This window comes from Phoxinus phoxinus (genome assembly GCF_949152265.1).
Source record: "Phoxinus phoxinus genome assembly, chromosome: 25".
Lineage (NCBI taxonomy): Eukaryota > Metazoa > Chordata > Actinopteri > Cypriniformes > Leuciscidae > Phoxinus > Phoxinus phoxinus.
The window spans coordinates 20,123,176-20,195,264 of NC_136900.1; the positions used below are offsets into that span (position 1 = coordinate 20,123,176).

The following is a 72,089-nucleotide window of genomic DNA, read 5'->3' on the forward strand; positions in this document are numbered from 1 at the left end:
ACTAGTTTTGGTATGCAAAGATGCTGCCCTCTTTTGTCAGAGAACAACACTAAATTAATTAACTCAAGTTAGGCATCAAGGTTATAATGCACCTGTAGAAATGCCACAATAAAATAATTGGTGCAAAAAATAATTACCGGTATACACTGAAAACCGCAAAAGGACTACTAGATGAGCTAAAGGAGTGGCAATAGGCTATACACTTCTCCAATGCAAAGTTAAAAGACAATGAAGCCCTTGTCTGAAAAGCTATAGAACAAATATAAGATAATGAGCTTCCTCAACGACACCACTGTTAGTTTTAAAAAGATGCATGATATTTGTTACATTAAATCTTCCTTAATGTTTAAAAAAAAAAAATTTTCAAAACATCTTGACAATCAGACCTTCCAGGAAGATAATAGTCACACTCCTTCTCTGTAATAATTACTATGCCTAAAATTTCAGCCCTTCCCCTTTTACTATTTGCTTGCTTTCACTTCCTACACTGTTCTGGTATATTAACAAGAGAGGCTGTTTTAAACCTCACTGACACAGGTCTCCTCTCCTGGCAGGTTATAATCTTAAATAAATGAACATGGCATTTAACAATCAGAGGATTTTGAAAATGATCTCCTTTCTTTCTGTGAGTACAACCTTGTTCGTCCTCTTGATGGACCATCCAGAACAAAGGACAAATTGTTCAAATAAAGAAGAGCCGGTCTTGAATCACTTACTAAAGCAGGATGTTGGAGAACTACAGGCTTGTTCTGCTATTATCCAAGGAGACATGGACGGAGTGAACAAGGACATTTTCAGGAATCTCCTGGCCTCCAAAAAAAGAACATCCCTGCTACCCGAGTCATTCTATCTCAACGCAACCAAGGATTGTCCATCCTACATCCGAGACAGAGGGTTTCTGACGCTCTCTCTCAGTGAAGAGGAGAGAGATTTCCCCATTGCTTACTCCATGGTGATCCATGAGAAGATTGAGATGTTTGAAAGGCTCTTAAGAGCCATTTACACTCCTGACAATGTGTACTGTGTTCATGTGGACCAGAGGTCTCCTGAGACCTTTAAAGAAGCAGTTAGGGCCATTGCGTCCTGTCTGACCAACGTGTTTGTGGCCAGCAAACTGGAGAATGTGACCTACGCCTCCTGGTCTCGAGTACAAGCGGACATCAACTGCATGCAGGATCTGCTCAAGTCACCCGTCCAGTGGAGGTATCTGCTCAACACCTGTGGCACTGATTTCCCCATTAAAACCAATGCTGAAATGGTTCAGACTCTAAAACTCCTGAACGGAAAGAACAGTATGGAGTCCGAGTCCGTAGAGTCTAAAAATGGCCGCTGGCAGTATCATCATGATGTTACGAACGGTGTGATTCGGACCGATGTTAGAAAATCACCCCCGCCAATCCAGAGCCCTATGTTCTCAGGAAATGCTTACTTTGTGGTTTCAAGAGAGTTTGTGGATCACATCTTTAAAAGCAAAGAGATTCAAGATTTAATGGAATGGGAGAAAGACACATACAGTCCAGATGAGCACATGTGGGCTACGCTACAGCGGATGCCTTCAGTACCAGGATCAAACCCTCCAAACATAAAGTATGAGCAATCGGACATGAACGCAATTGCTCGTCTAGTGAAGTGGAGCTACCATGAAGGAGATCTAAAGACTGGGGCTCCCTACCCACCATGCACTGGGACACACAGACGGGCGGTGTGTATTTATGGAGCTGGGGACTTGAAATGGATTTTGAGGCAACACCATCTTTTGGCAAACAAGTTTGATCCAGAAGTAGATGATGTAGCGATCAAATGTATGGAGGCTTTTTTAAGGTACAAAGCTATTTATGGTCGATCATTACTAACAGTTGAAAAATCTGACATTGTTTTATGATGTTTTTAGGAAAACATCATAAAAATTACTTTTAAAATGTTTGTAAATATTGGAGAAAAGGATGTTGATATGTAAATGTATAAATGTTTATTACGACACTTTCGATGCTGGTCATATTACAATGCAAACTGTCAAATAAAATTAATTAAAATAATAGTTTGGCTTTATAAAATATTTTTTCTTTTTTCCTTCAGATGATTTCTTTGTGTTACACATAATATTTAATCAAGATTTGATTAAAAAAAAAAAATTTAAATAAGAAAAATAAAAATGTATTAGAGTGAACAAAAAAAGAAAAAGTCTCACAAGAAAAGGTAAAGGCTGGGTCGATGATCGGGCCATTTTGAGCTTCTGTCGGTTTCGTTTTTTTCCGTTTGTTATAATAATGAATGAAAATGCCGTGAGAGATATAGAGATATTCCGTAGATGATTAATCCTTATTTTTAATGATAAATGAAAAAGGTAATCATATCCATCTCTCTTCCAAAGCTGTGACAGGCCTACACTTTATATGCAGCGGTTTATATAAGCAAGTCACTTCCTTTGTAAGATATTATGTGGGTGATTCTTCTGTCTGTGCTTGCGTTGATTGCTTTTCTTGTTGTCACACTTTAACCACACATCCTGTGTTTACTTCATTTCCTTTTTCTCATCATATCTTCTATGTTAATATTAATTTGCATAGAATAAATTAAGAGTTAATTTGCACACAAAAAAAGATAAACGCCACATTTAAAGGAGTCATGAACTGGCATTTTTATATTTTTTATATTGTTGTCAGAGGTCAACTTATCACGTTTCGCTTGGTTTTTACATTTAAAAACATCAAAATGGATAAGTAATAGGTATGTAAGATATGTAATAGCATAGATATGTAATATTTTCTACCCTGGTTTTGAGCCTAGCTCCTGAAACGCTCGGTTTTTATGGGCGTGCCGCATTGAAGACTTGGAAGTAAACGCCCACTGCTATGATTGGATAACAGTTTTGCATATTATAATGAGTTTCATGTAATGCGCGAATCGGAGGGAGGGGCTAAACAGGCGGTGTTGAAGTAGGCGTTGATCTTCTTCTGCGGAGGCGGTGTTTGATACCCTTTGACGTCATAGCCTAGCTCCCCACTTTGAAGTCGTTCACTGTGCCTGGTGTCAATAAAAGCTTTTATTGGACTAACAAGGAAGTTTTCAGTTCTGAAACTTCTTTACGATGACCTCTTATATGTCAAAAGCTCAAGGAAATTTTGATTTCTCAGTTCATCACCCCTACTGAATTTACATGTATTCTACTGTATGCAAATGAATATTAACATAGAAGATATGATAAACAAATAAACAAATTTTGTCACAAAATACAGTATTGTCCACTGTCAAGGCATCACGTTTTACAGCAGCGTGATATCAAAATATGCACAATATAAAAATATCAAGCAAGTAGTTGGTTTATTCATACATCATCTATCACTATGTTTTATCAACATTAATGACAGACACATATTAGGCTGCTATCACTTTAAAGGACAAGTTCGGTATTTTACACTTAAAGCCCTATTTACAGATCGTATCTGATGAAATAGAACGGTTAAGTTTAAAATTTGGACACATGTTCCAGTCCCGAGAATTTTGGGTTTATTTCGCTTCCCCCCCACCCCCACACAATGGTTGTCTATGGCCACTGGAAGATTCCTTCCTAAAACACATTAAACTTTCGTTTACAAAGACATGAAACTCACCGAGTGGTCAGGGGTGTTCACTGATACGGGCCCAAAAAAAATCGCTGAAAAAGATGCTTTCCAACAGGTTTTATCATAGTGTTTATCCACCTCCATTGACTTGTATTGAATGTGCTGTGTGAGGTACGGTATTCCTCCGCCGCTTCTTCTTCTGCTTCTTCTGTGTATTAAATGAAATGCCAGCGGTTTGCTTGCAATCGGCAAAGGCGCATTATCGCCACCAACTGGTGTCTATTATTCAAGCTCTCAACGGAAGAATCTGGGTGTGACGCGTTTGGCAAAATAGGTCCACAAACGCTAAATAAAACTAAAATTCTCGGGACAGGAGCATGTGTCCAAATTTTAATCTTAACCGTTCTATTTCATCAGATACGATCTGTAAACAGGGCTTTAAGTGTAAAATACCGAACTTGTCCTTTAAGAGCTAATGCACTGATCAAGTGTTTGCAGAAATTTCCTGCATTATAAGTGCAAGACCTGCGGTAATGATTAAAATGATGCGCAATACCCACAATACCGTGCCAAAAACCAAGCTCTGTACATGCAGGCCCTTTTTTGGTGTGTCTTTTCTCGCCAGTAGTTCTTTGACATCAGTTAGTCCTGGGTTTAAGAGATTACATATAATTTAGATGCGTGTGTGACACAATGTACATGAGCAAATACAAACATTTATAATAAACCAACTACTTGCTTGATATATTGTACTGAATTTACATGTATTCTACTGTATGCAAATGAATATTAGAAGATATGATTACAAACAGGAAATAGAGCAGACACAGGATGTGTGACCACAAAAAAAAAGCAGTCAACACAAGCAGAGACAGAATTATTTCCTGTACACCTACATAATGTCTTATACAACGTCTCTGAATATTCGTATCTGAATATAAACTATGTAATGTTTGTTAATGCCTATTTATGAAAGCTGTTATGAAGGGCTGCCATATTTTTAAGAAACTTGATAAACATGGTGGTGAACTTACGCAGTTATGGTGTAACAAATCCTGAAACAAGGAAACAAGCAGCAGGAAAATTTCCCATGTTTAGATCAAACAAAGAACCAGAACCAAAAACATGCAAAATGTTTGATACAATCTCTTCACATTCAGACCACAGAACATCCTGGTTGCGTATGCGTATTCCCTGAATCAGGGAACGGAGGACGTAGTCGACGTCGACTGAAATGGGGATCACGCTTAGGAAGCCTGTCTTCTTCGTACTACTATTTAATCAAGCCAATTCAACACTGGCGTGCGTGATTACAAGCTCCGCCGCGTAGCGCGGGTATAAACACGGAAGTGGACGCACGCACCAGTTGCTTTTTCAGCGAGGAGCTGATCGGCCCCCGGGGTCAGCGGTGGTCCAGCAATAGTGGCGAGGGGACGGTGGGTTGCATACACAACCAGGACGTTCCCTTTGAGTCGAGAACGTCAGACGTAAGAGAAGAAATTGTTGAAAGTAGTTTTTTTTGTTAGTTTTGTTTTTTTTGCGCACAAAAAAATATTCTGGTCGCTTCATAAAATTAAGGTTGAACCACTGGAGTCACGTGGACTTTTTAAATGATTTCTTTACTACCTTATGGGCCTTGAAAGTGGTAATTGCATTGCAGTCTTTGGGGGATCAGAGAGCTCCCGGATTTCATCAAAAATATTGTAATTTTTGTTCCGAAGATGAATGAAGGTCTTATGGGTTTGGAACGATATGAGGGGGAGTAATTAATGACAGAATTTTCATTTTTGGGTGAACTATACTTTTAATGCATCGTGTTTCCTTCTGGAGCATCAGTAAATGTTTTAACCTTTTTAATAGTTGTGTTATAGTCTCTCAATTATCCTCTATATGATTTTGAGATCCATGTTTTCACACAAAAATATGCAAAAGATGCTGGAAAACTGAAGAATTTGCAGGACATGAAGGATTTTTCTGGGGACTCAAGAACAACCATCACAAAACAAAACAAAAACAGTCGTGGATAATCCAGGTCATTTTTATAAATTCAGCAATTTTTTTTGTCTTGTGGATGTGGACTATACGTAAACATATTTTATGTAAAATATCTTATTCAGGAATATAAAAAAATAACAGGCGTTTTGTATGATCCCTCTTATTTTGCTAAAATACGTAACATTTTTTTAGATTCTGCAAGGCGTATGTAAACTTTTGAGCATGACTGTACAAATAAACATTTCCCTTTCGAACGGTCACCTCGTATTGCGTAGCTATACGCAGTGGGGGAAACTCCCTTTCCTCGATTTACTGAAGCTTATTTGTAAAACGCATTTGCAGCTGCACCGCTAGCACATTGAGCATCTGACCTGCTCATCGGCTGTGCTGCCGCTACTGCACATCCAATGGCGTGGGCCCTGACGGGGCGTGGCCTTAGCCTATAATAGTCACGCAAATTTGCCATTATAGCAGATATAACTCCTTCAGCGACAACTCCACGTCTCTGACTGTATTTTACTGAACTTCGCCGTCAAACAAGCCCTTTCAGCCAGAGCGAGCAGCATCTTCAGCAGACTACGCCTTTCAGCCGTTTTCTCCTGACGCCGTCTCACCTGTGGCTAGGCAAGCTGCACGAGGCCGACGAACACGCGAGCTGCAATTCAGGCCTGGGACCTCACCACGCAGAGAATGCACTCTCGACCGGGCGGATGTGTGGCCTGCGAGGGCATGCCCATCTCCGTGCTGCGGACTCGGCTAGCTCTCTCCCGAGACGGCGACGCCGCGTCACCCGCGCTTCCTTTTCCGGCGCTACTTCAGCCGAGAAGAAGCGCCACAGCCAAATGCACCCGGAAAGCATGGACGTCAGTGAACGCACGCCGGCCACGTCCCCACGTGCTTCAATGTCGCCAGAGCAATCACCATCACCGGTCCTGTTAGCGGGAGATCAGCGCCCCATGTGGACTTTTCTCTTTTGTTGAGCGGCTCGTCATTTACTGTGGGCTTTGCGGATGAGGAGCCCCGCAAACCCGCAGAATCATCTCAGCATGCCAAGACAGAGCCAGCATGACAGTCCAGAAAGTCTCTAGAAGGGACCAGGGAAGAATGGAAGGGATGGGAGGGTTGAGCCAGGTAGGCTCAGGTGGGTCTGGAGTCCCAGCAGAGAGCCAGGGCAGTGCCGGAGGGACAGACCAGGTGGGCTCCAGTGGTTCAGGATTCCCGGCTGAGGGCCAGGGTGGGTCAGGCGGGTCTGGATCCCTGGCAGAAGGCCATGGTGGGTCAGGATACTTGACTGGGGCCCTCACTGGACTCGGGACAGGAGACTGAGTCATCTCCAGACATTGGTCATACTTGGGCAAGACAGAGACAAGAGTGAGGTGACACTCAATGATTACTGCTCCAAGGGAAGCACGGCCAATGGGGTGGGCACAAGGCAGACAATTCTCTGGGACGGCCTCCTGGAGCATGGACGGCGCCGGCAGGACAAGACGCTAGAACTACATGAAGCAGGTAATTTAAAAAAAATCTGGCTCCTCTGGTACTACCTAGTACGATTTGCAAAAATCCACATTTTTTTGCACTTCAGAAAAGTTTTCTGCTAGCCATTCTGCCGGCGATTTAACCCTTTCACACGTAAATTTTAAATATTCAGGTTTTTCAAGGCGACTGTTATTTAGAATGTGTCACTTTATGGTTTCCATGGTGACGCGTCATTGCTTGTCACGTGACACACCGCAGTCACAACAGCACTGAATGAATGATGATTTTGCTTTTGTCATTTTTCCTTTTTTTATTCAAAATATTCACAAATGTGTTCCGATTGTCAAATATATGCAAGTGGAAGTGTGCCACTTTGTGCCACAAGTTCAGAGAATCGGATCTGTTGGATTTACAAAACGTGAATCTGTAAATTTTTCTAACCTGACCTGCTTCCGTTACAAATCTGCGACTGCGGCCGGGTACCAATCACAAACTGGCTAGTAGGCCGACTCTTCTTCCTCAGTTTTTTTTTTTTTGTGCAACACAGCACAAGACAAAACCTGAAAGCACACAGCCGATGTATAAACCGCTCGCTACACAAAAACACAACACGTGGACAGAGGAGCGTAGCCTACGGCCCGAGCAAACTCGAAACCGCACGCTCATACATCAAGACAGAGCGCACGAGAATGAGCGTAAGCTCATCCTGTGCGCTCCCATCAGAAAACAAACAAGTGGAGCATGGATGTCTTAATCCCGACACCGAACCAAAACCAAACTAGACCGACATGCCGGGATCCAAACATGCCCCGCACATATGGAGCTTATATTATGACAAAATGATTTGAATTTGAATTGTGTAAATCTGAATTATTTGCAAGTGTAATCTAACAAAATTGAATTTTAGGTGGTAGTTTAAATAGTTCTGAATTTGAATTTTTTTAACGAATATTGAACATTTGAAATTTAACAAATTGAAATGTTTTTATGGCTGAATTTTATAGACATGTATTTTCAAACAGTAATATTCAGTTTAAAAAAATTCAGATTCAAGTTTTCAAGATGAAGAAATTCAGAACTTCAAATTCAGTTTTCTAAAATTCAATGTCAAAAATTCAAGTTCAAAAATTCAGATCTGACAGAAAGTAGGTCACAGGTCATCCACAGGGAAGAGTAGATGATCTCAGAAAAGTCGAACAGAGCATTTTGGCCAATTGGGGACTGCGGAAGTTTTCCAGCGCGAACGTGGTGGTGGTTCAAGAGGTTGCCACTCTCTGACTCTTGTCATGAATCGCCTGGAGGTCTATTACATGTACGACGCAGTCTAGACCGGACGCGAACGGTGCGACGCGACCCGTGAAATCCCCAACAGCACACGGATTCCCCATCCTATTTCTGACCTAGTCCCAGCTCTTTGCAACAGTCGCTTCAAGCTGTGTTGCGTCGCGCCGCTCGCGTCCTGTCTGTGTAACTGAGGTCTAGTAGACAAGCTGGCGTTCTAATCAATTTTACACAAAATGTAGGCTACTTTAAAACAAACACCAGAGACCGCTTAGACAAATGTCCCACGTGCTGAGAACGCTAACCTAACATATAAACACAAAATCATTCATGTTTAAGAATCTTAACGTTACCTCCGGGCGATTCATGACAAGAGTGGACATTAAAACGCTTACGTGAAAACCGCTTAACGTGGCTCACTGTACGAAGATAGTGATATTAAAGGACCAAACTCAGTACAAATCATATTAATAAACCATACTTTGTATAAAAAATCAGATGAGCCCAGAATACCTACGCAACGCGTTTAATTGTGCGTTAAGCATTTCCTTACCATAGAAAACCGTTATAAGAAAACGCTTAACGTGGCTCACTGTACAAAGACAGTGATATTAGGACCGTACACATCATATTAATAAACCATAGCCTACTATGTATAAAAAATCAGATGAGCCCAGAATATGAACGCAACGCGTTAAGCATTTCCTTACCATAGAAAACCTATAAGAAAACGCTTAACGTGGCTTACTGTACAAAGACAAGGACCAAACTCAGTAGCCTACGCATCATAATAATAAACCATGTATAAAAAATCAGATGAGCCCAGAATACGAACGCAACGCGTTTCATTACGCGTTAAGCAAATTCCTTAATAGAAAACCGATATGAAAACGCTTAACGTGGCTTACTGTACGAAGACAGTGATATTAAAGGACCAAACTCAGTACAAATCATATTAATAAACCACTTTGTATAAAAAATCAGATGAGCCCAGAATATGAACGCAACGCATTTAATTAAGCATGTTCTAATCATAGAAAACCGTTATAAGAAAACGCTTAACGTGGCTTAATAAACCTTAAATGGTCCTTAATAAACCATAGGCCTGCCTACTATGTATAACAAATCAGGTTTAAGGTTTATTAAGCCACGTTAAGTGTTTTCTTATAACGGTTTTCTATGGTAAGATGCTTAACGCGTAATTAAACGCATTGCGTTCATATTCTGGGCTCATCTGATTTTTTATACATGTATGGTTTATTAATATGATGTGTACGGTCCTTATCACTGTCTTTGTACAGTGAGCCACGTTAAGCGTTTTCTTATAACGGTTTTCTATGGTAAGGAAATGCTTAACGCACAATTAAACGCGTTGCGTAGGTATTCTGGGCTCATCTGATTTTTTATACAAAGTATGGTTTATTAATATGATTTGTACTGAGTTTGGTCCTTTAATATCACTATCTTCGTACAGTGAGCCACGTTAAGCGGTTTTCACGTAAGCGTTTTAATGTCCACTCTTGTCATGAATCGCCCGGAGGTAACGTTAAGATTCTTAAACATGAATGATTTTGTGTTTATATGTTAGGTTAGCGTTCTCAGCACGTGGGACATGTCTAAGCGGTCTCTGGTGTTTGTTTTAAAGTAGCCTACATTTTGTGTAAAATTGATTAGAACGCCAGCTTGTCTACTAGACCTCAGTTACACAGACAGGACGCGAGCGGCGCGACGCAACACAGCTTGAAGCGACTGTTGCAAAGAGCTGGGACTAGGTCAGAAATAGGATGGGGAATCCGTGTGCTGTTGGGGATTTCACGGGTCGCGTCGCACCGTTCGCGTCCGGTCTAGACTGCGTCGTACATGTAATAGACCTCCAGGCGATTCATGACAAGAGTCAGAGAGTGGCAACCTCTTGAACCACCACCACGTTCGCGCTGGAAAACTTCCGCAGTCCCCAATTGGCCAAAATGCTCTGTTCGACTTTTCTGAGATCATCTACTCTTCCCTGTGGATGACCTGTGACCTACTTTCTGTCAGATCTGAATTTTTGAACTTGAATTTTTGACATTGAATTTTAGAAAACTGAATTTGAAGTTCTGAATTTCTTCATCTTGAAAACTTGAATCTGAATTTTTTTAAACTGAATATTACTGTTTGAAAATACATGTCTATAAAATTCAGCCATAAAAACATTTCAATTTGTTAAATTTCAAATGTTCAATATTCGTTTTAAAAAAATTCAAATTCAGAACTATTTAAACTACCACCTAAAATTCAATTTTGATAGATTACACTTGCAAATAATTCAGATTTACACAATTCAAATTCAAATCATTTTGTCATAATATAAGCTCCATACGCACATGTAACAAGACATGTAGACAAGTGAGTGCATGGCTCGAGCGCGCTCAAAACCGTGCACTCGGACAAAGACAAGACAAAACCAGGAGTGTCAGAGCTCTGTCACAAAACCAAGAAATGAACTAGACAGAAGTGACAGAACCCTGACACCACCCCATTTACAGTTTTTTTACAATCGCCATTACAGTTTTTTCAATACATTTAACAATTTTCCTAAACTCTTAACACACCAACACACCTATAACACACAATTGGCAAAACTGTTAATTTCATGCTCAAAATCACACATTGTAAACTAAACTCCAAAACTAATTTTCAAAATACAATAATACACTAACACAATACACTGTCTAACAAAACACTGCAAACATGTATCAAAATCAAATAATTATTCAAAACACTAACACATGTTCTCTTCCAACAGGAACATTTAGTCAATCATAACGGAAAAAACACTAACATCAGCTGAAATTACAGAAACTGCATTGTTATGTGTCAGGTCTGCCCTTATACAATAGACAGTATATTGTATTGATCATAGATTGTGTTTTGCACTGTAGTTTCTTGTGAAGTCTCTCTACATTTTAGTTTTGTTGGGTTTAGTAAATACATGCATTTTGTTTCTTTTGCTGCAGAAATTCAATACAAAAAATGAATGACCATCTTAGAGTAGCTTTATGTACAGTTTATGGAAGAAAGAAAAAAAAAAGGACATAGACAGAATTCCTGCAGTAAAGACTTCATTTGCAAAAGGACATTACTGCAAGATATACCTCTCCCTTGTCCTGGTCATTGCCCCACTCCTCTCCCTTGTCCTGGTACTCGTCTTCCTCTCCCTCGTGCAGGCTTCTTTCTTTCTTTCTTTCTTTCTTTCTTTCTTTCTTTCTTTCTTTCTTTCTTTCTTTCTTTCTTTCTTTCTTTCTTTCTTTCTTTCTTTCTTTCTTTCTTTCTTTCTTTCTTTCTTTGTGTTGCTCTATATTGTTCCTTTTCCACACAAGATCAGCCCAAAGAGTCCTCTTTTATAACATATGATCATGCGATTGAAAGAAACTCATCACCTGAGTGTGCTTCCTAGATGGGAATCATTTGTGATTTATATATTTGCATAACTTCAATAAGCTGTTTCTCAGTAGCAATGGAATAAAATACAGGGAATATATTTGTGTTTCAATTCACAGTATGAACAGCTGTTCACTTTGACTTTAGCCTATAAGTTATGTTTAGAACATGATGTTATCTGTTCTGACATACAGTGTGAAAGCATTTGTAAAATTGGCAGTAAAATTACATTGTTTTGGTATTGGTTGAGCTTGTGTGTAAAAGTTCAAGCATTTTAAATTTGTGTTGACTGTATGCATTTTGTGTCAAAGCAACAAGAAATGTGTTAATTGTATAGCCTACAAAGACTGATGTTGTGCTAACCGTGTTAAGAGTTTAGTAAACTTGTTAAATGTATTGAAAAAACTGTCATAGCGATTGTAAAAAACTGTAACAACGCTGAGTCTGACCTTCGCAGCCCTCAAGGGATGCAGCCTCTGAATTGGGACATGGCTATTGTCATGCCAGAAAAAAGTCCCATCCCAAACTGTCACAAACCTTAAAAGCAAACAATTCTTTATAATGTAATTATATGTCATGCCATTATGATAACTTCACTGGATTTACCGGATTAGTCACACCAGACAGACGGACATACAGACAGATAAGAAAAAATGGGGGGAAAAAACAGGCTGAAACTAACCAACCTGACAGCAAATTTAGTTATGCAAATATGATCACGATACATTACAGGCGTCAGAACACAAGAGCTTTCTCCTTAGCACACAGGTTGTTCCTGGTCTCTGCGATTCAGGCTCAGGTATAAACTCTCCGCTAACCTTTTTACAAAAATGAATTATGCTCATGTTTTCTCAATTGAAACGTTGTTGAGGCTTGGACCCGGAAACAGTACTCAATATGACATGACTTAACAAGCGTATACGATTAGGCATGTAAATGATGCTGTAAAATAAAAATGTTTTCAAAAATAATGCCATAAATGGTTTTTATTTTTATATGTATTTCTATGAACTACATCACATGAATATTTGGAGTGATCACCCTTTATTTTATAAACACCTTTTGTCAATTTTTACAGTGGTTTGCAGGTAGGGTGTACTCCCTATTTATACTACAAAACGTCATAGAATAGTGCACGAGTACATGAAGTGTTAGATACTTATACTTGCACTTAACTCAGATGTTGTCACAGTTTAACATATACTAACCAAATCTGCATGTGTATTTAAAGATCCAAATTAGCCAGAGAGGAATTACCATGATTTAAAAATCTGTCACATCATTGTATTTCAGTTGTAAGCGATATACAAAAAACAGGGCCAATGAGATGATTTTTAAAACAAACATGAGATCACATAATCTCAGTAGTAATGTAATAACCATCCATTGTGTTATGTACTGTTCTGTATTCTCCTTTCAAGTAAACTTGAAAAAAAAAGCCAGTCACAAAAGCAAAAGGAAAAACAATGCATGAAACAAGCATACAGTACAAAGCATACTCTTGATATCTATTTGCTGTACAAAAATGATTTGCTACTGAAAATTCTATTTTATTACACATATTATTTTACTGTAAACCATTCTATATTATTTAACCAATGAAAAAGTAAAAAGCTATAAATTAAAGTCCCCCTGTAGTCAATCATTTTTAAAACTCATCTTTGATCACCAAAATGACATATTTAACCTTTTTTTTTTTTTTCAGTGAAATTAGCCCCAACTCCAATCACTCACACAAGCTCAGAGATCCCCTCGGTCAACTTTACTGTAGTAAACGCTGCACAATGTCAAGTGGAAATACTGGTTTAATTCAGCCTTATATGTTTGAACCAGAAACTGATTCAGAAGAAGTGGGAGAGTGAATTATACAGGCTTGTATACAAATTGATGTATCAGAATTGCGTTTTATGTATCGCTCTCTACAACGTCGGACACGTAGCCTAATGGTAATTAATACGATTAGCCTTTTGCCTGACTATGTTATCACACAGGTAATAATGTGTTGCTGATGTTACAAACCATGTTCCCATTCGCCACCTAAAAATCAGTATCCTTAGAAACGCTTTGAACGTCAGTCGAGAAAGTAATATCATAATATCGTAATACATCATATACTGTACATACTTAGGCCGCTATATTGCTAAATGTACCCGATTTTTCATATCAACAGAAAGAAAGAAAGAAAGAAAGAAAGAAAGAAAGAAAGAAAGAAAGAAAGAAAGAAAGAAAGAAAGAAAGAAAGAAAGAAAGAAAGAAAGAAAGAAAGAAAGAAAGAAAGAAAGAAAGAAAAGGCAGAGAGGGCAGAGATGAGGTTGGGAATGTTCAGGGAGAAGTTATAGACCTGGGGCCGTATTCACAAAGCATTTTATCTTACCACTAGGAGTAGTATTCCCTCAAGGTTAAGGCGGTATCTTTGTAATAACTCCGTGTCATTGGCTGTCTCCAACACACTGTGTCGCGCGGCGATTTTAAGATCCTTTGTGAATTCACCTTTGGCTAAGCCCCGCCCCCCTTAGTTACTGTTGCTACCTCCGACAACTTCATCTGGGCTCTGGTTTGGTATCAACATGGCTTATGCTGTGACGGCTCTTCCTGCTGAAATTTTATCAAACTTTTATAAAGCAGCAAATAAAGTGTCCGATAGAAGTAGGCAAAAGGGGCTCAGTGTGCGTTTGAAGGCTTTATTCAAGACATACCGGCGAAACGCAAGCAGCAACAAGGCATCCAAATACAGGCAAAAGCATAACGGTCACAGTCAAAAAATGAACCACCGCATATCCTACTAATCGAGACGGAGGCTGACTAACAATATCAGGAGAAACACTGTTCATGCAAAGCTGGGTAGGTCTCTATTCACTTCTATAATCGCTATTATTTACAAAGCAAACGGACTAACGTTACGCGAGTATAAAGTTGTATTATGCTAGCGTATCAACAATTAACTTGGGTCAGAGAACCGAAATCATAACCTAAACCAGCATAAAACTGTGTAACTAGTATAACTTCACAGTAAGGTTAAAAGGTAAATGTATCTTAGAGCAAAGGTGAGCTTGTTGATCCTTGAGGGGTTTCGCTGACTGAGGACGTCCACACAGTTTAATCCAAAGACGACACTTGTCAGTATTTTACTTCGGTTTTGGGAAGGGGAAAAAACGGACACCCCCTCCAACCTCTCTGGGAAACGCGTATCTGTTTTACAAATGCCCCAGGCACAACGTTTAACCATATTTTTTATAAAACGATGACGTAATAGCCTGCCGAGACCAAAAATATAAGCCTCCTGCGTTGAAGTCAATGGAGCGCCGTGAAAAAGTGTCGGACCCTCTGTGGGAGCTCGTTCTTGGCTGCGCTGTGATTGGTCAATCTACATTCTAGGGCGTGGCTTAGCCAAAGGCGAATAGGTCTTAGTGAGTTAGGAGTCCTCTCGACTTCTTTTAAGCTGTCCCAGACTTAGGTGCTACTTTTAGGGCTAAAATGCTTCGTGAATTACTCTTAGTGAAAAAAATTAGGAGTCCTAAAGTTAGAAGTGACACGCCCATTATTTTTAGGAGTTGCTACTAAATTCGCCAGTTAGGAGCTACTTTTAGCCTTAAAATTCTTTGTGAATACGGCCCCTGAATATCAGTATTTGAATAGATATGTTTACCAAACAGAAACAAAGCACAAACATTTGCTTGACCAGCAGCACATTGCAAAATTATTTATTTACCCTACAACTCTCTTTACACACAGTCATTGCTCCCCTCGTCTCCCCAACCATTTCCTCCTAATCTGTTTTTTCTTCTTCTTCTTCTCCTCATTTTCGCTGCAAATCACAGATCGCAAGCTTCTTCTGGCTATTAGTTTTAATAACAATTTCAGTCTCGCGCGAGAACTCCTAAAGTTATGCAATGTGAAACGGCCCTGTCGCCGATCCATCGTCAGTGTACACACCAGCAACTGAATGTTACCCCCAGTCGTGCAGTGTGAAAAGAACAGCGACCCGACTACTTTGAAAATCGTGCAGTGTTTGTGAACTCGGCATAAGTTGTTCTAAGCGTTTCTAAGGATACCGATTGTTAGAAGGCAGATGTCTGACTCTGTGATGGTGATGGTTTGTGTAACATTAGCAACACACTATTAGCTGTTTGATATAACGTAGTCAAGCAAAAGGCTAATCATATTAACTCATTTGTATATTCTTGGATCCACGTATTCTAATTGAAACAAGGGTCTACAGTTACATTCAAACTATTTTAAGGCACGAATCATTTTTTTCACAGGAAAAAAAAAGTTTAAATATGTAATTTTGGTGATCAAAAATGAGTTTTAAGGGATGAAATTGACTACAGGGGGACTTTAAACAAAGACATTACAAAGGTGAAACATTTATGCGCATATGCTTCATAAGTCTATTTTGTGGCAAATAAAGTTTAAAGTCTGCGTGAACCGGAAGTTGCAAATGACTTTTCTCAAGTGTTGTGACGCATTTCCGAGTGAAAGGGAATATTGAACAGAGGGCAGGGTTTTACTCAAGGGGGTAATCCATCCGCCGGAAACTGAAGCCTCCGCGGGCGCCGCCATTGTAGCAGAACTTCACCTGCTGTTAGCATTCCATTGACTCCCATTCATTTTTGCGTCACTTTGACAGCGAATAACTTTACATCTGAGGCGTCCAAAGACTCCATTTGTCCATTATTTATTTCTAAAGAAACTCGACAATGTATAAAAGGCTCCATTACCTTGTACCTTACGTTATGGCCCCGTAGAAGCCGTTTTTGTAAAAATAGGCTAACGATTGCGTCATAACTCACGCGACTCTCTGTCGCACTGTAGAGAAATTACCGTATAGACCGGCGTAGAAGCTCGCAGGCAATCGGGGGAACGTGGAGGCATTAAGTCCGATAAAGTGAAGGGAGTAGCCCACAGAGAGTGATAAAGTTGATCCTGCTGCTAGCTCATGGACAGCTAATACTCACGCTCTCCGTCTCTGCGAGATTCGGAAGGGAATGATTCAGATTTCTCTCCGCACAGCTACTAGAAGACTGACAGCTGTCAGACACGTTGCTCACGTGTTCAAGCTCAGTTTGAGTCTGCGCAGTTCGCCTGGCGATCAGGAAGTGAGTGCTTCAAATGGGCTTCACTTTTCTCCGTTGAAGTCTATGGGGTCGCTGTGTCCATCTTATATACTGTCTATGGTTTTACTTCAGCGCTCCCCCTCTCCATCTCTCGCCCACAGCAGAGTAACGGTTTGAGGGGAGTGGTCAAGCGTTTAACCAACCCAAGCCGTCAAGCCTTTCTATACATGTCTATGGTCAAGCCTATGTCATCAGAAAAATAACCATTCCAGACCCGGAAGTAACTTTTCAGACTTTGATTAAAGATAACTTCGGCAAATATTTTTTTTCCGTGTATTAACTTGCACTGATTAATTGTTCACCACAAGACTAGTAATATCCACTAACAAAGTAAATAGGGTCAATTTTGGTTTCATGCCGACTTTAATTAGGCTACTTTAAGTATTCACCACAGTTATAGTTAAAAAGGATAACTAACAGCGTTTCATGTAAATGGAATTATGAATGAATGTAGCCTACCATCCTTTGTCGCATTGTAATTTTAATATTCATGTTCGTCATTTTCAGTAAAGTGAAAGTAAATTGAGTACATATTAAACGATCTGTAACAGACAAAGCAATCATAATGACACAAGGTAAAAACATTGTTACTCACACTTGTGTGTGTTGCGAAATTACTGTCGGATTCAGTCGGCACTGCATTGTCTTTTATTAAAGCCTGTAGAACTGAGTCTTGTTTAAAAGTGAATCTAAAATAAAGCAAACAAATGAACAGTGTCTTACTGATGCAATCTTGAACTTTGTTAATCTTAGGATCATAATGCAAATAAGGCAATGTTGTTTCACAACTTCGCACTGCATCTTGTAATCCTTAGAGACATCTATCATATTGTTGCTCGAGTAATCCTGTGTTTGCGTACTCTCTCTCGTATTGGACTAACGAGGAAGATTTAAGATCTGAAACTAACCAGTGGCCCGCCAGTTTGTCATTGTTGCCAAAAACGACATTGGAAGATCAGAGCCTGACCTGTGCCTTGGGTAAACTGTTCAAGTTCTGCTGCTATCCCATATGTAAAAAGTTTGTTGTTGTTTTTTTTGTTTTTTAAGGACTGTTAAAGTTAAAAAATGTGATGATTCTGCAAAAGAACTTTGTGAACTTCTTCTGCAGTTTGAACTTTGTGAATTTTCTTGTCAATATTTAAAGATTAATTAATGTGTTGAATTCAAAAAGTTTATTTTATTGTTATTTATTGTCTAAACTAATTTTATGTCAAAACATAATTTTTTTTGTGTACGGTTTTAGGTGCTTGTTTAATCAGTGTAGGTGACGACAGCACATGATGTGTTATTATGAGATGGTACAAGATGGGCATTTGTGGTTAAAAAGTGTATACATATATTAATAAAACATTTTTTAGAAAATGGCCGATCTTTTCGCTAGATAAGACCCTTATTTCTCGACTGGGATCGTGTAGAGACTTTGAAGCTGCATTGAGACGGACATTTGAAACTTCTTTTGAACATTGGGATAGATGGTTGCCATTGAAGTTCATTCTGTGTAGAAAAATCCTGGAATTTTTTCCTCAAAAACTTTAATTTCTTTTCAACTGAAGAAAGAAAGACATGGATATCTTGGATGACATCGGGGTGAGTAAATTATCAGCATTTTTTTTTTTTAAGTGTAATCCTTTAAAAGCATGAAATTGACCTTTATGCTGCCTTTCATGAGGCTTGTTTATTATGGTATGAGCCAATCATATTGTCATCATCACGTTTTTTTTATTTTGTATTATTATTATTGCATCTGCAGGATGATTAATCACAGCCCAATTGATAGTCTCAAATTTGTGTTGTGGGTTTCTGTGTTGTTAACCGAGCAAACACAATACGCTAACACTGAAGTGTTTACAGTTTGATAATCTGATATTATGGTGCCCTCTGCTGGAGACTCATTAAAATATGATGATTTTATTTATATTAAAATATAAAAACTAATGGACTAAAAGCATATTTCAACAGCAATAGCCCAATCCTAGGCTGCCATTGCAATATGTCTGAATAAAATAATGACAGAATGTTGATTTTACTCACCTTTCTTTCTTTCTTTCTTTCTTTCTTTCTTTCTTTCTTTCTTTCTTTCTTTCTTTCTTTCTTTCTAATATAATAATAATATTATATATTATATTACCTAATAATATTAGCTCATTTTTACCAAAAACTGAATTAAAATCAGGCAGTTAAAGGACTCCGCTGGTGAAGAGGGTGGTCTGTATATGCTCCCAATGATTATACATTTATTTAAATGGAAAACCACCTTAACAAAAATACATTCAAAATATAAAGGATCAAACGAAAGTATAATTAATTCAGATATAAGACCTGAAGAAACATATATATAGCCACACCTCCACCCCTGGGCCACCTATCCTAATAAATAAAGTAACAAGACAAGGATAATAAAGACAAGGAGGCAGTTTAACAGAGACCTAACTTTACTCCGTTCATAGTGCAATGCAATAGTGAAATACTATCTTGTTCCTTGCTTTTGGAAGAAGCCAAACACATGTCTGTATCTTTCATTAAAGAGATATAGTTCACCCCAAAATTAAAATAATTTACTCACCCTCAAACTGTTTCAATCCTGTATGAAATTATTTCTTCTGCTGAACACAAAAGAAGTTATTTGACGAATGTCGATACAGTTGATTGTAGTCATTGACTTCCCTATAGGAAAAAAAAATTCAAATTCAAATTCAAATGGCTACCATCAACTGTATGGTTATCGACATTCGTCAAATAACTTCTTTTGTGTTCAGCAGACAAAATAAACTGGTAAGAAACAACTTGAGAGTGAGTAAATGATGACAGAATATAATTTAACTAAGTGACCTACTGTATCCCTTTAACAGAAATTAACTCTTGGCATATTTGTTTCACATCAATACTGTCCAGTTTGTCCTGTTGGACATGGCACACAGTAGCACAGTGACCATTGCTCTGAGCCATGTTTTCAGTGTCCTAAGAGTCTAAGACACTGAAACTTCTTTCAGTCCAGCTGATGAGACTGGGATGATCTGATCAACAGGCCTCATTTCAACAAGACCAAGTCTTCAGACTGTTTTATGGGGACTTTCCATAGACATAATGATTTTGTTTACAGTACAAACTGTGTCTTGTTTATCCAACAAGACACATAAAAAATTACAGTTCACCCAAAACATTTAAAATATGCCATAATGTACTCATCCTTGTTACAAAACCTTATGACTTGTAGCACAAATGTGTGTATATATATATACTATAATATATATACTCATAATACTGTATGAGTTTACATTTTTTTGTGAACTATTCTTTTAGAATTTAATGGACTACATATTTACACCTTTTATACAACAAATCTAGTAAAAATTGTGGAATATATTTTAGTACATTTAAATTATGCCTTATAGGAACCGAATACAAGGAAATCATTTTCAGTTGAAGCTAACCAACCTGATACCGAACCTAGTTATTCAGATACCATCACAACACACTACATGTCAATCAGAACAAGAGGGTCACACATACGTGTCTCATTCAATGATTTTAGGGAGTGAATCCAGTGACAAGTCCAGACTGTTCAAGGCCTGGAGCTGTCTCACTTGTCACACTTTGCTCTTAAGGTATTTCTTGAGTTATTTAATCTCCATTGTCTAATAAACGTGTCTTGCCTCTTATCATTCAGCTATGAATTACATGAATCATGCCAAGCATATCCGTCTGTCAATTGACTGACAGACGGATCGGTGCAGCTTCCGCAGTAATGCGGTCGATGTACCGGTCTGTCGTGGTGAAGAAAGAGCTGAGCCGCAAGGCGAAGCTCTCGATTTACCGGTCAATCTACGTTCCTACTCTCACCTATGGTCATGAGCTTTGGGTCATGACCGAAAGGACAAGATCCCGGATACAGGCGGCCGAAATGAGCTTTCTCCGCAGAGTGGCTGGGTCACTCGGGAGGAGCTCAGAGTAAAGCCGCTGCTCCTCCACATCGAGAGGGGTCAGCTGAGGTGGCTCGGGCATCTGTTCCGGATGCTTCCTGAACGCCTTCCTGGGAATGGATGGATGGATGCCAAGCATATTTCCCGTTCAAAATGATGACATTTCTGTAAACAGTAAGGCCCCGCCTTCTTTGATCTGATTGGTCATTGCAATAATTTTGACAGTGACTAGCACTGTTAGACCGCTGAGGCAGACCCACCTACATTTAAGCAGTAACACTTTATAATAACTTTCATTAATAAATCATTAACAAATATTATAAGAGATCATCAGTTAATATTCACATAAGTAGAAATATGAGATAATGAGCTTGCTAATTTTAAACATATTAAAAATTACATAATGATTAACAGATTATTATTTAATGTAAATTAAAATGCTTACAAATGTCAATAAACTTTCAATTCACATGATCAGGCACTTTTTAAAAAAATATCAATTATACTGACAGATGGTTTAAAATGATAAAAAGATGAATTAATAGACCATTAACAAACATTATAATGCTTAACGGATCATTAGTTCATGTTCAAATAGATATGAGATAATATGCTTATTAAAGTTTAAATAAACACAACATAATGATTAACAGATCATTATTTAATGTAATATAAATTTCATTAAACTTCGATCCATATATTATTTTGATGCACTTTTTTACATTTACAATAATGTTAACATGAATAGTGTGTAAAGTGCTTAAGATTACTAATTAATTAAACTTTTTGTTTTTGTTTAACTGTTGTGAAAAAAAATAGTTTCATTAAGGGCACGCCCCTTTTCACAAGATTTAAAATAAGTCTCTGATGTCCCCAGAGTGTGTATGTGAAGGTTTAGCTCAATTTTTTTTTTTACAGCTTGTTTAAATTGTCACATTTTGGGGCTCAGAAAAACACACCGTTTTAGTGTGTATCCCTTTAAATACAAATGAGCTGCTGCTGTCGGCCCAGAGGGCGGAGCCTCACGAGCTTGCGCTCTCTCAGTGCAATCTCATCTCATGGAATGATTTATCAAAACAAAAACTCTCAGTAGTGTTCATTTCGACCCGGAGTCAGACAATAATCCCCACAGAGTCAGAGAATATACGCTGTATGGAAATAGAACAGGTATAGTTTAGTTTAATTGCGGTTATAATGTATTTGTCATCTGATGGCCAAACAGACGGCTACTGATGAGTTCAATGAAGTTTATTGTACATCACACAAAAGATGAAGTGCCAGTTTTACTCCAGAAAATCACTGTAAGAGCTGAATAAACACAGAATAAGAAGTGCGCATTAAAGTCTTATCCATAAACTCTCTCTCTCTCCCTTTCATTATTGACCCCAGTGTTGGGGGGTCCTTCAGGAGCAGGGTTGAAGAACAGTGACGTAGAGGATCTGAAGCTTGAGGTGATAGGAGCAGTATATCTGCAGTTAATGACACACAGACCAGTCATGCCTCCCTGAAACAGAAGAAACCATGTTGGGAGGCCAGAGCACCGCTCCAGAATATTGTCACTACTCAACCGTTCGAGCTTGTTTCCATTGACTTCTTACACCTGGATAAATGTAGAGGAGGGTATGAGTATATCCTAATTGTAGTTGACCACTTCACACGATTTGCACAAGCCTATATGCAACTACCTAAAAATCGGCTAAAACTGTTGTTGACAAGTTGTTTAATGACTACGCTCTGAAGTTTGGGTTCCCACAAAGAATTCATCATGACCAAGGAGGGGAGTTTGAAAACCAGTTGGTTGCTCAGTTGAAGAAGAGTTGTGGGGTTGCTGGATCAAGGACCACGCCATATCATCCCCGGGGGAAATGGGCAAGTTGAACGTTTCAACCGAACATTGGTGCTCAACATCGCGCTGCTCAAACAATACACATACTCTCATGATTGAAGCAGCAGCTCCGTGTCCTGTGTGTTTAATACATCTCCCCTCATCAGGCGGTGAGGGTGCTACATCTGCTTTTTTATCATTCAAATTGGGCTGGGTGGCTAATAACAAATTTGTCTGTGCCCACTTAATTTTGACTTTACAGGGACTTTAATGAGATTAGCCTCATTAATAACTATCAACTGACAAATTATAAAGAACATTATTGTGTGTCTGAGACGTAACCAGTCATCATTTTTACTCTGAATATAGTCATAAAATGTATTACTCAAGTTTTACCTATTCACTATGCAGGAACTAGTGATCTGGACCATTATTTTAAAGTGAAAAACATCTAGTAGTCCTTGAAGAGTGATTAGGCAACACTTAAGTAATTAGTGATGCATTTTATGACCACGTTGAGAGTAAAAAAAGACAATTGCTAACATCTCAGACACGCTAATGTTGTGATTAGTAATGAATTGGTAATTCTTTATAGTTGGTCATAATAAGTTCTTAATGATGCCAATCTCATTAAGTAATTATTGATTTCCTAATAAGAAGCTGCTTAGTCCTAAATTCGATATTACTTACTGATTAGTTAAGCTTGTTTCTAGTTAATAGTAGCTGAAGTCTTAATGTACTACTCATTAGTCCTGCATTACTTCCTGCATAGTTACTTATAAATGACAAACGTTCTAAAATGTTACGGTTATACTCTTTCTTACATAAATGGACCAAAGTAACATATTTAGACTGGTTGTGGGCCCTGTTTTTTTTTTTTAGGCAGTTGAATATAACTTTTAAAAAAAGTCCAAACGTTTGTCAACGGCAGCTGTCAGTTGCTAGGCGACAAGAACAGTCCTCCAGGCCCTCATTTAACAACGCTCAGTCCGATCCTTGCAGCCTTTGAAGTCTGAGCCGAAGGATGCAGCCCCTGAATTGGGACACAGCCAATGCGAGTTGTACATCATTGAAAAAGCGACGGTGGCGAATGACGTCAACTCAGGTAGACACCTACTATGATCACATGACTCTTTTCAATGGGGTAAAGATATATCTGATAAACATTAAACTTCTCTAGTTGACAATACCATTTCCATTCATTTGTGAAAAATAAGAGGAGATCTGGCGCTAGAATGTGGACATGTGGTTCTTTCTGGTCTGCAGCGAGCTCCCTTTAAACCGCCAGTTGAGCTTTGAAATCCTGTCTCTAAAGACAGTGCTTTAATAACAAGGTGTATAGCTATCTGCTATATAACAAACCGTGACTGGCACCATCTTGCATCCACTTAGCAATTGTTTTGAGAATGACTACCCGTCTTGTTGCCAGGATGATTGTTTTGTACATCTTAGGACCTTTATTACAAACAAAGCAAGTGATAGAAAGATCATATATTTTGTATATATAATACAACTAGGTTAAAATAGGAGTTTTGAGCATAAGAATACATATATCTTTTTTTTGAGTAAGGCATGAAACAACTTGAGACTCGGACTCGTAACAAAAGACTCCAGGCTTGACTTCAGATGAAAGACTTGTGAAGATCACTGAATACTGCAAACATTTCAGAAGTGACATGCATATACAGTATGTGATTCACTCTCGAAATTGCAATTGACAGAAATAACTGGCTTTTCCTTGCCCTTAAAAACAGTTGAAGAGCCCCGCCATAAGTAGTTTTTATTTATTTCTATAAATTACATTACATGAATATTTGGAGTGATCACCCTTTACTTTATAACTAGCTTTTTCCTAGGTATATTTTTACAGTGGTTTGTCAGGTACGTTGTTCTAAGCATCTTAGTGATGATGTTACTGTTCTGCACAATCTGCTTTAAACAAGTTTAACTTGTTCCTGGATCAACTTTGTCAGAGAGGAATTACCATGATACCATTCTGCACAACCAGATTTCATTATCTGTTATATGGGCCCATGAGACGGTTTCTAAAACAAACACAGGCAAGGTCATGCAATCTCAGAAGTAATGTAATAACCATCTATTGTGTTATGCACTGTATTGCATTCTTCTTAGAATCTACACAAAGCCAGTGACAAAAGTAAGCAAAAGAAAGACAAAGCATGAATTTATTTCATGATTCGTGAATCTTTTTCAGAGAATTTGCTATAGCCAAAATTCCCTGCATTTAGGGTACATTTGAAAACGGTATCGTTTTCAAAAACTTTTTTCAGTTTTTAGTTGAAAATGGATTTGTGTAAAAGGCCCCTTAGGCCTTCAAAGATTAAACGGCTCATGAACATGTCACAGTGAATGGGTCGAAGCTACACGCTAAAATGGACGCTTCAATAAAGTGAAGTGAAGTGAAATCTAAGCAAGGCAACCCATACTTGGAATTTGGTCCTCTGCATTTAACCAAGTTAGTGCACACACATTAGGAGCAGCGGGCAGCCATTCACTGTGGCACCCAGGGAGCGATTGGGTGTTATGGCGCTTTTCCACTGCATGGTACGGCTCGGTTCGGCTCGGTACGGTTCGACTCGGCGCGGAACGGTTCGGCTCGCTTCGCTTTTCCACTGCGTGGTACGACTCAACTCGGTACGGCACGGTTCGGTTCGCTTTAGCTCGGTTGCTTTTCCACTACAGTTAGTACCGCTTCAAAGTGGGTGGCACTGATCGTTAATAGTTGCCGCCTCTACTGGCTCGGTAGTCACTTTTTAATTTTTATTTTATTTTCTCTACACCGTAGGTCCGGTCAGAGATGTAGTGGTAAAAAAAGAGGTGGGTAAACTATAAATTCTGGTGGTAAGGTGGGCCACTGCCTACGGTGTATTTATATCCTGATGACATCGCTATAGGCTATCATTTGATGATTGTCTTTTCTAAGACAAAATTAGAACCTGGAAATTATATTATTCCTGCAGTGCTGAATGAGAAGAGCCATATATCTCTGGAACCACAGCCTACAGAAAGGTGATTTATAGGCTAATGATAATAAATGTGTCTGAAAAAAATAACGAGGCATTTTAATTGTTTATTAATAAACTATTGTTTTCTAAATCAGTGTCGGCTAAAAACATATCTCCATCTCCGCTGTTAAGCGGATGCGCCTTTAGAGAGAAATGCACCTTTCATACGCATTACATAATCAGAAGGTATTAGCTTTCGATTCGAATTTGTTCGTTTTAAAGTGGACATTTCAAGCTTTAGCCTATATAGGTTATATTTAGTTTCAGTTCTCGCGCTCCTGTTCACGGAGATCATGAAAGCGCGGCTGATTGTTTTATTTGATTTGACAAAAGCACAATGTTTTCTTGTTATTGCGAGTTTACACAAATAAAAGTAGTTGCGAATAATGTATTATTAGTTTCTGTATGACCAGAAATGATAGAGTATTTTTAATTGTTTCACTGTTGATAGGGAAATGCAAGTGTTCGCGCCCGCACGTCCGTGCCATGCAGTGCGCGCTCACACTCCGCTCCACAAACGCTTGGATATGCGTCAAAATCTCAAAATTCAGAAAACCATGTATTCCTGTTTATTTAGTTTACTTTGACGTTGTATTGGCAACATGTAAAAAAATGCGATACGTTGGACGGGTTTATTATAAGTGAGACACTTTCGTTTTCTCTTGCATGTTAGACTCAATTGCTTATGAGTCATGGCACATAGCAACACAGCTACAAAATATTCCAAATGGACTTTTATTGAAAGTAGCGTACTTTTACCAGAGATATGCTTTCTCAAGCACCTGTTAGAGCTGTGATTGTGATGTTTGAGTTGGGGAAGGTGACACTAGTGTCACAGAAACTACATACTTCATCTTTAAGTAAATATTTTTTTTCAAAAAGGCAGTAAATTAAACAGACAACGATGAAACACATTATATGCAAAAGGACAATGGAATGTCTGTTGCCTTTGATGTCACAGCTTTAGAAAGAAATGAGTTTGGCTCCAGATCTCACATAAACAATTGACACATACGTTAATTTGATGTGACCCTAACAGTATGCTATATATATTCTCTAGTCATTGAGTGTATGAGTGGGACACTTCTTATTGCAGTACATTATGGTATTGAATGAGTGCACTTTATCCACTGTGGTTTCAGACACTACGAAATGTCTCACAAACGTCTAAATGTGTCTCCAGGCTGCTTTGCATATTCAGCAACATTTCTTCAACCACTGGTATGTGACAGCAACACTTGTTGAACACAAGTAACATAATCCATTAATCTCTTTCTGTGAAACTATGTTCGTTTTAAAGGGGACATTTCAAGTTTTAGCCTATATAGGTTATATTTAGTTTCAGTTCTCGCGCTCCAGTTCACGGAGATCATGAAAGCGCGGCTGATTGTTTTATTTGATTTGACAAAAGCACAACGTTTTCTTGTTATTGCGAGTTTACACAAATAAAAGTAGTTGCGAATAATGTATTATTAGTTTCTGTATGACCAGAAATGATAGAGTATTTTTAATTGTTTCACTGTTGATAGGGAAATGCAAGTGTTCGCGCCCGCGCGTCCGTGCCATGCAGTGCGCGCTCACACTCCGCTCCACAAACGCTTGGATATGCGTCAAAATCTTGTGTTTATTTGTGATAATCTTAGGCTAGCCCTGTATTATTATGGTCTAGCTCACTGGTTCCCAAACCTGGCCTGAAGGACCCACAACACTGCACGTTTTCTTTGTCTCCCTAATCAAACACACCTGATTACACTCATCAGCTCATTAACCCATGTGATAATGAGCTGATGAGTTGAATCAGGTGTGTTTGATTAGGGAGACAAAGAAAACGTGCAGTGTTGTGGGTCTTTCAGGACAGGTTTGGGAACCACTGGTCTAGCTAACCCGTGCGGCTACTGACAGTAATGCAGCGCAATATAAAAGACTTCGTCTTAGGTTTAACCTCTGAAACTAATAATGAACGAAACTAATAGCCTAAGCTTAATTTAAAATGGCTTAGGAACTATATGCTATAGAGGTGGATAAACGCACTTTGGAGGTGGATAAACGCACTTTGGAGGTGGATAAACGCTATTTCAGAATTTTGGGAGGTGCCCAAACGGCGTTTACGTGCGTTTAGCCTCTACTACATCCCTGGGTCCGGTGGTAGCCGTGTGCGGCTAAGAGCTGTGCTACTTCTTGGAACACTTTTTCATTCCGTATTGCCCCATCCAGCTCTCGCTGGATCCGCTCCTCGGCAACCAACGAGAGGAACGTCTGCACCTCGTCCACTGACCACGATTCAGCCATTTTTTTTTTATTTTTTTTTTTACTTCTTTTGTCAAGTAAATACTCTAAAAACAGGTGCTACCGCGTTGGCTGTTGTCTGGCTATTTAAATCTAGCGGATTTAGTCGTGTCTCGTATCGCAAATACAATGATGCTGAAGTGACGATTCTGTCTGACCAATCAGTGATCTGCAGTGTTTTCACGTCACATTTAGTATCGGTACGGTACGCTTGGAACCTCAACAGAGGTGGTACCATTTAAAGCGAGCCGAAGCGAGCCGTGCCGTACCGTACCATGCAGTGGAAATGCGCCATACCGAACCGAGCCGTACCGTACCATGCAATGGAAACGCGCCAAAGCGTGCCGTATCGTACCATGCAGTGGAAAAGCGCCATTAGGCGCCTTGTTAAAGGGCCTCACCTCAGCCGTTTCCTGCCGTTATTGAGAATCGAACCCTCGACCTTCAGGTTACAAGTCCGATTCTCTAACCATTAGGCCACAATTGCCCCTAATACAACATCATCATGCGCTCATTCAGAAAACCATGTAGGCCTATTCCTGCTTATTTAGTTTACTTTGACGTTGTATTGGCAACATGTAAAAAAATGCGATACGTTGGACGGGTTTATTATAAGTGAGACACTTTCGTTTCCTCTTGCGTGTTAGACTCAATTGCTTATGAGTCATGGCACATAGCAACACAGCTACAAAATATTCCAAATGGACTTTTATTGAAAATTGCGTACTTTTACCAGAGATATGCTTTCTCAAGCACCCGTTAGAGCTGTGATTGTGATGTTTGAGTTGGGGAAGGTGACACTAGTGTCACAGAAACTACATACTTCATCTTTAAGTAAATATTTTTTTTCAAAAAGGCAGTAAATTAAACAGACAACGATGAAACACATTATATGCAAAAGGACAATGGAATGTCTGTTGCCTTTGATGTCACAGCTTTAGAAAGAAATGAGTTTGGCTCCAGATCTCACATAAACAATTGACACATACGTTAATTTGATGTGACCCTAACAGTATGCTATATATATTCTCTAGTCATTGAGTGTATGAGTTGGACACTTCTTATTGCAGTACATTATGGTATTGAATGAGTGCACTTTATCCACTGTGGTTTCAGACACTACGAAATGTCTCACAAACGTCTAAATGTGTCTCCAGGCTGATTTGCATATTCAGCAACATTTCTTCAACCACTGGTATGTTTTTTTTTGCAGAGGTTAGTCCTTCCCCTTTGTATGTGATTTGCTTGCTTTCACTTCCTACACTGTTCTAGTATATTAACAAGAGAGGCTGTTTTAAATATCACTGACACAGGTCTCCTCTCCTGGCAGGTTATAATCTTAAAGAAATGAACATGGTATTTAACAATCAGAGGATTTTGCAAATTATCTCCATTCTTTCTGTGAGTACAACCTTGTTCGTCCTCTTAATGAACCATCCAGAACAAAGGACAAATTGTTCAAATAAAGAAGAGCCGGTCTTGAATCACTTACTAAAGCAGGATGTTGGAGAACTACAGGCTTGTTCTGCTATTATCCAAGGAGACATGGACGGAGTGGACAAGGACATTTTCAGGAATCTCCTGGCCTCCAAAAAAAAACCATCCCTGCTACCCGAGTCATTCTATCTCAACGCAACCAAGGATTGTCCATCCTACATCCGAGACAGAGGGTTTCTGACGCTTTCTCTCAGTAAAGAGGAGAGAGATTTTCCCATTGCTTACTCCATGGTGATCCATGAGAAGATTGAGATGTTTGAAAGGCTCTTAAGAGCCATTTACACTCCTGACAATGTGTACTGTGTTCATGTGGACCAGAGGTCTCCTGAGACCTTTAAAGAAGCAGTTAGGGCCATTGCGTCCTGTCTGACCAACGTGTTTGTGGCCAGCAAACTGGAGAATGTGATCTACGCCTCCTGGTCTCGAGTTCAAGCGGACATCAACTGCATGCAGGATCTGCTCAAGTCACCCGTCCAGTGGAGGTATCTGCTCAACACCTGTGGCACTGATTTCCCCATTAAAACCAATGCTGAAATGGTTCAGACTCTAAAACTCCTGAACGGAAAGAACAGTTTGGAGTCCGAGTCCGTAGAGTCCAAAAATGGCCGCTGGCAGTATCATCATGATGTTACGAACGGTGTGATTCGGACCGATGTTAGAAAATCACCCCCGCCAATCCAGAGCCCTATGTTCTCAGGAAATGCTTACTTTGTGGTTTCAAGAGAGTTTGTGGATCACATCTTTAAAAGCAAAGAGATTCAAGATTTAATGGAATGGGAGAAAGACACATACAGTCCAGATGAGCACATGTGGGCTACGCTACAGCGGATGCCTTCAGTACCAGGATCAAACCCTTCAAACAGAAAGTATGATAAATCGGACATGAACGCAATTGCTCGACTAGTGAAGTGGAGCTACCATGAAGGAGATCTAAAGAGTGGGGCTCCCTACCCACCATGCACTGGGATGTACAGACGGGGGGTATGTGTCTATGGAGCTGGGGACTTGAAATGGATTTTGAGGCAACACCATCTTTTGGCAAACAAGTTTGATCCAGAAGTAGATGATGTAGCGATCAAATGTACGGAGGCTTTTTTAAGGTACAAAGCTATTTATGGTCGATTATTACTAACAGTTGAAAAATCTGGCATTATTTTATGATGCCAGTAGTGATGTGTTCACTGTCTATAATTTTTTCTAAATATTGTCAGTATGGTTTTTTTAATATATTTTATTTAATTATACTGTGCATGAATATGGACAAGCAAATATAATTTGCACAGTTTTCTATTTTGTTCTATAATAATAGAAGTACAGATACTGGTTTGTAAAAAATATTGAATAACACAATATTGAATGACACAATATTGAATAACATTGCAGTGTTGTATAGTATTCACAATGACAATGTGATTTTTGTGTAGAAGTTTACTTGCAAGAACATAACATACAATAACTCCACCCTCCCAAACCAGTAACCAAATGTTACTGGTTCAATTCATTTTTGATTGTTTCCTTACTGTCTCCTTTCCACATTTCTCCACGTTCTCAAATCAAACAAGACAGTAAACAATGCAGTCATGCTCAAAAGTTGATATACCTTGCAGAATCTACAAAATGTTAATTATTTTTACAAAATAAGAGGGAACATCTATGCATACTGTCCTGAATAAAATATTTTGCATAAAAGATATTTTTCGATATTTGAACCCTTTCCAGCAGTGACCGTATGATTTTGAGATACATCTTTACACACTGAGGACAACTATTAAAAAGGTTCAAACAATCACTGATGCTCCTGAAGGAAACACGATGCAGTAGGAACCGGGGGGGAAAACTTTTGAACAGGATGAAGATGCCCAAATTTGTCTTAGTTTTTTAAAATATATATTATTTTCCTTTAGTACTGCCATTCAGAAGCAACAGAAGATACTTACATGTTTCCCTGAAGACAAATTAAGTACAATTTACCTTGATCTTCAAATTCAAATAGTTTTTACTACATCTTAGTCCCAAGGGCGTAGGTTTGATTATAAGATTGGTTGGGACATCCCCAGAAGCGGAGGAATAAGGAAATTAATTGGATAATGTATTAAGGTTTTGAGTCTATATTGACCTTAACAGTATAATTCATTAATTCTGTAATGTTACAGGTAACTATTATTTATTTATTAGGATTAACCCCTTGAGATGTATCATTTCGTTTTCGAGGGGGTCCTTTCAATGAAACAATTATAACTTAAGGAACATAACAAGATTACAATTAACAATACATCATCAAACAGGCAAACAACAAAACAACAACAATAATAAATAAAAAAAATAGCAATAACAATAAAATTAATTCTAGCAATAACAATAAATAAATAAATAAAATAAAAATAAACAACAGCACACATAACAACAACAACAGTTTCAATGATAGCATGTGCAATCTACTTTAAATAAAATAATAAAGATTGTTTAAACAACCGAAATGAAGTAATGGATCTAATAGGCAAATTATTCCAGTCTACTAGGGCTTTAAACATAAATGCTCTCAATACCAATTGTTTTTTTAACATGAAGAACGAGAAAGTAAGTCTGGACAGAATGCCTAACTTGGTGGTTTGAAGAAAAGAGTACAAAGTATTGTTGTAGATAACTAGGATTGTCATGATTCCTATCTTGTGTTCCACTTGTCTTGTGTACTTTTGTCATTTCCTGTCTTGTGCTAAGTTTTGTAGTCCTATGTAGTTTTTCATGTTGATTCGTCTCCCCAGGTGTATCTTGTTTCCTCATTATCTAGTTAAGCTTGTTTGCCCCTGTGTATTTATAGCCCTTGTGTTTCACTTGTTACTTTATCAGTTGTTGTACATGTATGGTTGCTTCTAGTTCGGTCCTTCTCGTGGTTTTGTTTCTTTGTCCCTCGTGTTCTTTATTATTTGTTCTATGTGTTATTTCATTAAAACCCTGCAGATAGATCCTTGCCTTCGCCTTTGCCTGCTTTCTCCAGCACATTACAAGGATAATCAAAGTAAATACATTTAAATATAAATTGGAGCCAGTGATTCTGCCTTCTCACATTCAAAGATGGCCACTGAAGTGAACTATCCCTTTAACAGAAATTAACTCTTGGCATATTTGTTTCACATCAATACTGTCCAGTTTGTCCTGTTGGACATGGCACACAGCAACACAGTGACCATTGCTCTGAGCCATGTTTTCAGTGTCCTAAGAGCACTGAAACTTCTTTCAGTCCAGCTGATGAGACTGGGATGATTTGATCAACAGGTCTCATTTCTTCAGACTGTTTTATGGGGACTTTACATAGACATAATGATTTTGTTTATACTGTACAAACTGTGTTGTCTACCCCCCTAGACTAACCTTACCTATCACAAAAAACTTTCTGCATTTTTACATGTTCAAAAAACATCACTTAGTCTGATTTATAAGCTGTTTTCCCCAACAACAATAAAATCCCCACAAGGATTTTGGATATTGCCATCTTTGTGGGGACATTTTGTCCCTATAATAGGGTTGCACACAAACACACATACGCACACACACACACTCTGATTAAATGTGTTGTGTATTGAGAAGAAACAATCCGTGCAGTATGTCTGACTGGTAATGTGAATTTATGTTTTTTGAAAGCATTATCTTCTAAATTATGTTTGAATCTTTGCTTGAAACATCTCAACTACTGATATCACCATTCATTGAAATTTCTGCAAGCTCTCAGCTCAATAGGTAAGCATGGTAGTGTGTGTTAATGTTCATATTTTACAAAATTAAAACAATTAAACCTTTATCTAACAAGACACATAACAAATTACAGTTCACCCAAAACATTTAAAATATGCCATAATGTACTCATCCTTGTGTTGTTAAAAAACCTTATGACTTGTAGCACAAATTTTATGCTATAGGCAAAATATATATATATATATATATATATATATATATATATATATATATATATATATATATATATATATAAAATATAAATATATATATATATATAATATATACTTAATACTGTATGAGTTTTAATTTTTTTGTGAACTATTCTTTTAGAATTTAATGGACCTTTATTTACACCTTTTATACAACAAATCTAGTAAAAATTGTGGAATATATTTTAGTACATTTACATTGTGCCTTATGGAAACCGATTACAAGGAAGTCATTTTCAGTTGAAGCTAACCAACCTGATACCAAACCTAGTTATTCAAATACCATCACAACACACACATGTCTATCAGAACAAGAGGGTCACACCACATGTGTCTCATTCAATGATTTTAGGGAGTGAATCATGGGACAAGTCCAGACTGTTCAAGGCCTGGAGCTGTCTCACTTGTCAAAAAGACTCCAGGCTTGACTTCAGATGAAAGACTTGTGAACATCACTGAATACTGCAAAATTTCAGAAGTGACATGCATATATGTGATTCACTCTCGAAATTGCAATTGACATATAAATAACTGGCTTTTCCTTGCCCTAAAAAACGTAGAAGAGCCCCGCCATAAGTAGTTTTTATTTATTTATATGGATTACATTACATGAATATTTTGAGTGATCACCCTTTACTTTATAACTAGCTTTTTCCTAGGTATATTTTTACAGTGGTTTGTCAGGTACGTTGTTCTAAGCATCTTAGAGATGATGTCACTGTTCTGCACAATCCGATTTAAACAAGTTTAACTTGTTCCTGGATCAAGTTTGTCAGAGAGGAATTACCATGATACCATTCTGCACAACCAGATTTCATTATCTGTTATATGGGCCCATGTTTCTAAAACAAACACAGGCAAGGTCATGCAATCTCAGAAGTAATGTAATAACCATCTATTGTGTTATGCACTGTATGGCATTCTTCTTAGAATCTACACAAAGCCAGTGACAAAAGTAAGCAAAAGAAAGACAAAGCTTGAATTAATGTCATGACTCATGAATCTTTTTCAGAGAAATTGCTATAGCCAAAATCCCCTGCATTTAGGGTACATTTGAAAACGATATCGTTTTCAAAAACTTTTTTCAGTTTTTAGTTGAAAATGGATTTGTGTAAGATTAAACGGCTCATGAACAAGTCAAAGTGAATGGGTTGAAGCTACACGCTAAAATGGACGCTTCAATAAAGTGAAGTGAAATCTAAGCAAGGCAACCCATACTTGGAATTTGTCCTCTGCATTTAACCAAGTTAGTCCACACACATTAGGAGCAGTGGGCAGCCATTCACTGCGGCGCCCGGGGAGCGATTGGGGGTTAGGTGCCTTGTTAAAGGGCCTCACCTCAGCCGTTCCTGCTATTATTGAGAATCGAGAATCGAACCCTCGACCTTCAGGTTACAAGTCCGACTCTCTAACCGTTAGGCCACAATTGCCCCAATACAACATTATCATGCGCTCATTCAGAAAACCATGTATTCCTGTTTATTTAGTTTACTTTGACGTTGTATTGGCAACATGTAAAAAAATGCGATACGTTGGACGGGTTTATTACAAGTGACACTTTCGTTTTCTCTTGCGTGTTAGACTCAATTGCTTATGAGTCATGGCACATAGCAACACAGCTACAAAATATTCCAAATGGACTTTTATTGAAAGTAGCGTACTTTTACCAGGGATTTGCTTTCTCAAGCACCTGTTAGAGCTGTGATTGTGATGTTTGAGTTGGGAAGGTGACACTAGTGTCACAGAAACTACATACTTCATCTTTAAGTAAATATTTTTTTCAAAAAGGCAGTAAATTAAACAGACAACGATGAAACACATTATGTGCAAAAGGACAATGGAATGTCTGTTGCCTTTGATGTCACAGCTTAAGAAAGAAATGAGTTTGGCTCCAGATCTCACATAAACAATTGACACATACGTTAATTTGATGTGACCCTAACAGTATACTATATATATTCTCTAGTCATTGAGTGTATGAGTTGGACACTTCTTATTGCAGTACATTATGGTATTGAATGAGTGCACTTTATAATTTCCACTGTGGTTTCAGACACTACGAAATGTCTCACAAACGTCTAAATGTGTCTCCAGGCTGCTTTGCATGTTCAGCAACATTTCTTCAACCACTGGTATGTGACAGCAACACTTGTTGAACACAAGTAACATAATCCATTAATCTCTTTCTGTGAAACTATGCTCTTACATTTAACCTGCCCAAAATGTTCATTAGTTTTAGACTGACAAAAGTGGGCAGCATCTTTGTACAGCACAAGTAGTATAGAGAACAACACTAAATGAATGAACTCAAGTGAAGCATCAAGATTATAATGCCTCTGTAGAACTATATATAAAAAAATGGGTGTGGAAATGCTTATAACTGCAAACAGATTACTAAATTAGCTGAAGGAGTGGCATTAAGCTATATAAACACAAAGTTAACATATCGATGTCAGAAAAGCTACAGATCTGGTAACCAAAAGATATGATAATCAGCTTCCTCTAACAGGCCAACCTTAGTTTAAAATCAGACACATGACAGTTGTTACTTTAAATATTCCTTAATGTTTCAAAATGTTTATTTTGTTTTCAAAATATCATGGTGTGGAAAGTTTACTTTTTGACAATGCTCTTATTGACTAAGATCAGACGATCACACCTTCTATCCACACCTCTGCTGTGTTACAATTTCTATATGTTTTTTTTGCAGAGGTTAGTCCTTCCCCTTTGTATGTGATTTGCTGAATTTCACTTCCTGCTACACTGTTCTAGTATATTAACAAGAGAGACTGTTTTAAACCTCACTGACACAGGTCTCCTCTCCTGGCAGGTTATAATCTTAAAGAAATGAACATGGCATTTAACAATCAGAGGATTTTGAAAATTATCTCCATTCTTTCTGTGAGTACAACCTTGTTCGTCCTCTTGATGGACCATCCAGAACAAAGGACAAATTGTTCAAATAAAGAAGAGCCGGTCTTGAATCACTTACTAAAGTGGGATGTTGGAGAACTACAGGCTTGTTCTGCTATTATCCAAGGAGACATGGACGGAGTGAACAAGGACATTTTCAGGAATCTCCTGGCCTCCAAAAAAAAAACATCCCTGCTACCCGAGTCATTCTATCTCAACGCAACCCAGGATTGTCCATCCTACATCCGAGACAGAGGGTTTCTGACGCTTTCTCTCAGTAAAGAAGAGAGAGATTTTCCCATTGCTTACTCCATGGTGATCCATGAGAAGATTGAGATGTTTGAAAGGCTCTTAAGAGCCATTTACACTCCTGACAATGTGTACTGTGTTCATGTGGACCAGAGGTCTCCTGAGACCTTTAAAGAAGCAGTTAGGGCCATTGCGTCCTGTCTGACCAACGTGTTTGTGGCCAGCAAACTGGAGAATGTGATCTACGCCTCCTGGTCTCGAGTTCAAGCGGACATCAACTGCATGCAGGATCTGCTCAAGTCACCCGTCCAGTGGAGGTATCTGCTCAACACCTGTGGCACTGATTTCCCCATTAAAACCAATGCTGAAATGGTTCAGACTCTAAAACTACTGAACGGAAAGAACAGTATGGAGTCCGAGTCCGTAGAGTCCAAAAATTGGCGCTGGCAGTATCATCATGATGTTACGAACGGTGTGATTCGGACCGATGTTAGAAAATCACCCCCGCCAATCCAGAGCCCTATGTTTTCAGGAAATGCTTACTTTGTGGTTTCAAGAGAGTTTGTGGATCACATCTTTAAAAGCAAAGAGATTCAAGATTTAATGGAATGGGAGAAAGACACATACAGTCCAGATGAGCACATGTGGGCTACGCTACAGCGGATGCCTTCAGTACCAGGATCAAACCCTTCAAACAGAAAGTACGAGCAATCGGACATGAACGCAATTGCTCGTCTAGTGAAGTGGAGCTACCATGAAGGAGATCTAAAGACTGGGGCTCCCTACCCACCATGCACTGGGACACACAGACGGGCGGTGTGTATTTATGGAGCTGGGGACTTGAAATGGATTTTGAGGCAACACCATCTTTTGGCAAACAAGTTTGATCCAGAAGTAGATGATTTAGCGATCAAATGTACGGAGGCTTTTTTAAGGTACAAAGCTATTTATGGTCGATCATTACTAACAGTTGAAAAATCAGACATCATTTTATGATGGCAGTAATGATGTGTTCAAAAACTGTCCATCTATTTTTCTAAATATTGTCAGTATTTCTTATTTAATTGGATACAAATTATGTAAGAAAACATCATGAACGTTTATTTTGTTTTTAAGTTATTGACAGGATACAAATTGATCTACCGGTATACTACTACCACTAATGTATTATATATTTTTTATATCATATAAAATTGTCTAAATTTGTGTCATTCTATCCATAAAAGCATGTATGTGTATATATATATATATATATATATATATATATACACTGTAAAAAAAAAAATTACATCCCCAAGTCAAAATTTTCTAGTGACTGGTCTCATCTAAATTTTCAATTAGTCTGACATATTATTTCTCATTGAGCCAATGTTAACAGACTATTGCATCAATTAATTCAATTTATTTTACAGAATTTCACTTGGGCCAATTAATTTTTTTTAGATGTGACCAGTCACTAGAATATTTTGACTTGGAGAGGTTACTTTTTTTTTTTACGGAGTATATATTAAAAAATAAAATAAAACACCATTTACAGATGTAAAAAAATAATAATAATTCTATATATTTCTGGGTTAAATCTTTGACATTATAAAGTCAATACTGTGAAATATGAAGGACAAGCAAATACATATTTTTTGTTCTAAATGAGCTCATAATAGCAGTACAGTAAAGAAAAAAAAATCATCATGTTCTGTTCTCTGTAAGGGAAATGAATTACACAATATTGAATAACTATTGCAGTGTTGTAAGTATTCACGATGACAATGTGATTTTTGTGTGGAAGTTTACTTGCAAAAATGTAACATACAAGAACCCCACCCTCCCAAACCATTAATGAAGGTGAATTGGAAAAAGTGTTACTGGTTCAATACATTTTTGATTGATTCCTTACTGTCTCTTTTCCACATTTCTCCACGTTCTCAAATCAAACAAGACAAGTAAACAATATGTGGTATAACTATGAGATGTTCAGTGAGCAGATGACAAACAATGCCGGATTGTGGCCCTAAAAAACCCATTTCAGTCATAAAAATATATTAATATTTCTCCTTTATCGCCTTTTGATATAAATATAGACATTTAAATGTAATAAAGAACATGCATCGACTAGTTCGAAAACAGAGTGCCTTAACTAAGGGCAAGATATAGGAACTAGAACATGTTGACAGCATCTACTTACTGAAATTATACATAAAAGGTTACTAAAATGTTTAACACACAGAAACCAGATATCGTCTTACAGGTGTTTGGCACACAAATGCAACCGAGAGAAAAAAGATCACAAAGTAACAGGCAGTCAAAGCTTTAAAGGGATAGTTCACTCAAAAATGTATTCACCCTCATGTCGTTCCAAACCTATATGACTCTTGTGTGGAATACAAAAGGAGATATTTAGCAGAATGTACAAGTTGCTCTATTCCATTCAATGAAAGTGAATGGGGACCACGGCTATCGAAAAGAGCAGCTTGGACATTCTGTTAAATATCTACTTTTGTGTTCCAGAGAAGGGGGAAAGTAATGTGAATTTGGCGTAAATGAGGACAATTTTCCTCATTTAAAGGATTGAAAACCCTCATTTTGGGTTGAAATATTCCTTTAAAAGGCAATTTTCTGACATCAAGATCTTGCGTTCTCCAGTTAAAAGAAACCCAATACATTCTTTTATTCTTCCAGCTTCTTCTCAACTCTTCTTCTAACTCACTCTGGTACTGCCGCAGTTGCTATCTCCACTTTTCCATGCATGTCTTTGTCAATCCTACAAAGAAGAAGAAAAAAAATATGATAACAGTATAAGGGATAATATTAAAAACCATACCAACACTTCTATTTGATTAGAAAAGAACAGATTTTTTTTCCGCACATAATTCAATACAGAGACAACAAAAAGATGGTCTCATGACTTTACACTCAAAGGTTTAGTTTGATCACAAAGACACCTTTTCGATTGAGGTTAACAACATTGTTATACAAGCAAAACAAGCATTTAAATCAATTCATGTGCAATTTAAGTCAGTTGATTCTGCACTGTATGAATGAAGCTTGTACACGTTAAACTGGTGTGGGTGGTTTTCAAGGTGTTGCCATAAGGCTGCTAAGAAGTTCTGAGTGTTTTTAGCACGATATATGGAAAACAATGCATGTAAAGTGTACTCTGACTCATAACTCTCCCTCTTTTCCCTACTATGAGTTTTACACAATGCATCCTGTGACGTGTACGGTGGGACATGCAGTGAGCAGTGAGAATGTCCATCAGCCAGGCATGCATTTGAAAAAAAAATGTAAACCACCCGTGACTTAACGGTTCAAATCCTTCACCGTAAAATATGATTTACTGGCATGGTCATACATACCATACTAACAGTGGCAGAACTGAGAGGACAGAACGTCAGAATCTAAATCTGTGAGACGTTCATTGCAAACACAAGCAAGTTAGTGCATTTGGCCAAAGACCTGAATGGAATTAATAACAGTAATTGGATGACTCAGATTTGGAATATCACTAGCGTGTAATGTTCCATCTAAATAACAATTATGCCCCCCACCCCACTTTATTAATTATTGTTATTTATATATGGCCACTTTATTAGGTACACCTCGCTAGTTCTGGGTTAAACCCATTTGCATTCAGATCTGCCTTAATTCTTCACGGCATAGATTCAACAAGGTGCTCATCACGCAGTCTGACAGGAGTATCACCGTGTGTGTTCTGCTGCTGTAGCTCTTCTGCTTTAAGTCACGACATGTTGCGAGTTCAGATATGCTCTTTTGCAGACCTCGGTTATAACCAGTGGTTATTTGAGTTCCCTTCCTCAGCTGGAACCAGTCTAGCCATTCTCCTCAGTTCTGTGGCCATTCACCCACAGAACTGACGCTCGCTGTATATTTTCTCTTTTTCAGAGCATTCTCTGTTCAACCAGTTGTGTGTGAAAATTCCAGTAGATCAGCAGTTTATGAAATACTCAGACCAACCCGTCTGGCAGCAACCAGTTCAACGCAAATCATCTTTCTTCCTCATTCTGATGCTCAGTTTGAATGTCAGCAGATCATCTTGACCATGTCTACATGCCTAAATACATTGAGTTGCTGCCACGCGATTGGCTGATTAGATATCAGTGTTGACAAGCAGTTGAATAGGTTTATCTAATAAAGTGGCCGGTGAGTGTATAGTATATGCATAAAAAAGTAGTTGTTTTTAGTATAAAACTAAATGTGCCTTGCAGTGCCTTGCCTTGCCCTGCCCTGCCCAATAAATAAACCTGATAAAGAAATTAACTGCCTTAAATGGATTTTATTTACATGAACACTGCAAGAAATCTGAAACTATAACAACGATAGGACAAAAACTACAGGAAATATTGCTTGCCTCACTGGATTTTATATTGAAAGATCAATGCTGGAATTTCAGAGCAAGTCAAAACTTTTTGCTTAGGAAATGTGACAAATTGTGCTCAATATAAAATCAAAAAGTGCAAAACAGCTGAATTATAATCAACATAATTATAGATAGATGGCACACAGAAAAAAATGTAGCATCTTGATGACAATCAAGGGTGAAAAGCAGCTCGAAAAGCACATTTTGGGCCAATGACCAAGTACAGGTGGACACTTAATAAAGCCAAACGCTTAAATGTTAGTTTCGTGCAAATTCAGATGAAGTCTACAGAGATCTGGCAGGGATCTCTGGAAGGAAAATACAGATACCTTTTATGTTTTTTCCTATTTTTTTCTTCGTCAAACCTTAGAGGAAAGGCAGGGAGAAGGGGTTAGGGCATAGAGAGTTTCTGAAGATACAACAGCCAACAGCAGCTAGTACTTAGCAGCAGATCAGACTTTCAATACAATAATTACAAAGCTGGAATACTGCTGGGAGAAGAAAACAGTACGGAAGATCATTTAGGTATTTAGCATTGTTCAGTGAAATGCATGTACATTAGAAACAGATTTGTCCTATACAAAACAGGAAGTAGTGCTCTAACAGGCAGAAGGAGCACACTAGAGGGATACTTACTCTTTAATACAGTCTGGTATGGAAACATACTCCATCGGGACAAGCTCAGCCAGGTCTGTCAGGCTGAACACATACTTGATTTTCTGGCTAAATTTTGAGCTGTAATTGGAAGTTTTGCATTGAATAAGGTTGAGTTCAGATATCAGGTCATTGCAGAAAATCAATTCATATTCAAACATATCTGAAGATAACTAGAAAAGGACTGACCTTATAAAAGGTTTTGTGAGGGCCAAGAGGGTGCGAATAAACCAGGACGGGTGCACAATTATCAAAGACTTCAAATTCTTCCTTAACCTTTAACAGAACAATGTTGTGCGAACAAAATTAGAACTTTGTTTTCAGGATTCAGAGATAATATATATTAAAAGTTAGAGAAAGTGTTATTACTCATTTTTCCAATTACAAATAAATTATATTATTTATAAATAACTATATATATATATTTAGTACCAGTCAAAGGTTTTGGAACTGTATGATTTTTAATGTTTTTAAAATAAGTATCTTCTGCTCACCAATGCTGCATTTATTTGATAAAAAAAAAAAAAAAAAAAAAACAGTAATATTGTTACAATTTTTGTTTAATTCAGAATATTTACAAATGTCTATGTGAATATATAGTAAAGTGTGAATTATTCCTGTGATTCCTGAATTTTCAGAAGCATTGCTCCAGTCTTCAGTGTCACATGATTCTTCAGAAATCATTCTAATATGAATGATTTCATATAAAATTATTTTTTGGGGAAATAAATTAAATAAATAAATAAATCCTTTTATTGATCAAGGATGAATTAAATTGATCAATAGTTACAGTAAAGACATTTATAATGTTACAAATGTCAAATAAATGCAGTTTTATTCAAATGCAATTATTCAAATAATCATTATTATTAAAATGTTTTTACACATTACTAATTTACTAACATTATTTTTCAGCTAAACAGGTTTAAAGGGAGATCCATGTTTGGATAAAGTGAGGATAAAGACAGAAAGTTCATTTTTGGGTGAACTATCCCTTTAAATGACTCAAATGAAATTAAAGTCTGTTAGTAATAAATACAGTCAAAGAGCTTCTCACCTTCGATCTATTTGCTGATAGCACTTCCTGAGCCAGCCCACACTGGGCATCTTTCGGCGCGAGGTGGCTCCATTCAGGTATACAATCATATAGTTCTCAGCTACAAGCAGTTCTAGAGTTCCTATGACATACCTGAATGACACACAACATTAGTTGCTAAACTACCTGAGGTTTTAGGCATCGGGTGAGGACTTGTCTACATCACATCCACTGTGTCTACTGAAGTATCCAGTCCAAATTTAATTGCAAAAAGTATGTATACTGTGACCGTAACCCAAGAATTGCAATATTTTCTTTGCAGATATGAAAATGGCAGGACTTACATGTCAGTTTTCTCTTACTATTTTTAAAGGGTTATTGACAATAATAAGTCATATGGACCCACTAACATCTAGAACTTACTTGAAAAGATTGTCCATGATGTATCTGTAGTTTGGTTGATTGCTCTCAGGCATAAAGCAAACAGCAAACACGATGATGGCATTCAACCCATCGCCATAGTAACCTGTGAAAAAGGGGAAACGTTTGAACGCTAGCTTGCACTTTTACAGCTATTACACAACTTGACTAATCCAATCTATCTAAATCAACAGCACAATGTAGAGTCTGTGTAATTGTTCATTAAATAACAACATGCAAAACAGGCATTTCGAATGAAAGCAACAGCTGGTGGTTTGGAAAAAAGGAGGAAGTGGAAAAAGAGGAGTGACAGATGGTAACAGGCACTTCTGGCTGAAAAGGTAATCAGGAAAAGTGAGAATGCAGCTAAATGCCATGAAAATGCTCTGAATGTAATCGGTTTCTCCTGCCAGTTTTGGAATGACATGGAATTTACTTTCTGAATGGTGCAAAAAGAAAACATGCTTGTATGAATATCGGGACACGACACACTGGCATGGAAATGTGTGGTCACTGACCTCCATGGCTGATAACCCTCTTGTAGGGCTCAATGGCCTTCATGTCCACTCTGTGCTCCTGCTCTCCAAAGCGGAAAACTCTCCAGCGACGTCCCTCCTCCCGTTCCTCTGTGTTGGTGTACTCCTGCACCGACTCCACTCCTTTACGCAGCAGGTCTGTGTTTTTGGGTTTTGGGAGATCATCTGACAAGGGAAATAATGGGGTGTTATCTATATAATACTTGTTTGTTTGTTTTTAAGGTATGTGCGCCGTTTTCTTTCAGGGTTCAGTTCAGTGACTGTATGTGCATTTATGTGATTGGGAATGATGCTTTATTGACTTAGTTCAAATGAAAAAAATAAAAATAAAATATTTTCTCTCAATTTTGACTTTTTTATACCTCGCAATTCAGACTTTATAACTCGCGATTGTGAGTTAAAATCTAATCTAAAAAATTAAATAAAGCAAGAATTAAGAGATAAAAACTCGCAATTCTGACTTTATAACTCACAATTGCAAGTTTGTACCACAAGTCGGAGGAAACAATCTGAATTTATAAATTTATTTTTCAGATATAAACTCGCAATTGCGAGAAATAAAATCTGAATTGTGAGATACGTCGTAATTACCGTATATACCCGAATATAGGACGACCCCCCCATTTCCAGACTTATTGTTTGGGGAAAAAAATCTGGTTTTCAACAGAAAATAATTTTATTTGAAAATTGCACTGATAATTCACTCTCTCTCTCTCTCTCTCTCTCTCTCTCTCTCTCTCATCAAAATAATAAAATATATTATAACATAACTTAAATTTAAATGTACAAATTAAATTGTACAAATGAACAGTGTGACCAATTACACAGTGTGAACATTTCATACCACAGTGTTTTAATACACATACAGACATTACTGAGGGTCACTGTGGTGGACAGTAGGGAAACACACTGAGGTCAGACACAGACACAGACACACACACACACACACACACACACACACACACACACACACACACACACACACACACACACACACACACACACACACACACACACACCTCTCTCTCTCTCTCTCTCTCTCTCTCTCTCGCTTTGCGTCTCGAGTGCACCTCTCTCTCTCTCTCGCTCGCTCTGCATCTCTCGCGCGCGCACTCTCTCTCTCTCGCTGCAGAGAGGAGCAGCGTTTTAATTCAGTTAAACACAGATATTATGTTGTTTCTTTAATTTTACATGCAAGTATTGCCGAAATCACAGCACAGATATTGTTTTTATCTTATGTGTATTTGATTTCATCAGACAACGGCTCGATTATCAGGATTTTTGTGCAGATTAACATCTTGGAAGGGAAAGCTGGTTTTGTCTTAATGGGTCGCGTTTCAGTCACTATTTCATATTAATTCGTTCTTTCTCCCTCCCTAAGAAATCTCAGGTAGCATCGTCACATAATATATCTTTCTTTAAAGGGGAATAATCCAGAATCCATTTCAAGACACTCCATGAAAATGTCCCAAGATGGAAGATTCAAGGGAATATACATGCATTTTATTCAAGCATGACAGAAACGGCAAGTATTAATTTGCATGTGCAAAGTGTTTTCTTAGCTTTTTTAAAGTGCGCAGTGATTAGCTCAGCAACAAGATAATATAAGACTACAGAAATCAACTGGAAGCATAACTCCAGACACTTCAATTTCTATTGGTATACTGTCTTAGAGGGGAGCTGCCTATGTAGACAGCGAGGCAGCTAGCTAGGTTTCTGAACAGAGCTAATGCTAATACACCAGTACAATACCTGCTTGTAAAAATATACTTAAGTTTCTAACAGCTCATTATGGATGCATCGGTTATAGCATCTAAGAACAAATGAAAAAGAAGTGTGTTTAAAGGTAGGGTAGGTAAAAATAAATTATGAACACTTTTTGTTATACTGTTTGAAACTCTCCTCACATCCTGATAGCAATCAATAATATAAGTTGTATAAATATTAAAACATGTACATATATCTTCTGTGGAAGTTTCAGGACCAAAAAAATGTTTGTTCAATCATTGCATTTAATCCGACCCATGTCCTACCCGCCTGTCAACATTATTTCCATACCTTCACGCACTTGCCCTCGCAGACATCACATGGCATCAGCGCGTTCAATGAGGCTATACAGAGGTGTAGACAGACGTCAGTCACCGAGCGCCACAAACTAATAACAGCAGCTTTTTGTTGTTCCTTCTGAACCAAAACAACAAGCATATGCATCGTTCACGCCACGTCATAACCGTAATTACGAAAGGTCAACCAGTGACGTTCAACTCGGAGCGGTTCACGTCCTCAGACTTGGATTTATGCATTTCTGTCAACACTATCAATTCTCAAATGAATCTGCAGCAGTCAGTTGGTACAAATAGAGCTCTGTAAGTTGTTTACGTTCATTATTATGATTATGTGCTTTGAGACATGAGGTAGTTTAATGTCGTCTCTCGTGATGCTTTGCAGACTCTACCCTGTGCGTTCATGTGTTTTGAAGGAGGCGTGGCTTTGTAGAGCGCTCTGAAGAGAGGGTGGGATCTCATGCTTTCAAAGCTAGCTTGCTATTGCTAGCCTCTCCGAAATTGCCTACTCTACCTTTAACTGTATTTAATATGCACTAGTAGCGTACTTCAAATCTTAATAGTAATATATACAGTATATATATTAAAATGAGCTTGCATATAAGAGAAAATTAATGGCTGCAGTGTACCTAAAAAGATTAAACTTTCATAACGGTTTCTTAAAACACTGAAGTACACTTTGTAATAATTTCCAAATAAAAGTTATACTTTAAAGTACATTTGAAATTGTGATCTTTTTTTTTCACAAGTGTGTTCACACTTTATCCAAGTGTCAAAAATTGCATTTAATAGAAATTTAAACTAGAATATATTTTAATTTAATTGTAAATAACATGCAATTAAGTGTCTCAAAACATTACATTCAGTTTGCACTTACCGGTAAGTATATTCTTTAAAAACGTATATTATTTCCGTAATAAGTACTCTTTTTAAAAGTATGTTAAAATGTACCTCTTTTTTTTAAGAGGGAAAGCTTAAGTGTTATTGCCTTTAAATGTGATGAAAAGTGATTTAACAAAAATGATCAGGACACCAAAATGAGGCTGATTAACAGAAACAGATTTGATGAGATTGGAGGGGAAAACCATGCACAAATCAAAATCCAACCATCAAAATTTTCCAACAAAAAACAACAACAATGGATAACCTCTGATTTGTAGTGCCATTCCATACCATACTAAAAGGGTGACATCTCAAAAAGAAAAAGAAATCAATGCTGTAGGACTTGATCGGGGAGTAAACATCCAGTCAGGTAACCTTACCACAAACCGCAGGCATGCGGCCTGTCGCAAACCAATGAGAAGAAACAATCCTTCCAGGGAAGAGAGAAGAGAGCAGCGGGACAGAAAAACAAAACAAGAACACATAACACTGTTTAACTAAGAGTTATTGCACAAAAGCCGGTCCATGAGAAGATCTCTGTACTGTTAGTAAGGAACATTTCTACAGGACCAGAAAGACGTGAGTTTGAATGGCTGCAAAATGACTAATTCATTAGATTAGTTGCTTTTAGGGATTATGTTAAACTTTTTAACATTTACAGGTTTAACCACCATCATACCTTCCCACTCAAACTCGTTGCTGTTGTCTGAAGGAGTGTCGATATCATCCAGGTCCAGTTCTGTACTCTCATCCAGCTCATCAGACAGGACCGAGCCTTCACTGTGGTCTAGGTTTAGGCTGATGTCCGGAGCCAAAAGTTTCTTTTTGGATTTCTTTGCACTGTTTAGTCCGTAAGACTGTGGAGCTGCAATTTAAGTCAAAAGAACATAAGCTTCCACAATGTTTCCTGACCATAGTAACAAATGAATAATTGTCTCTACATATTAAGTATATTGGGAGTATATCATTACGGCTTACCGGGTGCTCCTTCACCAGAAGACCCCGTGAAAAGCTCATCATCAAGCTGAATATCTTCCTCCTCTGGGAGTGGCCTGGAAACCCACATTTAAAAAAACACACTCAAATGTATTGTAATATAATTTTGATGTTACTCTAGGCTTGGGCAGTATGACCGTGTATATATTAGGGCTGTCCAAATTGACAATTAATTATTTTCTGTTCAACGTGTAAAAAAAAAAGAAAAGTACTGCAATGAATGCAGCATCACTTTTTTTCCCTGGCATCCTCTGGTGTTACATTATATGACCAAGCTGTCATTCACTCAAATGCATTTAAACCGTTCAAGCGCGAACAGACACAAAAGACATGTTGGGCTGTCTGAGAAGCGGCTCTATGTGAACACAAACATTCGACACACACGTACACTAAGCTGCTTCTCAGACAGTGCGCCAGCCCCACCTTGAGTTCTCCTTCGAGCTTCAATAGACAAAACAATAAAAGCACATAAGCACAGTTCTAAATGAGTTACAAAGACTTGAATAGAATGTAAAATGTAAAAAGTTGGGAGATTGTATAATGTATAATCTGCAATAATTATTATTTTTTTAATCATTTTATTTATAATATATAATAAATGTAATATATTATACTACATTATATAATAATAATAATAATAATAGTCTGGTTGTTATGCATTATAATAATTTTTGGCACAAGCAAGATTAATTATTACCACTTTTAAGACTTTTTTATGCTTCAAAAAGAAAACCTTTTATGCAAAATTCAAAACTGCATTTATTTGATAAAAAAAACAGTAAACTTATTTTTTTTATAACTATTTGAATATATTTTAAAATTTAATTTATTCCTGTGATGGCAAAGCTGCATGTTCAGCATTTTTACTCCAGTCTGCAGTGTCACATGATCCTTAAGAAATCATTCTAATATGCCGATTTTGTGCTCAAGAACGCATTCAATAATAGTATTATCAATGTTGAAAACAGTTTTTGGTGGAAACTAATTGACATGTTTCCAGGATTATTTGATTTAAAAAAAAAAGTAGACATTTGTATCAATGAAAGTCTTTAGTCTTTATACTGTCATTGTTGATACATTTAATGTGTCCTTTCTAAATATAAATAATAATTTCTTTCAAAACTCTTCCTGACCCCAAACTTTTGAATGGATACATCATGAAAAAAAAAGAAAAAGGCCCACGGCTACCATACACACACACACACACATAACAGCTTACCTGGGGAAATCCTCATCTTGCCACTCCTCCTTTAGCTCCACCCCTTCCATTCTCAGCCGAGCCTCTGTGGTCGCCACCGACTCCTGGTGCTCAAAACTGAAGGCAATGATAATAAAAAAATTAATCCATTAGCCAACTGACTTTAAAACAACTGTAAATTCATATTCTGTTATTCACTCACTAAAAAAACCAATACATTCGAGTTGAAAGAGTCCAGAAATCAAAATCCGACACTGGCTGATAGTCATTCATCACAGAGCTCAAACTGCTGTAGTTACTGAGAAATGGTTGAAAAGGCTTTTGAACTGCCTAATAAGACCACTGCACATTAAGACGCAGTGTATCGCAGCTTACGGCATAAAAAAAAAATCCATATGGGCTTCTTTGGTGCGTTAATCTCAAATCCAAAGGCATGTAAACTCTTGAGGACTTCACACACAACACATTCTGTTACATACGAGATAAGCTCTTTTACAAATGGAAGTAGGCGAAAATGTTTCGGCTTCTTTGGGGAAAGATTTGGGTGGTGACTTTGAAAAAGCCTGAAATTCTTGGACTGTGTTCAAAGTTCAATGTTTTGACGTAAAGAGCAAACCCGCTCTAATTTCTTGGAAACAGAGCCGGTTCAGATGCCCTTCTTACAAGAACTAAAGTCATTTCACAGCGAGATAGATCATTGGTAGGACGGGACACTCCTCAAGGGTTGATTTTTTCATATTTAATTAACAAACACTAGATCCAATGTTTGAATACATTTATGATTTAGACTGTAACAGAAGAGCAAAAAGCACAGAAAAACAAATTCAAGAGATGTGTTCAGACTGAAACTTAAACTAAAACCATTAAAAAAAAAAAAATTGTGTTACTTGAAATTAAATAAACCATATAAGCTAGATGCCAAGGAAACATTTTAACTTGATGATCTAGAAAAAAAGAAGAAAAAAATTATAAAAAGTTTTAACTACAACATGACAAACTTTAATTATAAGTTTAATTAATAATTAATAATATTTATATTATAGACTGGAATAGAGTGCTTAGTGTGCGAAAAATGCAAAATGGTAAGCAGTGCGCACTTTCAAACAGTAGTAGCCCAACATACAGGTGAAACTCAATTGCAACGCAAAAATGTCTTTATTTCAGTCATTTTTTACTTAAAAGGTGAAACTAATATATTATATAGACTCATTACATGCAAAGCGAGATATTTCAAGCCTTTTTTTTAATATAATTTTGATGATTATGGCTTACAGCTTATGAAAACCCCAAATTCAAAATTAGAATATTGTGAAAAAGTTTTCATAAGCTGTAAGCCATAATCATCCAAATGATAACAAATAAAGGCTTGAAATATCTCACTTTGCATGTAATGAGTCTATATAATATATTAGTTTCACCTTTTAAGTTGAATTACTGAAATAAATGACCTTTTGCACCATATTCTAATTTTTCGAGTTCCATCTGTATAGTAACATTATAGTAATGGGGTTTCAACCCTGTCACCATAATTTGGAATGTGTCCAAATACATTAGTCAATATTTGAAGTGGATCAAGTTAATCAAAGTTTTCCTAAGACAAGAACGGGTATTGTTCAAAATTCATGTATAACTTTGATGAAAAGTTTTGATCCACTTCAAATGTTGACTACTGTAGTTTAAAAACCTTATTTGGGTGATTTTGCAAAAAAAAGAAAAAGAAAAAAAAAAGTTAAACAGAATTAAACTGGAAAAAAAAAAGTATAAAATAATAGGCTAATAAAAAAGCCATGGCAGACTTGGTAACAGGGTTGCAAATAGCAGGTGGTAGCTAGTTTGGAAGCAAATGTTTGTTTGAAGGAGTGTTATTTTAGTATTATTTATACTATTATGACATTTAGCTTTTTTCATACATTTTGTTTCAATTTAATTTTAGTTTGTTTATGTGCTTTTGTCACTTTTATTAGTTTTTGAACTATTTCTATTTAGCTTCAACTCATTTTATTTAGTTGGCAAGACAACATTTTTTTTTTAAGTGTGTCTAACATTTCTAACCTGAAGTTAAGTTCAGGTTTTCTTGTACAGTCATTTTTCTTTATTTTCATTTATAAAAATGAATATGATGAACTACAAATTTAAAGGGTTTATAAATCTAGGTTTGATAATAAAAAAATAAATAATCATGATCGTTTATAATAGCGTTAATATTTTACTTAAAATATTAAAAAAGTAGGAATTTTTTACATTTAAATGTTGTAAAAATGTTGTTCATTAGTTAAAACAATATCTAACATAAAATAAAAATTAACTATGAGAACTTTATTATAGTGTAACCATAAGTTTTAAAAAGGAAAACAATTTTTTTTTTTTTTTTTTACATTAAAGAATGAAGAGGTAAGGATAAGACATAACACATTTCTGCTTGTGTTGCTTCCAGTTCATTTGTCACACAGGAAACAGAGACCAGATTAAGTGCATTGCATTGTGGGATATAGTATATATAGTATTCTATATAGTGCACTCATTGCATATTTTGGCAAATGCATACGTAAAAAAACAAGATATGCCATGCATTCAGAAATGCATGTGTGTTTCTGTGTGTGTGTGTGTGTGTGTGTGTGTGTGTGTGTGTGTGTTTTGTGAGTCCAGGCTGTTATGTCTTCCGATTTTAATGAATGAGGCACAGCAAAGGAGTCATTCATCCACCAGCTGTTTAGTCATTTGAAAGAGAAGCTGGCGCTCAGATGTGAGGGGGAGACGTGGACACTGGTTAACTGTGGACGCGAGCTAATTGCCATGCCATCCATGCGGTGTCCGTCATACTCCTCCAGGGGGAATGTCTGCTGCTCTTTATGCCACCCTCCCTAGAAGAGATCTGCAACAGTTCACACTGTTGTCATGGGACACAACACCGCATGCTTTTCTCATGTCACTTTGCTAAAACTAACTAGCACGACATAAATAGGACGATATATCGGCCACCATATCGGTATCGGCCAATATACCCACGTTCATTTTTAATGTTGTTGTTATCGGTCCGATAAGAAAATTTGGCCGATATAATAAAGCCGATAAAATATGGATTATTTCCTTCAGCTGAGACGCTTCAGATGCACACTGTTTGCCATTATGTTTTTGAATTGCTTGAAATATGATTGGAATCACTTTTTAAAAATGTGCAGCGCAAGTCTGTCATATAGGCTACATAAAATTATAATGAGAACATTATAATTGTGTGCTTGGGGCATGGATTTTATTGGAGAGACTCTTTTGTAATCAGGCCTTTAAAAAAAATATATAAAAATTTGGATTTAGATTTACCGGCCAATATATCGGTTATCAGCTTTCAAATATAAAGAATTATCGGCATCGAAAATTGGCATCAAAATTGACCAATGACCAGTTTCTGCTAAAAGTCTTTGTTACTGTTCTACTGAAGAAGAAAAGACACCTACATCTTGGATGGCCTGAGGTGAGTAAATTACCAGAACATTTTCATGTCTGGGGGAACTATCCCTTTAAATCAAACCTATCAACCTGTCAAAACAACCTGTCAAGTAGAATAACCTGTAGGCGTACCTTTTCCTTGTAACCACTCATTAAGTGACAATAACAGCACAGAAAGAAAAGGCCCTACACGAACAGGGTGCAAAAAGTCTGAAACTCAAAAATAAAACTTTTTTTAACCTTCAGAAAATGCTAATCATCTTTTTTTTATATAGGGGTTTAAACCCTGTTACCACAATTTGGTCAAAATAGTTTAAAAAAATGATTTGGGGGATTCTGCAATGTTCTAACAATAACCATGGAAAATTAATTACAAAATAAAATAAAATAAAAACTAGTTCAGAATTGGTAACGGGTTTGCAAATAACCAAGTAGATACACAACCACCATTCCCAAATCCTCTCCCGTTGCCTCATGGGATAATTAATAAAGTGTCCATCGTATGCGACTATGCGCACTTCAGAATCTGTCCGGAAGTAGTAGGTCATCCGGACTTTTTGCCTATCTTTTAATAGTAGACCTACTGTGAATTCAGGCATACTACTCTTGTCACATACTGTTTTTCGCCTACTATTTAGTAGGGAAGTATGCGATTTCAGACTCAGCCATAGTGTCCTGCCTACCTAGACAGCATTTGTTTTCGAGAGAATGTTAAATTCGGCATGAAACGTTAATTGTCTTTTCTTTCACTATTGTCATGTGTATCCATATGTAACTTCTCAAACAAGAATAAAATGTAGGGCGGGCGGGACATGATTTTGTTCATAGGGAATTGATTGGATGTTTGTGGTTTGCTATTGGTCGATCTCATGTGAGTGACAGGCCGCCCCGCCCTCACGCCAGTAAACACGTCATCATCAGAGAAGAGATGTCATTACAAAACGGCGGGGATGTTATTTTGTATTAAATATTATGTTAATTTATAATAAAGACTGCTATATTCCATAAAAATAAGAATGATTTCACAGGGACTTTAAAAATACCTTCCATTGTGTTCAGCTGGTGAAGAGAGTGTGTGCACAGGAGTTGAAGTCCTCGCGCCTTGTTTTTGTCTATTGTCTGGACTCGCTGCTTCCTGCGGTGGATCTCCTGCTCGTATCCCACTGTTTCCATTCGCCAGTGAATTCCCTGTTATGGAGTCCTCAGGTAGTTCTTCCCCAGAATTAACCGATGATGGTGATGATAATGATGTTGGGCTACTTATATTTCTGTTTTCTTGCGTCTCAGATGTCCAGTTGGGTGTGTCTGATTCGGGATTACTTTTGTTAGCGTTCATATCACTCGAGTCTCTCTGGTTTGAGACTTCTTCAGTCGCTATTGCATCTGTGGCCATGATCGATCACGTCGGGGGTATGTGATCGATTATTATCGATCAGCAAAACACAAGAAAAACAAACCTTAATAATAAACTAATCAGGACTTTACATAGTCTAATATAACGTCATCTCTGATTAATATCAATAAATATAATAGATTCTGTTTAAAACACGAGCTTTTATGGCTATCAAGTACGATGCAAAACAATCTTGCCCTTTTAAGTAAACTTCCCGGTGAGTGTGTGTTTTTAGTGCGCAGTCAGTCCCTTTTCCTCTCCTGCTTCCTTCCTAAAGCACAACGACTGTCAGTTTAACGGATATAACGGAGAGATTGCGTGTCGATCATATCAAAACACATGCACATAACACTTAAAACTGTCGATATCGGTCTAGAGGAGAGATTCAGTAGTTGACGTTGGCAAACTCTGCGGATCCATCTCATTTGTTGCTTTAACCGGCCGTCATTCTTCTTTTGGAAGTGTCCGGTAAATTAAGGTGAAGTCTGACTCAATAACACCAAAACTTCCGGGCCTCATTCAAAATAAAAGTCTCCGGTTTCTATAATAAAAGTCAAGAATGAGCTCATAAATTAACATATTTATCTAGATTTTTTTTATTATTAGATTATTGCGGGATGCATTAATGTGTTGGCATTTAAAGGTGGCACCCAAGTTTTTTTTTTTTTTTTTTTTTTAATTAGTATAGTTTACCAAGGAGTCAACACAACAGCGTCGGTGAAGGTTTTAAGATGAAATAGACGTGATGTCCGAAGAAATTCAAGGTAAATATCACTTTTGAACAGAATATTCCAGTCACTTTGTCAAACTATCCGAAAAGTGTAAAACTTGCATTTAATTGTGTGTGTGTGTGTGTGTGTGTGTGTGTGTAGGAGGATGCTAGCCATAAAATTAGCCTTAGGAATTGCTCCTTCACGGAATTCTAAACAAAGGAGCCTATTTCGAGATTTGGTGCAAATGACACTTAATGTATTTTGCGTAGAATAGTTAATAATCCCGATATGCAACCGCCAGTGAGTCGAATATAGAATAAATGTCATAAGGCCGTCAGGTATTGATCTATTCATTAGTAATACAGAAGATGGCGGCAGAACACTATTAGAAGGACCTCGCGAGTCGCTCAGTTTAGTGATTGGCAACATTGAAATCACAATGTGTTAGAATAAAATATTTTTTTTCGATTAATGTTTTTATACTCCGTTTTAGTACATGGAGGTTTAGTAGGCTAAACAAAAAAATATACAAGTTAAATTTTCCCATTTTTGATGCCTCCAAAATGTTATAATATTTATAATACTGTTTTTACTGTTTTGATTTTAAGGATATTATAATTTAAGTCATTGATGTTTTAGTGATGCATGTCTACAGCAGAGATGTCTTTTAGCCTATATGTCAGTTTTCAAGAGCCTCATGACAATGACAACATTGACTTTTAGTCTAGGCTGTTCTGAAATTTCGGTTGACTACAGCAATCAGCAAAAATTGGCAATTTTGAAAGCAATGCTATAATATTAAACCTCTTAAATGGTGAATTGCATGCTTTAACAAATCTTCTTCAAATCTTCTTCTCTGCTTCAATCAATGTAGTCGTAAGCTTAAATCTTAATACTCTAGTCTAATTAAAAAAAATGCTGTCTATAGATAAAAGTGAAATATAAACACTTGAATGTATAATATATATATATATTTTAAAAAAAACGTGTGTGTGTGTGTGTGTGTGTGTGTGTGTGTGTGTGTGTGTGTGTGTGTGTGTGTGTGTGTAAATTTTGAAATGTCAGAATCTTTTATGACAATGTCAATATGTTATATTTTCAAAACGAGCAATTATGAGCAAAACCCATTAATACAAAGACTTTTATTATAAACTATAAATAATTGTAATCATCTATTTATTCTTACTTATAATGGCATAGGTGTGTAAATAGTTTACATTTACTTTTTTAATTTTTTTTTACATAACAAAAACAATTAGATAAAACAATCAATATTCCCCCAGGAAGCGATTCATTTAATGATGAAGTCCATGATTTATTAGTCTTGTCTTATTATCAAATGAGGTTACTTCATACTGCACGATGAGAACGAGCAATTAGCGTATGCAAATGAGAGAGGACTCTGAGCTTTCACTAATTTTGTGACAGAACAAAGAAAATTTACAGAGCTTATATCTAAAATGCAAAATAGTCACATTAAAAAAAAATATTGTACCCAAGATATTTTCTTAAATTGGACTGATTTTCATTGCAGCATCGTATTAACATAGTTTATATATCCGGATATGGATGCTGTATAATGTCTTGGTTGCTTCTGGCTATGGGTGACTGATAAATGCACCACAGATATCTGCGATGTGTGCTCAGGATCATTGAGTATAATCACTAATTAACATACTGCTATTTGCTCTGTCTGATCGAACGGCCTCATTAAGTAACAGATAATCCCACAATATTCAAAGTTTACAGTACCTTTTGGTTTCCGCTCGCCCAGATGTTTGCAGAGGCTCCGTGCAGGCGTTATACACAAACACAGAGCAGATGCTGACTTTGATGTGTGAATTTGTGCACAGAAAGTGCATATTTGGACCATCAGAATTATCCAGGACGGGATGGTTAGTCGTGGATTTCTCATTAACTAAAGCAAATTTGCTTAACACATTAAATAGCTTGCAAACAAGATGATGTTTTAAAGTTTTTCTCCTTTCTAATTATCAATGTTTGTTGTCTGACAATAAAAGTGTCTTATTTTCCCCGTACAGATGGGCTGAGATATTTGCGCCTGCAATATTAACATCTCAAGGATGGTGTTGCACGAGTAAAACACATTAACTATTGGGAAGAATAAAATATTGATTTGCTTGTATGCAAATGAGCTCAAATACGCTCATTCCTCACAAATAACCTCTCCCCTCCTCAAACATTTGGAAACCTGTGTGTGATCAGGAGTGGGCTTGAGAAACAGATGTGTGTTCAACGGGATTTGATTCCGTTGACATCCGGGGTGAGTGTCTGATTCCCTTTCTCTCCGCCAGTGTTGTGAATGTTTCAAAAGCAAACTTTCTTTTTCCTGAGTCGGGGCGCGAGTTCCGCGCGGAGATGTTTGATGTTTTCCTCTTGTGGAGCGCGACGAGATGAAGTGAGTTCTTAATTTATGAGGACATAACAAGGAAGCTATTAAGCAAACATATTTCCCTGCTTCGGCTGGCATGAAAGAGCCACTCAGGGCGAGAAAGCCAGCGCTTTGGTTTTGCGAAAAAGATAATTGCCTAAATGTTTACAAGTTAGCAAGAGTTTAAATCGCACCAACGGTTGCGCTAACAAAGCATCATTCAAGATGACCGCATATAAAGGTAACAAAAGGAATTAAAAGGCGCCTTTCGGTGTTAATACCAAGAGGCTAACACCAATTTAAGCGATGATATTGAGGGATACAGCATCCAATTTCCACAAGTGGGGCAGTGGGAAGTGTTTAGGCTAGTTGAAGTACACGTCTTAATGAGAAAAGACAAAAAAGACTTCATGTGCATGATTTATGCAGTCTGTTTCTAGGAGCACATCCATAATTATTTATGATCGCTGAGCCCGGGAAAGACGAGTGGAGAAAGAGAAACTGGTAAAAAATTCAAAAGCAGAAGAAGTTAAATGAATATTTAAGGGGCGATGAAATATTGAGTGGAAACAAATGAGAAAAAAAACATTTAAAACAGCATGATAAATAATAGTGGGAGTTGTCAAGTGGGGAAAAATAGCGGCTGCCATGAGGCCTTAAACATCCGCGTGGCGTCTGATCCCGGCCTCGACGATTTGTTTTCCATATGCCGGTCGTTACGGGGGCACGGTCAGCGGACGGGGGTTGGCACGTTGCAGGGGAATATTAGCTTTTTGTTGAGAGCCGTTGGATGGATGCCATGGGCTAGTCACAATTTAATGTGTCGACTGGTCTGGTACAAGTGGAGGGCAGGACACTGGCATTGAGATGATGTTTCATGCCAGAGGACCGGTGTTCTGACGATTTTTTGACAAGGGAAAATGTGTGCGCTACTAGCATTACATTCATGTGGTTTGAGGCTTTATTAGCATCCAAACGTACCCCAAACCCTAACCCGACCCCTAAAACAAGTGTTGGGACACTCAGATAGGTAGCTTTTTTCGTCGAGATACCGGCGACAAATATGAAGAGTGTCAGAATTGTATCAACAATATTTGAATGTGTTCCATTATTTCCAGATAAAAGTCCCAATTTTAAACCGAATCATGTAAGAATTCACATTTAGGCCTATTGCCTATACTTCAAGTATTTAGTAGTGAGTAAAAATGGCAAACCAACACAATACCAACTGTTTATACAAGAGTAATCAAAATTATTAACATGATGCAGGCTGAATTGGGTAATTGACCTTTTTTATGTTTGAAGATGAGGTGATGTGGAAGCATATTCGCATCCTTTTTAAAGTTCACTGTAAAAAAAAGTTGCTGCCTTAAATATTTAAGTACAATCAACTTGGATGTTTAACTCATTGCAACATCACATTACTGACAGCTGACTGTAAAAATTAGTTGAATCTTGTATAATTTATTTTTAAAAAGTTGAAAATTGCTTCACTTATTTTGATGAGTTAAAGGGATAGTTCACTTTGAAATTAAACCGTGGTATGTTTTAGCTTACCTGAAGTGCATCCAAGATGTAGGTGTCTTTGTTTCCGCAGTAGTTTCAATTTGATATTTTTAGGTCAAACCGTTCTTGTCTGTCAGTCATAATGCAGGTCTATGGTCACTGTCTCAAAGAGCACGCACAGAGAAGTCCAAATTAAACAATTCCCCATCGTAAGTACACATTGATGGCCTAAGACACGAAACGAGCGGTTTGACGCTTTACGAACAGTATTTATACATATGTATATGTATTAGTCCGCAGACTATGCCAGAACGCACGCACACGTCACACACCAGGAAGCGCGCGCGCCCTCAGATCACTTGGACGTGGTTGTGTACAAGAGGTAAAAACGATATAAATACTGTTCCTTTTCTCACACAAACCGCTCGTTTCATGGTCTTATTGATCATATAACTTTATACAGTGTATTTATTTGCTTGATTATATGGGTTGTAGCATTTTGTTATTTGCAGTGTAAACAGAACAGACCTTGTACAGAATTTAGCATTTCACTGTAATATACATTATATACACAATATGTAATATTGTAAAGAGTGTAACTGGAATAAGCAGAATGAATAGAATAAGATTATATAAATGAGTAAACAAGTGAATTTAAATATTTTTTCCCCAATTTGCGTTGCATTTAGAATTCAAATTTTCTAAGTAGCCTACTTTAGTCAAATATTTTCCGTATATATCATAAATAAAGATTCTTTCTAATTCTTTAAACCCAAACATTGATGTGGCACCATATTATGTCTTAAAATTTAAGATATTTGGCTTAGCAATCAAATTTGACAGATTGTATCAATTAATATTTTAATGCTGTCTTTTTTTCAGTTTAGAAAGAGTTGGTAAGTACATCATTCGTATATGGGTCCTGTTTTATGATTTTTTATTTTCTGGCAACCGTCATTGGCTTCTTGTTTAATTTCCATTTTTCCAGATCTGAAAATAATTAAATCAGCAAACAAATAATTAATTGAGTCAATGAGAACAATTAGTTCAAAGACGCCTTTGAGAATTGGCCATGCATAGTGAATTGGTTAATTATCATACTACACAATAATTGAGTGGAGGAGCTCTCCGCGTGTGTGAAACCGCATGCGAGTAGTATTGACTTCTTTTGCCAACGAGAAGAAACGGAAAGGTTATGGATGTCAAAGACTGTTAGTGGAAATATCGATTGCCAATAAAGAAACTTTAGTTTTAAGAGTCTGTCATTTTTTTAAGCTTTACATCCATCCACTTTCATTATATGAAAAAGAGCAGCATGGACATTTGTCAAAACATCTCCATTTGAGTTCCACAGAAGAAAGAAGGTTATCCAGCTTTGGAAAGTCATCAGGGTGAGTAAATAATAACTGAATATTCATTTCTGGGTGAACTATTACATTAATTGGCATTCTAGAAGCTGAAAATGATTTCTTGGTCTCTTTTACAGCTCATCAAAACCTGGATTGATTTTTTATTTACTCATAATCATTGCTCATAACTGTCCTGCACTGGCCCTTGACAAAAGTAATGCAATGACACCCATGTTAAACTCCATTATAATGCGTACTGAAGGTTGTGACACTAATCTCAGTGACCTACACGGCCCATACATCAGAGAGTGTCTATCTGCTGACAGCGTGCTGCATCTGGGGGCCCGAGCTGCCGGTGGGGCCACGAGGCAGAGCGATCGGAGCCGTCGCTGTAACCCTGTCCGCAGTCGGAGATCATTACCCCCGTGACTGATGTGCGGGGCGGGCCGGAGTGAGCGCGTTTATTTCCCCACGCAGGGGTGGGTGTCTCGGCCCCGTGAGAAGGACAGCCCTTCACGTTTTGTTAGCGTGGTCATGGCTCTCACGTAAAAATCGAGGCCCTCTAGCGCACATACGCCTCGGCTTAGAATCATCCGTCTGTGAATGCTGTGCTTGATTTTATGAAAGAACAGATATGTAAAAATAATAGCTGTTAAGTATATGGGAAAATGTAAAGTTAGCTGGTCATGATTGCAAAATATGTTTATTTATTTTAAGTTTAAAAATAAGTTTATTTTGTTATAATTACCAGCTGACTGTACATTATTCATGCTTATTACATGATTTTTTTTTTATACATTAAGTGAATAAATGGATATTAAGCATTGATTTGACTTTTTAAGAAACCACAGAGTAATATGAGAAAAATTAAACGTATTGCCTACCTATATATATATAGCTGTCCATTACAATTGTGTAATCAAAATTATATGATCAATAAGTTATGACAACATATGTTTTTACATTGCTTTAACTCACCAAAATAAGTTAAGCTATTTTTTTTTACAAGTTATACAAGATTCAACTAATTTTTAAGTCAGATTAATGTAATTTAAGTTTAAATTACTTAAACATCCAAGTTGACTGTACTTAAATTAAGGCAGCACTTTTTTTTACAGTAATCATTTTTATAATTTTATGCTTTATATTTAATATACTATTATAATTTTTATATTCTCAATAGTACTATTTCATATTTGTTATTTATATAATAGCATTTTGTACATTGTTTAAAAAAAAGTAGGCTAGATGAAGTCTTAAAAAAATAATGATATGTTCAGTTAATGCAAACAGGTCTCATGCTACCCATTTATGTTTTTAATGGTTATGAAGTTCAAAATGAATTAAATGAATTCTAAAATCAGACAGGATCGAAATAGAACTAATGCAAGGCAGCTTTATAGCTATATGTAGTTTATTTGGTAAACTATAATATTAACTACTGTCCTGGCTGTAAAATGTTTCCTTCCTTAATATGTCAAGAGCCATGTTCAGTGTTGCTGTTCTACGGTGGCTCCAGAGGATCAAGTGATTGTTCCTTTTACCATAACAGTGAATCTTACTGTAATTTACAGCCCAGGCCAGATATAAACCTTAAGTCAGATTTTACGACTAAGGTGAAGTGTGGCATTGCACGTTACAGTGTAGTATTTTCAGACAAGCTCATAAAGCAGAATAATAGTAGTGTTTGCGTCTTAAAGACGTCTGCACATGGCCCAGATAGATGACCTGGCTTCACTTTTACAAAACTAACGACCAGAGCAGACCGCTGCAGGTTTGCCATCCAAAAACTTCATTTCACACATTCAGCGTTTTATAAATGCACTCTTTAATTTTTCCATTTATGGCCCCGTGATTAAAATCTCTGGCCCTGTGACCTAAGGAATCGTTCTGAGTGATAATGAATGGGATCAGGGCAGAAGCCTGGAAAAGATGGCATCTCGACACATCTTCAAGGTTAACAATGGAGAACAATGGACTGTGTCTTTACCCTAAAGTGATGAAGGAACTTTTTCTAGCATTTTAATAAGTGCCATTATATTAGATAGGACAGTATTTTTATAACCACAAATGTATGCTTTCAAACGAAATGCTAGTTGTCTTTAAAAAAAGTTTAACTCCAGTAGGCTACATGATGACAAGAAGTGACTCTTTCTAACGGTTCATTGAATCATTCACTCAACCGATTCATTCATAACTGCTGATTCATTCTGGAACAAAGCGAGTGAATGGCTGCATCTGAAATCGCACATTTTCCTACTTTTAGTGAGCGAAAAACAGTATGTCCAAATACACAGTACTCATAAAAGATAGGCAAAAAGTACCCGGCTAACCTACTACTTTTTTGACGAGATTCTGAAGTGTGCATAATGGACACTTTACAATCCCATGAGGCCACGGGAGAAGATTAATGAATGGCAGTAAAGCGATGTAACTGACGCTGGTTGAACACATGATAATGCCAACATGGTGGATGTAGTACATCTACGACACTCATTCATACTACATTAGAACATACTTTTTTTTTGCGGTCGTGAAGTAATTGCTTATTTAAAATAAGTACCAATAGAGTATGCGATTTCGGACGCAGCCAATGCATTATGAATGAACCATTGAATCATTAATATAACAGATTTGTCCAAATATGATTCATACAGGAACGAAACACGTAGCATTGTTAAACTTTGCACAAATGATTTGTTTCATTCCGTTTACGTCGTAAATAATTATAGGATACTTCAAAATAAAAAATTTAAAAAAAGACTCGCTGATTAAATGTTTACTGATAGGAATGCTGTGAATTACAAATAGTTTCATTTTTAGAGCACACCAATGTAATCCTCTTTGACAGTTATCGTCAATGGAATATTACCCTCATAATATTGGTTCATCATAAATTGTAGTTATTTTAGGGGCTTGACATGGCAGATGCAAAGCAAAATTAAATATAAATATGAATATAAATCCATATGAAATGAACAAAGCCTCTATGAACGAGGTTTGGGGGGAAAAAACAAGAAAAAAAAAGCAACGTTTGTTCCCATCCATCTCAGCGGTTTGTCTGTCTGTCAGAAACGCAACTCGGACGCGCGAGCTGTCAGTGCCTCCCGTTTGATGTTTCCTTGCTTTGACTTCAAAATTCTCCGGATATAAGCACGAGCTCTGCTTGAGCTGTGTGGGAAAGGCCTATTGACAACCGTCGATCCATTGATCTGTGGCAGGGGACAGAATCTGATGGTGTTGCAGCTAAACTTATAATTGCGTTCGCTATCATAAATGTTTAACCAATTATCGGTGCGTAACTGCAAATAAACAACACCGACACAGAGTAACTACCTCGCTATCCTGGTTTGCCCCATAAAGAATTTAGCGTCTCCCTCGCAACCAACCAGACGACTACAAAAATACTTCCCCTTTCTTTTTTTAAAAAGAGAAGAGAGGAAAAAGATGAAATATTTTCTCTGTGGTTACTGAGACCTCTCTGTATTTCAAGTGATACTGACCTAAAAAGGTTGATCAAAGCCAGTTGGAACTCTGCAGCCTGCAGCAAGCAATAAATTGGACCATTCGATGTTTTTGCACTGACAAATTATTCTCCTGAGTCCTAACATTCTTGGTAGCAACTCAATTAGCTGGAGACAGATGTAGCAAGTATTCAACATTTAATGTTTAATAGATTTTTCAATATTTTAACATTGCCAGCCCTAGTTAGAATGGAAATGCTCCATTTCATGAAAATAATAACTATTTGCTTATAATCCCCACATAAACGGTGAGTTTGCGCGGTGTACGTGACAGCATCCAAATCTGCCCGAGACGGTTCTCGCTCTGTTTAAATCCCTGCAGGCTATTCTGTCGTGTTGAAGTGGCTCACAGCATCTCTCCTTTCATGTGGCTGTTAAAAGACAATATTTCTCCTTTTTTTTTTTTTTTGAGGATAGACTTTCTCCAGACACCATTCCTGCCGCTTTAGGCATGGATGATGAGGGGGAAAAGAAAATGACTGAGTGATGGATGGAACAACCCGTACGACCTCTGAAATCACATATTAACTCACATTTGCTGCACTCGTGCGCATAGCTTTCATTTATTACCTCAGCATGATCATGTTCGCTGTTGTGCTTTAGTAACGGTTTCATATTAAATCTAAAAGGGGAATCTATTAGACTGTGGCTGTCAAATGCGGCTTTACCGAGCTCAACGGCTCTGGCCGGGCTTTGATATAAACAAAACGCTATTGGCTATTTAAAAAAAGGGGGCGGAGCTGCTCGATATGCCCTGCCCTGTCTTCCTGTTTCAGTGGAAATGACATCAACATATTGAATAACACTGCGTGTGTCAAAGCACTTCAGTGGGCCTTTAAAGAAATAGTTACTTCATTATATTAGGCTACTCACCCTCATGTCATGTCAATCTAAACTATGGTGCTATAAAAGTAGACTATAGTTCACAGCAACCAGCTAAAAGCAGATATGTTATTTGGACACATACATCTTGATGTGATTATTTTTGAGGCCCCATAATTTAGTGAGAACATGACTAAAAAAAGGCATTTTTTTTGTAATTTAGCTCCTGAAAGGACTTTTCTCAATGTTCTGAACAAAGCATCATACAGTAATGTAAGAATGTTTGTTCATAGTTATAGTTTTTAATAATGTTCTCAAAACGTTATAGGCAAAAAAACTAAAAATTTTTTAACTTTTTCTGAAACTTTTTAGTTTGTCTAAATTGTCTAATTAAAATGGACAGATATAACCAGCAAAAAATGACATTTTGAATGTTCAGAGAACATTCAGAAAAAAACATTTTCATAACTTGAACATTAGCAAAAGGTTCTTAGAACATATTTTTGTTAGCTTGGAATGTACCATAAAAAAATGATCTTCCATACGACAATTTTTTTCATATGACATGAGGAACAGGTTGATAATCTCCCAATGGAACGAAATGAGGGTGAATAAATGATTTTTTTCTGTTGTAAACAGATAATGAATTGTATTAGCGACGCCGTGCCTCCATTGTCATCAAATGGCTTGCTAGAGAGCGGCATCATGGGAAGACCTAAATATATGACATGCTCTCGCTGAATTATGGGGCCACAAAAATAATCACATCAAGATGTATGTGTCCGTGTAACATATCTGCTTCGACCTGCCCCATCGATCACTTCATCAAAGAGCCAAGGTTCTGGAGTGACAGTAAAATGTGCTTAAACTCTCATTGTTTTGGAGAGGGCATGTCATATTAACCCTTGGAAATGAAGTTGTACCGGTGAGCTCGCAGCCAGATCTTTAACGGTGACTGATCTAAGTGCTTTTCAAGCATCATTTATCACAAACGGCTGGACGGCCATCCGGTATGACATGAAGATGTAACTGATCTTCATAACTAGACAACTGGAGCGATTCGGTTTTGGCCAGCCTAGACGGTCTTGTCAGGACAGCACCATTTAACATATAAATGTGGATCTATATCGCTAATGAAATTTTTAATAATTTGCTTAATAAACAACTGTTCAAAGCATTCCATCAAATCTTTTCAAGAAAAATTTAAGTTTAACAAAACTGTAAAATAAAATAAAATAATAGCCTAATTTACATATTATTATCACTGTAAATAAAAGTTGCTCACATTTTTAAGTACTTGTATGTTTAAGTAATTTCAACTTAAATTACATTAAACTCACTTAAAAAAATTTTAAATCTTGTTTATCTCAAAAAGTAAAAAATGGCTTAACTTATTTTGATGAGTTAAAAGCAATGTAATAACATGTAATTACATTATTAAAATAACAATATAATAAATACTATTTATATTGGATTATAACATATTTTAAACAAAACTATTGACTATTTAAATTACAAGTTAATAATAAAATTAAGTAATAAAATGTATATATATATATATATAATATTATGAAATGCCCTAAAATGATTGCAAAATGTAATTGCCTTGTTAAGAATATGAATATTTAAATGTTTGGCATTATCAATAAGCATAATTTTTATTGCATGTCTTACTAATTATAAAGAATTATAAGCTGTCATCTTAAAAAGTAGATCTGATCCCACTAAACATTGGCACTGCTATTAATGTTCAATGTTGTGTTACAGATGAAAGCCTGTTTTTTATTGACAGAACTTATCTTTAATTACATTTTTAAATTAATTCTCATGGTTTATTTGTTTTAGTGTCGGTACATTTCAAAGGAAGCACCATCAATATAAATGTGAAACTGTGTGCTTCTGGCGTAACGTCAAATTTAATAAGAATCAACATATATGTGTGGAAAATATTCTGTTTTTAGGATCACTAAAGCACCGAAACAGTCGATTAAATTAGTGAAGCACACACAGAGACATAAATAATATAAAATAGAGTCTGAGTGAGTGAACAACCCATTTACCACCATGAAACAACATAATAATCCCTCTGTCTCCGGGGTTAAGTGGAACGCCAATACAGTATTGACAAAATGTCAGTCTGGCGCACCGAGTCCTTGTTCACACACTGCTTTATTTGCGGAACCAGCCTGTGCAGATACACACGCAAGTTTATCACTCAAGGTCAAGCCATCCAGCGACGTGACAGGCTTAAGTTTCATTGATTCATCTTTGATAGCTTTATACTGAGACAATGGGGCGTCTTTGTTAGGTCTGCAGAAGGCAAAACTGTTCTGTTGAAGTCATTCTTTAGAGGTACACAAGAATGCTAATTCTCTTGCTGCCATTTGTTTTCAACTTAATTCCAAGAACCGTAGCATTTCGCAAACCAACAGTGACCTAAAGTTGACCTTTCCGTGCCGTCTTCTATTCATTGTTCATTAAAAAAAAAACGGACCTTTCCCCAACTCTCCGAGGTAGCAGCAGAATTGCAAATCTCTATTTCTCTTCAGAGAGTGTCTGCCTGGCTTTAGCAAGCCGCTATCCATTGGTTTTAGAGCTGAATGCAGCTGTGAGTGGGAATTGGCAGCAGTATAACGGCTTTTATTGCTACACATTGGCTCAGTGGGTTCGAGACTACCACTGTGCATAATTAACTGCCAATGAAATGTTCCCTTGAGTCAATCTGTCTGCTTTATTAACAAAGTAATGTGGTTATGCTTTAATTGGCTCTTTTATTGTTAGCCAAATGAGATCAAATGATAGAACACATGGTTGCAAAGAGGAGACCATTAGTGGTCACAGGCTCTATAAGTAGATGTTAGGGAAGGTGTAATCTCTCCATATCCTGCTTGTCATGATGGGTTTGTGTTTGATTCCGTGGCTCAGGGTTGGTCACTCAGAAAGTGACATGTTTGGATACAGCTAGCAAAGTGTGGTTTGTTTTAACTGAGTTTCTATCAGTTTAGTTTCAATGAAATCTATAGACCTTATTCAGAGCAGCGCCATGACAAGTATGAAAGCGAGGCTGTGAGGGATAGACTTGTGTTGTCATGGCATCCCCTGTAAAAAGCTGTATAAAGCTCCTAGATCAGGTATAATTTTCCATAGCTCATGTTGTCTGTCAACTGAAATGTCTTGGAAAGATATTTTTGCAGTGTTTTGTCAGCAGAACAATCCAAAAACACATTATATAACACTTCAACCCACTGAAGAGATGTAGTATCCCTCACAGCCTCGCTTTCATTCCTGTTAAAAACTAAAAATGGCGCTGCTGTGAATAAGGTCTATGGAAGTTTGCTGTCATTTTTAAAATCTTTTGTGAAGGTATAGAAAAATGCTAAATGTTGGTATAGCTGCTAGCATGTAACTTAGAAAGCTACGTTATCCATGTTAGCAAAAACAAAAGCATGCGGCTACTGTCTTTCATTGTATCTTCTTCGAGTTCTCCTGGAAAGTTCTTTTGTACGAGTAATTTGAAAGTAAATCGTGATTACAACTTGATTTTGGAGGCTTTTATTACTAGTGCAACGAAATGGGGTGCAAAGGATGAATATTAGGGGCCCTATTTTAACGATCTAAGCGCATGGTCTAAAGTGCACGGCGCAAGTGCACTTAGGGCGTGTCTGAATCCACTTTTGATAGTTTGACGACGGGAAAAATGGTCGCCGCACCATGGCGCATGGTCTAAAAGGGTTGTCCCTATTCTCTTAATGAGTAATGACTGTGTTTTGGGCGTAACGTGCAGTCTCATCTCCCATTCCCTTTAAAAGCCAGTTGCGCTCGCGCCAGATTCGCTATAATGGCGGAATTTTCAAGTGGAAAGACTGAACGCTTCTCTAGAGATGAAATGGATCTGCTCGTGCGGGAGGTTAAAGCGCGCAAGCAGACCATCTACGGGACAAGTAGATCCACCATATCTTTATGCACACAATAATAATCTTTTACATTGTAATTCTTTTTATATTTAATATTTGGCATGTTTGTGTGCTGCTGCGTGTCTCTGTGTGTAATAAGCATAGTGTACACGCGTTGTGGACCCGTCTATAGGCTCATATACTAATGCGCCCTTAAAATAACAAACAAAATACTGCGATTGATATTAAACCAGGTTTTTGTTGGTCAATGGCGCAGTCTATTTCAGTTGCCTTAAAATAGTAACGCGCCAACAATGCGCCTGAACACACCTCGTTTTCAGACCAGCAGCCCATGAGCGCACAGATGGGCGCTAATGCATTTGCTATTTAAACAACGTAGCGCAGGACGTGAAAATGATAACTGCGTCGGGCTGAAACTAGCAAATAACACTTGCGTTGCGCATGACACCGCATTGCGCCATGTGTATGATAGGGCCTTAGATGTCTACTATTTTTAGAATGTATTTTATCATTTTTAGGCTGCGAAAGAGAACTATGGGAAATGTAGTTTTGTGTGTCGCTTCATAAACCGCATACACTAAACTTTACTGACAACGAATTATGATCAAAACCACTTCACCACCATTATTCTCAGAAAGATGTGCTTTAAAAAACTGGCAGTTATGACTTTGTGTTGTGTTCGAGTGCACTCAAAATGCAATCATTCCTACGTGACTTGAAGGCAGCATTACTGCAAGGTAAAAGAACATCATCCCGTAATTGATTGCATCGCTTCAAGGTCTTTTGTAAGCTAATTGAATCGAAAGACAAACATATTACATCTCTGCAGCGACAACTTTGCTCAAGCGAGATAAAAAACTGACGTTTGCTGTAGTTGAAGGTTTCACCCGAGGCAGAACCAACCCTCAGCTACAGAATAAATGACTGTGATGTCAGCGGTTGTCAGATTTAAGACTGATTAATCATATTTCATAGTGAACACTGGAGATTTCTGCTGCTTTAACTGATCGTCACAATCCAAATAATCCTGTCATTTATATTGTTTTGTGCACAGAAATATTTACCTAATGCTAATTTGTCTAGATGCAATGGTATGATGCTACAATTACTTTATATGGGTAAATGTGACAGAGATATCAACTCAAAATTAATTGTATATGCATTTTGTAAAACTTATTTTCTCAATGCTGTTTTTACTCTCATTTGTGTTCCAGTCATTCTTTTTTAAAATGCACTATTTATTTATCAGTTTATTTATTTTTTATTTTTTGGGAAACCAACCACACTCTAAAAAAATATGAACTTTCACTGTTGTTAGTTTCACTCAAACCATCCTCGTTCACATTACTTAAAAACTCACGTAATTGCATGAACTTAATTGCATCCAACTTATTTGTTTATACTAAAAATGAGTGTTGTCAGCTTTACTTGATAAGTGTTTGTTCAGTCAACTTAACATTGCTGAGTGAATGTGCGCACAAACTAATAAAACAATATTGTGCACTGTAGCCACTTATGCGGAACATTTTTTAAGCCACTCATTTTCATATAATATTTTGGGGTCTATAGGGTTTTGTTTTGCATTACAGCATTTTCTTTTTCTACAGCGTATTTTGTGCATCTAAAAATGAATCATCAAGCTTTATATGTATTTCCTAGGCAAAAAAAGAAGAAGAAAAAGTGGACAACAAAATTCTGCTCATGGGAAACATTTGTTTCATATTCTGAACTCTCTAGAGGTGAGTACATAATTTCCATTTGTACAACCTCAATTTTTAGCCTCAAATGATCAATCTACAAATGCAAATACTGCATGTTCTTATGGTTTTACATAGCATTAAACAAGTTCTTCATTCAAGGGTGTAGATCATTAGTATAATTTTATTTATTCCGGCGAAATTTGTAAGAACACCCAGTGGGAAAGAAAACCTGTTGTGAGCAGATAATTATTTACATCTTTCCTGTGAACAACATGTGCTTCACTTCCTGGCAACACATGTTCAGTCTGAAAATGTCACAGAAGTCTCGTGAATTAGTTCTCTGCGTTTTGGAGGGCCAGTTTCCCACCTGCCCAAACTACTGTTTGCACATGGACTGCGGCCAGATGAAATTAGCATTTGGCAAACAACTCCAAAGAATTACCAAGGGGCGTCAACTGAGTCTGAAACCGTTCAGAAAAGTTTCAGAAACCGAAAAGACACCCAATCCCACGAGAAAGCGTAACTATTTTACGAGGTGACAATTTTAAATGAATTCGTACAATGTTAGGGCCTGTTCACATACAGTAGAACACGGTTTTGCTTTTAAAAACATGAGACACAGGTCAGTGTAAAAACACTGCATAGGCCTGTAGACTCCTTTTTTTTAAGTTCATTTCCATGTTTTTAGAAAGCAGTGCCATGCGTGAGACATGATATGTAACGGTCAAACACATCCATCTAGCTTGTGCTTGTATAGTAGTGCAGTGAAATGGGAAAACGTATTCTGTGTGAACAGCACCTTATTCAAAAGAAAAAAAAATTAGACAAAAAGCTCCACACCTAAACCTAACTTGTCAGTGGGGCGCAAGCAGACCATACAAAAACATGTGAATGGAATTGTTCAAAATAATAACAATTAGCCACCAATTGTGACGAAAATTGTGGCGAACTGCCATGGGATTGTGTTCAAACCTGATTTCACCAAGTAAATCAAGTTCCTGGATCAACATCTTTGTTGATCCTGGAACAACACTCCAATCGACCAATCAGATTTGAGGGACAAGTGTACAGTTCATGTCAAGTTTAAGCTTACAACCAGTGTTTGGTGCTTCTACATCAGTGTTATTCACCTATCATTTCCCTCTGATTTTGCCGAGTTAGACACGTTCCTAGGTCAACACATTTTGTTGTCCTGGAACAACATTCTTGTCCGAAAATTCTTTTCCTAAACCTAACCCATATCCCTACCCCTAAACTTAACCCTATACCCATAAGTTATCAATAAAATCAGAGGGAAATGATAGGTTAATAATGCTGATGTGGAAACACCTAACCCTGGTTGTAAGCCTAAACTTGACATAAACTGTAAATCTGATTGATTTGAATGTTGTTCCAGGATCAAAAAAGATGTTGATCCAGGAACATGTTGCACTTGGTAAAATAAGGTTCTGCTTCCAGGATAAACAAAATGTGTTGACCCAGGAACGCGTCTAATTCGGCAAAATCAGGACATGCATTGGATATGTCCATAAAAAGGCAGCATCGACTCTTCTGTCGCAATATCACCGGAGAAGTTTTCTCCGAGCATAGCTCAGAGAACACAACCACAGGCCTGAACCGAGACTGCAAGGACATCAAACACACCTTCAATGTCTTCGAGGGATTCCAGAGGCCCATTTCCTATCGCGTTTCGCTGGCGTACGCTCTAAAGAGCAGGCGCGGATCAACAGAGAATTACCTGCAAAGTAGGCCTAAGTTCCTCGCCTCCAAAAACTGCATCATTAGCATCCTGCCAGAGATGGATGGTGACTTTCTGCATCAGCTGTTGGCCGCCAGAGAGAGGGACCGGTGGGCTCCTCTGTTCCTTGGCCTGCATGCTGACCTGCCCCTGGTTCTTATTTAACAGTCACGAGGCCATGACCCGAAATAAAGCAGAAAGAGAGACACAAACCCCAAAAAGTCGAAAAAAATGGTCTTGGCAGCGAGACCAGAGTCCCATCGTCCCCAAAGAAATTAGGGGCAGTAATCATTCAGAGGCGGTTAAACGTTATGGATGCATACGGTTCCGTCCTCCATCCTGATTCTGCATACCTGCCTGCCTGCGTCAGGACAAAAGGCCACGGTTGGAAGTGTCCAATTTTACCGTGCTTGACAGGTCAAAAGTGACGAATGGCAGCCATTGCTGAAAGAAGGTTACGTTTAAACACAGTGCAAGGCAATGAGGGGGAATACTTCCCTGACAATGACTTCTAAATCATTGTCAGGGAAACTAATGATAAGGTATCATAAGACAACGGGATAGCATGACAGATCGGCCGCGATCTCGCGCACCTTAATCACCCGCTGTCTGTTTCCCGCTGCATTCATCTTTATTTTGCATAGACATGCACATATTCTCCTGCTTCTTGAATGGATACATCAGCTTGTCAGCACGAGTGTCACACAAAGCTTTATTTAAATTGTACATAGCAGGGTTCTTTGTTGTGAGCCCAGATGATGAATGGAATCAAATAATAATGACAAAGAATGTCTCGGCCTCCTTGAGCCACAGTCACCGCAAGACCTCCGAAATAAACTCACAGTGAGGAGATATTTCCTTTTACCAGAAAATTTGGATGGAAAACTTGCATGAAAATTATTTCCATGTTAGCTTGATTGTT

The 72,089-nt window shown here is 37.5% G+C and overlaps 4 protein-coding genes across 5 annotated transcripts; 3 read left to right on the forward strand and 1 right to left on the reverse strand.

The window, feature by feature from the left end:
• The first annotated feature begins 443 nt into the window (after positions 1 to 443).
• Positions 444 to 2,097, forward strand: gcnt3 (glucosaminyl (N-acetyl) transferase 3, mucin type). Its single transcript, XM_079604150.1, has one exon. The coding sequence runs from the start codon at positions 572 to 574 to the stop codon at positions 1,880 to 1,882; it is 1,311 nt and encodes a 436-aa protein (XP_079460276.1). The 5' UTR covers positions 444 to 571; the 3' UTR covers positions 1,883 to 2,097.
• Positions 2,098 to 29,233: 27,136 nt separating this feature from the next.
• LOC306994018 (beta-1,3-galactosyl-O-glycosyl-glycoprotein beta-1,6-N-acetylglucosaminyltransferase 3-like) lies at positions 29,234 to 30,570 on the forward strand (the record flags this gene model as incomplete). The annotated part of the gene is made up of 1 exon (XM_079604292.1): positions 29,234 to 30,570. Exon 1 carries the CDS (start codon positions 29,260 to 29,262, stop codon positions 30,568 to 30,570), a length of 1,311 nt encoding a protein of 436 aa, XP_079460418.1. The 5' UTR covers positions 29,234 to 29,259.
• Positions 30,571 to 35,962: 5,392 nt separating this feature from the next.
• LOC306993690 (beta-1,3-galactosyl-O-glycosyl-glycoprotein beta-1,6-N-acetylglucosaminyltransferase 3-like) lies at positions 35,963 to 37,712 on the forward strand. The gene has a single exon (XM_079603687.1). The coding sequence runs from the start codon at positions 36,198 to 36,200 to the stop codon at positions 37,506 to 37,508; it is 1,311 nt and encodes a 436-aa protein (XP_079459813.1). The 5' UTR covers positions 35,963 to 36,197; the 3' UTR covers positions 37,509 to 37,712.
• Positions 37,713 to 39,200: 1,488 nt separating this feature from the next.
• bnip2 (BCL2 interacting protein 2) lies at positions 39,201 to 54,026 on the reverse strand. 2 transcript variants are annotated; one of them, XM_079603685.1, is made up of 11 exons: positions 53,160 to 54,026; positions 48,694 to 48,789; positions 47,457 to 47,530; positions 47,158 to 47,343; positions 43,516 to 43,698; positions 43,001 to 43,103; positions 42,599 to 42,730; positions 41,731 to 41,817; positions 41,524 to 41,622; positions 41,217 to 41,252; positions 39,201 to 39,270 (listed from the first exon to the last, which is right to left on the reverse strand). In XM_079603685.1, the coding sequence occupies exons 1-11, from the start codon at positions 53,507 to 53,509 to the stop codon at positions 39,213 to 39,215; spliced, it is 1,404 nt and encodes a 467-aa protein (XP_079459811.1). In that variant the 5' UTR covers positions 53,510 to 54,026; the 3' UTR covers positions 39,201 to 39,212. The 2 variants fall into 2 exon arrangements, with proteins under 2 accessions (XP_079459811.1, XP_079459812.1); XM_079603686.1 differs by lacking the exon at positions 41,217 to 41,252.
• Between the last annotated feature and the right edge of the window lie 18,063 nt (positions 54,027 to 72,089).

Bases quoted from the DNA above. Each gene is read 5' to 3' on its own strand.
- LOC306993690 (XM_079603687.1), top strand. From the start codon at position 36,198: ATGAACATGGCATTTAACAATCAGAGGATTTTGAAAATTATCTCCATT.
- bnip2 (XM_079603685.1), bottom strand. From the start codon at position 53,509: ATGGCCACAGATGCAATAGCGACTGAAGAAGTCTCAAACCAGAGAGAC. The intron at 47,531-48,693 runs GTAAGCTGTTAT...GTGGGTTTCCAG, and splicing joins CAAGATGAGGATTTCCCCAG to GCCACTCCCAGAGGAGGAAG. The intron at 41,253-41,523 runs GTAAGTATCCCT...CTTTCCTCTAAG, and splicing joins ATACCAGACTGTATTAAAGA to GTTTGACGAAGAAAAAAATA.
- gcnt3 (XM_079604150.1), top strand. From the start codon at position 572: ATGAACATGGCATTTAACAATCAGAGGATTTTGAAAATGATCTCCTTT.